Raw genomic sequence first — 59,766 nt, forward strand, 5'->3', positions numbered from 1 at the left:
CCAGTTTATATACCAGTTTATATACCAGTTTATATACCAGTTTATATTCTCGTCATCGAAGTACCTGTTATATGCAAAATACAAGTCTGGAGTGTTGTGTGGGGAGAGATGGGAGTTTGTATACAAGCTCAGTATAATGTTTCATACTCAGTGTCAAACCAACAACACCTGACTACTTCTACCTAGTACTCAGTACTAGTAGTAGTCTACCTAGCCTCGCCCTCAGCCCTGGCCTGGGCCCTGGCCGGCTAGGCCTGTCCAAAAAATGTGTTTTAATTTGCGGAAAATGGAAATGCAAAATGCACGGTTTTCCAGCCAACATTCAAACAAGAAAACAAGAAATCAAAGGGGAATGCAAAAAAATTAAAAAATCAAAGCCAAACAACTCAAAACGCAGAGAAAATGCATCCGTTGCCATGGCAACCAGAATCTAAAATGGCCGCCATGCCGTGGTGATCACAAAAATAGTGTTATTTTCCTTGTCACACTGTACATGTATACATGTAGTATCCCTGCCTTGCTACAGTCCATTTCAAAACTATAGACGCGTAGGGATTTTGAAATATTTCAAATTTGGCTGGACCTTTTTGAGAATAGTTTTCGGAATATTGCTCAGGATCGCTCCACAATTACTCTCATATAGTTTCTAAACGATTGGCTAACAGACGCCCAATTTGGAAAAAATTATGCACAAAGTGATCACAGATTTTATGTGGTATAGATGCTGGCATAACGGTTTTTGCTAGGTAGAGTCTACGCGTCTACGAGACTGTCTATAGTTTTGAAATGGACTGTAGTCATGTACCTCTAATCATGTCACGTGTACATGTACACGCACTGCATGATCATAATCTTGTCACCCATTTTGCTGACAAGCCTGCAAAGCTAATCATTTTCTCACCATTGCAAGTCACTTGTGTTGTCCTTGCATACTACCTAGTACCTGTACCACACATGTACTACTACTACTACTAGAACACATCTTTGTACAATCATGTAGTTTTACATCATCACACCTGCATGTACATGTAGAACTAAACACCCATGTGTTCGCATTTGTGTGATTAGGAGGCCAGTGCAACTGCCTCTCTCTAAGTCTAGAGTCTCAGCCAAGAGGGACAGTACACATGGTACAGAAGACACCGAAATAGCAAGCCGAACTTGACTTGGTCGAGCTGAAACCTTGGCTGAAACCTTGGAATTCGACCGAAAATGGGCAAAATTCAGAAAAAATGCAAAAATGCAAAATGTACCCCAAAATGCAAAAAAAATTCAGAACATTTTTCGGACAGGCCTAGCCCTGGCGCCAGCGCGTGCAGCAGGACTAGGACAAGACCTACATTGTACTTCCCGGTTCCCGCCTGTATGCACCTGACTACTTGTACCTGGCCCTCAGCACTGGCGCCAGTACTGGCAGTAGGACTACAGTTGTAGGACAAAACCTACATGTACATGTACATATGTATGTGGTATAATAATAAAGAAGCCTTGCTTGGTAGTTAACATGTTCGTGGTTTTCGATTTCGACAGCATGTTACCATGGTTACAAGGTGAGGACGCATAGTGCTCCTGACCAGGGAGTAGTACAATACTGTACTACTCCCTGGTCCTGACTACAACCATAACCCGGTTGGCAGAGTAATACGGTTCAGATGGTCGCAAGACCGGGACTCTGCCAGCCGGGTTATGGCTGTACTACCGGTACTTGTAGTCAGGAGAACATGTCCACCTTTGAGCGGAGTCTCATCGGCTTGCCTGTCAAGTCCCGTGGTCTCTCAATTCCTGCCATTGGGCCTCATGCAGTGCATCAGTGGACCTCCAGTATGGCCTCGGCACGGCCGGTGATTGATTTGCTTCGTCGCCCTGATGCTGACATTGCTCCGGCTGATTTGCAGGCAGAGGTAATCATGGTAATGGCGTTGCGAAATGCCGAACGTCGGTTACGTCGGAGAATGGCTACTGCGGCTAAGGAGGCTCAGGTTGCTTTGCGTCCTGAGCTCAGCCCATGTCAGCGGATGCTGTTGGAGATTGCTGCTGATGCTGGCGTTTCCAGTTGGCTACCTTATGTTCAGGCTGCCCGTTTTGGAGGCATCAGCTGCCTGATGATCTTGACCACGTGAAACTCGGAGTTGCAACACAGCTTCCCCTCTCTCTCTAGATCTCTGGTGTATGATCTACATGTACAGCTACACACCCTGAGACCTGCATGCCTGACCCTGACACGCCAATAATCGCGTTTAGCCCTACGCTAACATAATCATTTCGTCCTGACGTGACCATGGTGACGACGAGTAGATCTACGTGCACTTGGCTAGCCTGACCTCCTGACCTCCTGACCTGGAGCAGCTGCATACACACATACAAGGAGTCATTGTATTAGACAAGCAACACGTTTTCAAACAAACAAGGCGTAACTGTCAACCAACAACAACAATACATGAGCCGGCTGTCTCTGTTCTCTTCTGCCTTTGTGGTAGATCTACATGATTGTACCTCTATCGATCCGGAGGACTCCGCTATTTGATTGTACATAATGTTGCCATTGTAGCGTCCCACAGGGAGTCAGCAACAGCAACAAAGGCAACAACTGCAAATCACCTTGTCAAATGTCACGCTAGGGGAAGTGGAAAGCACCAGATGCCTAGGAGTCGTTGTTGACAATAAGCTGTACTTTGACCAACACATTAACAATGTCGTCCGGAAAGCCTCACGGAAGATCGGTGTACTGCGCCGATCTTTCCGCCAAATGAGCCTGTTTGCCCGCCGTACTTTCGTTGTCGGTGTTATTCAGCCTGATCTAGAATATGCTCTCCCTGTATACCGTTAAAAATAGAAACAAGCTAGCCTCACTCCACCGGCGCGCTGTACGAGTTGCTTGTGGCGCATCACCCTAAGCTAATATCATGCCATTTCTTCACCACCTCAATGTTTCCTCTTTCCAATATATGATCAGTATTTTTGTTCCTTGCATTTTCCACTGTTACTGTATTAAGCCAGCTGTTTGCTTGCAGTCCCTCTTTCCCATCTGTACGTCTACCCGAACTACTCGCGGCTCAACAACTCATAACATGAGTATCAATCGCTATAGATCTATGTCTGGCTTTCTGTCCTTTTCAAGTAAATCGGCTCTTGTTTGGAATTATTTACCAGACGACCTGAAGTCCTGCACTACTATCGCAGATTTCCGCGTCAAATTGGCTATTTGGTGTTGCAGTTTTTGTTTTGGTTTTTTGGTTTCCCGTTCTCGGGGCCTTCGTAGTCATGGTAGTTGTACTTCTGTACTGTTGAGCTATCCGAATAATAAACACTAAAAAAAGAAGAAAAAAAGAAAAAAAGCGTAGAGTTGCTGTCATTTCACTGCATGTGATCACGTGACGGTCTACAATCAGTCATGTACTGCAAAAAAACCCAAAAAACTGCATGTACTGCTCAGGTAGGTGCATGCATGCAGCTACATAAAGACTTCGTCCTTGTACATGTCCTAGGCTAATGGCATTCAAGTTTCGACCAATCACCGACGTCGGCGATGGTCCTAGCACGCGGAATTCGTGGAAAGTCAAACATCTTCGCCATATGAGAAGAAACAACCCCTCTTGTCCAGCTCACTTTCCGGTCCGTGTAGTTGAGGAGGAAGAACTCTTTCGTGTGTCTGTGTCAAGGTGCTGCCGATCGTTACAGTTGTCGGTTGCTTTCCCAAGTTTTTCACATACCCCAGTGCAGTGATCGTGTATTTGTAGGCAGCGAGTTCTGCTATGGCCAAGCTTCAGTCAACCCGTTCCTCTCGTCATTTTATCGCCGCCATTGCTACCACAGCGGCTGCGTTGCTTTTCTGCCTTCCAGAGTTTTGCATGGCAGACGTCTTGTGCCAAGTCGGCTGCTATCCCCCACTAGATCGAGGATGCAATGGCACCACCACGGAGTCATGCCCTGGAGACGTTTGCTTCTACTCGTACTCCTCTACCACCACGAAAGGTACTTAGAATCTACTGCATGCATGCGTGCATACCTGCACGTGCGTAGATGCCTGCGTACATGCCTGCTTGTTTGGGTGTTCTCGGTAAAAGTGTAGCAAGACTCTCAAGACGTTCATGTATCTTTAGTACTTGTCGTGTCATTTTCAGTTCACCGTTCAGGGTTTTTCCAGAATGAAAATAGTAATCGCTCGTTCATGGCAAAGATCACAGATCGCACTTGCCGTGATGTACATTCTTACAGGTCACTACAAGTCACTAAGTACTCTGTGCAACTAAGGTTTTGATCTCCATGTCTTACAGCTCCCACTGATATGCCACTAGATAATAATAAATACCGGGAATAATAAGGCAGATCGCGTACAATATAGTGCATGGACACAGTAAGTACAGGACTACTGATGTACATGTATGAAGTATTGGGTAACACATAGTTCCGCTGCAGTTCCTTGGCTAGAGATCGCCCATTACTGATGGCTGGTTGTGTGTTGTGTTTCTACTCTGTGTGGTGTTGCCAGAGGGCACCTTAATATTGACCTATCAGTGTGGAAATATTGTATGTCCCCAACTCGGAATTGGATGTACGGAGGTACTGAGTGCACGTGCCTGCTGTTGTGAAGGCAACCAGTGCAACGGTAAAGCCATCACCTCTTCAGCAAGCACAGCAACAGCCACAGGCCTTGTCCCAATACTGGCCATCCTCACTGCCGCTGTTTACTTTCTTTTGCCTTGATGACGGTATTTACTCCCTCACTTTCCACTCTCTTTGCTTGCAAGCTAGCTGGCTTGTTTGATTGTTTAATGTAGGAAATATGTTATGATCCGTTCATGCCCAATGAGTGATTCCTAACTACTAGTATGTGCGCTTATCATCTGCTGCAGTTCACCTAGAGTAGTGCAGGGTATGCATGTTGCGTGGGATGAGGTTCTCCACTGTCAGTGTTTCTCTGTTTGTGTCTATTCTGCCGTATTCCTTTCCTTTGGTGGAGTTATTCTGCTGCGTGCGTGACGTTGGTGCATTGCGTTCATGCTTGTCGATTGTCACTATCGGCGTGTTGCATATTGCCAATTTTGTATTGAGTTTTTAGTTTCCCGCGGCTAGTGTTGTTTTGGACGTTGTCAGCACCGTTCAATATTCTGTATGGCCCACTTTCATGGCTTGATTTGATAAACATAAAAAACGTGTGTGTTATTTCTATGAGATGGTCTTTTTGGCAGTTGAGGAATTGGCTTTAGCCATAGAGAAAGAGGGTACGAGGGGAGGATCAATTCATTAGTACTCTTATTTACTCGTGAATCAGAAGATTCATGCCGGTGTACCAGTTCACGCAGTGGATTCAATAGTGCTTGAAAGACGTACATGTAATGCGGGCAATATCTATTCCACTTCTGTAGAGCTCCGTGTAGAGCTCCGTGTAGGGCTGGCAAGTAGGGCTCCTTCCATTGTCCAGACCACTTCGAATTTATGTCCGCAGTTTGCTTTTTTTGTGAACATATCCACACAAACAACTTTGAAACAAGGTAAAGGCTGTAACTTCTCGTGAAAGGGGGGGGGGGTGAATCTGTTACGACCTCGAATTTCTTTTTCCAATTTGGAGGTGAGAATCCATGTTTCATTTTGGCATCTTTGGGCACGTGGGTTCTCCTGTGCCATCACAAAATATGCGGAAGTTGAAACTTTATTTGTTTCTTCATCGATTTCAAAGCTAACGGCAGTCACGCATTTTTCATGTAAAGTACATGTTTCTACTGTGGTGATAGACTCGGATGGATAGCCAAGGATGTAGGGAGTTCAGTCACGTGACAAATCAGCTGGAAACAGCCTTCACGCGGGTCACGGTCATTAGCATGGTAGCGGTGGCACCATGGACTTCGCTGCAGTTTTTTCGAACTGCTTTGTCCTGCTTTCTTTTTCAAAGTTGAAAGTAACAAGACCTCAGCTATCAACTGTTACTTAGTTGGTGCGTTTGATAAATGAGGTCTTCCTGCTCGTTTTGGTGCCGCAACTTGCTTGGGCAACTGTAGTTTGAGCTTTTTGTTGTGAGGAGTGTAGTTTTCAATTGGATTTTTCATCCGTTTGGATCATGGAGGGAGTCCATGGCCAGGAAACACCCACCATCGTGTTCAGCGACCTCGAATTATGTAGAATAGTGCTTTCTTTTCGAGCTGGGGGATCGCTCTTCATCGCGCTTTCAAGACTTTCACCTCCTGGTCGCCCAGAATGAATGAATTTCTGGACCCATTATGTTCAAGCGCTAGGAGTGTTTCAGATGATTTGTTGGCCCTAGTGAAAGATCGCACCTGACGGAGACTTTCGCTATTGCGACAAAGTGAGCTATGATTTTGTATTCGACTCGTCGCCTTGAAACCAGCCATATGTCCTGGTCCCCACAGGTCCAGTCAGTATGCAAGCGAGCTAGCTCCTCCCTTGGCATGTTGCAACCTCACTGCCACCATTTAAATGACCATTGCCGAAAATTGTTCTTTACGTCGTATATTCTACCTATATTTGATTACTGTGACACAGCGTGGTGCGGTCTGTCTCAGGCCCTTGTTCAAACTCTGGAAATACACCAGCGTCTGCTTCTAAAAATCCTGTTTCGCAAAAATCAAACATTCTCCTCCCAACGTCTCTACAGTTTAGCTTCAGTATCTCCCCTCTTAGAGCGACATCAGCAACATCTTTGCATCCTTGTACACATGATCTTATTAGACCTGGCTCCAAAACACTTTGCTAAGTATAACTGGTTTGTGTCCACCAGATCAACACGTCATTCCTTTTCATTACCCCGTGCCAATACCTCCCTGTTTCTGAAATCTCCTATCTTCTCTGCGTACACTCTCTGGTCTTCCCTGCCAACTAGCCTTAAAGCATGCACAGACATTAAGGAGTTCAAGCTTCAGCTTCTTCGTCCTAAATAATCTCACCATTTTCGTCATGCCTCCCCTTGCAGTAGTCTCTTTGTTTCTCTCCTTATTATTCAGTTCGCCGTGGTTGGCTACCACCCGACTTCTCATATATATTGGCAGTCTTCTGACGAGCCAGGAGATGTTGAAATTAATAATAATAATAATAAACCAGAAAGAAATTGCTATGGAATGGTGCTCTGAAATGGATCGCGTCAGTGATTGGATTGTACGCGTATTTCACTCTTGTGCATTTTACATGTAAATGTACATGTACTAGTACATGTACATGATTGATCAACTGTGTGACAGCCGCAGTATAGTTAGTTGGGCATCTGAAGACCAAACTGCTGTATTTATTATTTGTGCATGTATAATACAACCATAACCATCAGTGCTCACTTCAATTTCATAGTAATGGAACTCGTGTTCAATGGATTTAGCATTGTTGCTATGGTGGTTGCTACGGGCGCCGCGCTCATTCTCATTGGTCATCGCTTAATAATAATAATAGTTACAGTTCGCATGTCACTCATGGAAGGATCCATGGGCTTACCTCCCCAACCTCTTTAGCACGACGCTACCTGAGCGCGCCCCACGTCAACACCTGTAAAAGTCGCATTTTCCCATGAAAGTACTAGCTGCTCAAGGATCGATAACTTTACCTTCCCTTGGACGAATTCCACGATCTTGAGCTTCCTGGAAAGGTCGTGAGACGAGGGACAAACTGGTATCAAACCCAGCTCGGAGCGAAACCAAAACCCCGTGCTACAGTCTGGCAAACTTCATCCACGCGCTCGACAGACTTGAGCCGGTCAAAACTAACCAAGCTCAAATATTCAGCTGCCATTTCGGTCTCCTTGCTCGTATCGAGCTCAAATTTTTTGTGAGGACTCACGGGATCCACTATCGTCATTTGAATCTTGTTTCCATGGCAGCAGGTAGCGCAAAAAGGATCCATGATGGAAAATACGCGTTCTGCAGACTGCGCAAAAAAATCGAGTTGAAATTTGCCGTGTCGAGTCGCATATCTCAACAACCGGTAGTCGCATCGCTTCGGCGATTGTTTCTATCGCCAGCTGAGAGTTTTCTCTTGCAGATACATGTTTCGATTGTGAGAATCGACCAAGTATTGAGTGAGTTGCGATAGTTTGAACAAGTCACTATGGACTCAACACGGACCCCACGACTATGAGATGCAGGTTCACTGTACAGTGTACAGCGCGCGTCGTACTAGTACGACGGCCGTGGGGCATGCAACTCATGTGCGTCGTACTAGTACGACGCTCGCGCTAAAGAGGTTTTAACCTCTTTAGCGTTAACGCATCTGTCATCCTAATCTTTCAACGAAATCCAGGCAGAAGAGCCGACAAAAGGCATCTCATTATTGTTAGAACGGTCATCGCTTGCCGAAATATTATATTGGTCAACATTAGGACTAACCAACATGTATTGCACCTATATTGCACCTACTGCAGGGGGTTGGGCTCTGGCCGGGGACGCACAATTAATTAACTACGAGTGAACCCAAGACGGTCCAGCGCAACAGCCGAGGTAAGCAATGCTGACGTCCGACATTTGACCCCGAAAACCGGCGTACCTCACCTGAACAACATCCTGGACGCTGCACTGAACTTATGTTTCCATGTTACCAATTGCAACATTCCACAAATCATTCGTAATTGAAGGAAAAGTTACCCTGAAGCTGATTAAAGAAATATGACTCTGTTTTATTTGTGGAATTCATGAGGTCCGTGAACAAGACTATTAGTATTACCAAGACCAACAGCAACAACGAGAACAACACTAAGGAGAACAACAACAACAACAACAACAACAACAACAACAACAACAACAACAACAACAACAACAACAACAACAACAACAACAACAACAACAACAACAACAACAACAACAACAACAACAATCAACGACAATTACAACAACAACAACTATTACAACAACATCAACGTCCATCAACACCCAGACCACAACACCAACGTGCAGACGGGGTGTTCCGACGTGGTGAAGGCCTACCCATGGCCTCGTCGGGACATCACCAACCTCGTCGGCAGCGAGCACCTTCTCACAACAGTAGTCATGGTGATGACTATGACTGTTACAGCTGACGAGCTGAGAGAAGGACGTCATGGGCAGAAGTTGGAAAAAGCCAAGAAAAAAGAAAAAGAACAAAAGAACAAAAGAAAAAAGAACTATAAATTACAAATAATTTAATTACAGAGGAAGACAAGAAAATAACATCACAAATCCTTTCCAGACGTGATCCCTGCAGCGGCAGCAACGTGAACAATACTACGGCGGCAACACGACGACTTCTACAACACAAAAAAACGAAAATTATAAATATCCTACCAACCCGTAGAGTAACGAGGGTCCGAACCTGGGTTTTCCCAATACGGTTCAGATGGTCGCAAGACCGGGACTCTGCCAACCGGGTTATGGTTGTAGTCAGGAGCACTACGCGTCCTCGCCTTGTAACATGCTGTCAAAATCGAAAAACATGTAGTCTGGTACTGTAGTGGTAGCTACAGTACAGATACAGATATTCTGATGTCCGGCAGACCACTGATAAACCTGAGACACTTATTACCAGGGGAGCAACCAATGATTATGTTCTGATGCAGTATGTACTATGTAGACTGGAGACTGGGGACGGGCGATGAGTCTCTACATCATTCTGTTCGAGATCAACGTCACAGGCAAACTTTCCAAGCCAGCATTACCTTCACTGCCACTGGGTCACAGTGGGTGAAGACATTGTGTGTGTGTGTGTGTGTGTGTGGGGGGGGGGGGGGGGGGGGGGTAGTAGTGCAGTTCGATCCATGGACGAATGCATACCTTGACACGGTCAAAACTACTTCTGTCTTTTCTGTGTCGTGTCCCCACTCACGCGTGCACGTACTACCGCTGTCTGCTGAGCCCATACATGTACGTACGGTATTATACATGTACAGTCATGTAGAGGCGACGGTTTCAAATAGGAAATAGGTTGCAAACCGGAACGGACTCAATATTCACTTTCTCTCTTGGTATTTTGATTAGAAAACATATGTCACAGTGAGACTACGATGTGTTATACTCCGAGCCAAAATTTCATGGCTCTGCGATGACCAGAAGCGCCATATCAAGCAGGTGAGTTTTTGACGTGTTGCTTCGCACTGCGACTTGAGTTTTACGACTTTCGAAAAATCAACTTCTTGTCGCAGGTAAACAGCGGCTCGCCTCTCGACAATAAAGCACCGCATACCAATCAAAACTAATGGAAGCACACACAAGGCTTATTGTTACTCTGTACTGGCCGTCGTGGAGCGATAGCAATTACCTAATTTCAGACCCAGAGTGAATTTGACGGGCACTCTAAAACGTGTCCGGTTTGGAGCCACCTCTGATTTGAACTTTTTTGAAGCGAAAAATTGGGCAACTTGGAGGCAATGGGTCAACACAAAGGAGTGGCTCAGTTCGATTGACTCTGGCCCCAGAGCAAACTTCAACATGCCAGTTTCCTTCCACAAACATATTTCGAGTGAAAAATCAACGTTGATGATCGTTTTGGGTCTATACAAATTTGGCTGTCAAAACGTTCCGGTATCGAGCCGTCTCCTCTACATTACGAAGTAGTGGTTGCGACTTCGGCGATAGCGCGAGCTCTGGTGTGGGGAGCAAACCCTTTCTTACATGTACGTCATTGTGGTGTTATTTCCAACTACACCCAAAGTCTTGGTATTTCAGGGTAGATGTACATTATACTGTTTTGTCCATTTGTTTTGTTTAATTGTTTGGAACACAGCCCCGTGCTGTGTGATCAGTCGTGTTGAGTCAACCTCTCGCGCTACGGCACTGCTGTGACTTAGTCACCTGCACGCCGTCGCAAGAACCTGCCTGCCATCACTGCAACTGGTCTCCGTCCTTTTCACCTCCCATGTAAAAACTGACACCATCCACACGATGTCTCATTACCTTGAATGTCGCACTAATGTCGCCCTTTGCTACCTTCGCGCGCGTTGCTACCTTTGCCCGCTTTGCTCCCTTCGCGCGCTTTGCTACCTGCCTGGGTATAAATTTTGTAGCCAGACGATGTACAGGTTATCAGTTGTCTGAGGATTGCCTTAGCTTTGCTATGTGCATGAAACGCAGCGTTACAACAATGACCTAGCCGGGTTTCTCTGTTCTCTTCTTCCGTTGTGTACATAGGGTTACACACTGCGCTGTACAGTCATACTTCGAAGTACATGTACATGACAAGGCGATGGGAGTTCGCGATGGATAGTGTGTGTGTGTGTGTGTGTGTGTGTGTGTGTGTGTGTGTGTGTGTGTGTGTGTGTGTGTGTACAGACGTACACTTTATTTATAGTGGAAATCAAAACAGGCATAATGCCTAATGACAATGGACCCACTCTGAATACAATTTAAAAAAAGGATATTGTGGAAAAGTAGAGAAAGGAAAAAGAAGAAAACGGAGGGCTGGTTGTAACGACTTCTCATATATATTGGCAGTCTTCTGACGAGCCAGGAGATGTTGAATTAATAATAATAAAATAAATAATAATAATGAACAAACGTCAATCCAGTGAGCGATGGAAAACTTACATAGTAAGTAAGACGTCATGCAGCGCGAAGTAATGACACCTGCACTGGCTGTTGACAAGTCATTGAGAATGGCTAGCTGTCAAGACATTGACAGATGTGTGTGTGCTTTTGTACGTGCAGTATCTTTTAATTAATAGCTACCCTGCGTAGTGAGCGCACCTGTCTAGATGAGTGCCGTAATGGGGCATCCTGCGTCATCAGATCACGTGTTTCCGTGAAACACTTACAATGGGGCTGCGTATGTAGTCATGATGCGCACGATGCAGTCCTTCCTAATGGCGGTGGCACGCTACGATTATGTACATTATCAAGAGTCCATAACTATTAGTATGGGGGTTATGGACCCTTGATATTACATAGCAGACTCAGCGGAGGACGTTCAGGTTGATTGTAACTCTGAGTTTCATGCCGTTAGGCAATCATCAGACAACTGATATTATGTACTAATCTGGCTATTTCAATGATTTGCCAGCAGAAACATCCACAGCACTCATGACCCTTCATTGACCTTGGCAAGGTTTACATGTGATTGTGTATTTGGGAGAGTCCGATAGGCGCAAGTCCCTCTGATGTACCGCTGACTCTACGCTGAAGATCTAAGTATTGTAATTCTCATTCTCATTATAATTTTCATATTCGCTTTCATGTTATTGGGCTCTATGCCCGTTTGAATTTGCGAATCAAAATAAATACAAAACAAACAAACAAACAAAGAACTACGTTGTTCAGAACAGAGGCTTGGTTACTGGAACCTTTGGCGAAGAGACGAACTGTTGGGACGGCTTATTTTGCTCCTTGATCTTTGTTCTTCATTCAAAACGTCTGCGTGAAATGCAAAGTATCCTTCGCTGAATGAAGCAAAACAAGTATAACATTCTGCTGATTTGACTGGTGCCATTAGTCACCAAGGCTATCGTGGCGGGCACGGGTGGCTTTGTTGATCGGTTGCCACACTGGAACACTGGAAGGCTCTGAGACCTCTTACTGTCCAAATGCAATGGCAGTTGTTACCACTGTCGATGTAATGGTAAAGATTGGGTACAGATTATCCCTGAACTAGCTTCACCATCAAGGTTGGAGAAGCTGCACGTACATGTCCATGTACAGTCTTGTAGCGTATTGCTAACTGTCTCTACGCATCCACCTACTAGTTGACGTGTTTTGCATGGGAGCCGATATGTTTCAGCACATTGTGTGGACAATGTTTTACGAGTACGTGCGAACCGTGTGCGGCTCAGCACACAACCGGTGTGTACTCCTAGGCACCTGTTGTTGGGGCGAGGCGTATGTTTCCCAGAAACGATAGCGAACGGAAACAGCTCAACACGGGAGTTTGAAATAAACGATTTCACCGGAAAGGCATATGCGTCATTTGCCCGTAAAAGAGGCCTTGTTACTACTAGTACTACTACTACTACTACTACTACTACTACTACTACTACTACTACTACTACTACTACTACTACTACTACTACTACTACTGATCGCTTGAGAGGCTCAATGGAGCACAATCATGATTGTTGGTTTACATGAGTCAGTGATGCATGACAATTACCGGTATAGCACACTGTACATGTACCGGTATATACAATGTATGTACCGGAACAGGGATTAATTCTACTCAGCGACGTAGACTACAGCAGTCAGCATGGGCATGAAAGCCAGGGAGAATGGTACACAAACCATCCACTACTACGACTACATGATTGACTGTACTACTAGTACTAGTAGTAGTGCCAGTAGTGGCCAGTGAGATGGAGAACAGGACGCCAGAGACAGAGTCAGGACTCATGTAGACTCTGCACTGTACTGCTGCAGCGTGTTCAGTGATCTCGCTCAACTGGGAGATGGCATCATCTCAGTAAGTCTCCGACCTACAACGGAGCGATGCTGCTGCTGCTGGCATGATGAAATGGCCCGGGGCGAGTTCTTCCTCCGAATATCCGGCGCATGCATTTTGCAGTCTTCTGGCTCAATGCATTGCACGGTTCACTGAAACGAAGGCGAGTCGGCATAGGCCAAGTTAGCACCGGCTTAGTACTGTGTTGTAAACTGTATTTATAGTGGAAGTCAAAACACAGGCATAATGCCTAATAACAATGGACACATCGTGCAAAGTGAAAAACAAACAACCACAAAACAATTCATAAAGCTAGAATAGCTTCTTTCTCCGGTCTCCACTCTTCCAGAGTTCCTGGCTTTCAGCTAAGATGTATGTATGTGTATGTATGTATACTTTATTTGAATTCGCAAATCCAAACGAGCACAAATGCTCAATGACAAGGCCCGGTGCTCGTATTGCTGATCCTACCTGCAGCAGCGTGCGTTTTACAAGTTACTAAGGCTAATAGCCTTCGGCTGATTCAGCAGGCGTGTCCCGCATGTAAATGTAAATAGCAGGTATCGGTATTTACACGGTGAACTGTTTCCCACAGGAATTGCCATCTCCATTCCGAAATCATTTTTACTTCGGTGCATCCCTGTTTGACAGTGTCCCCATGTCTCGCCCCCGAGACGAAGCAAGTACAGTAGGAGCCACACCGGCTGAAGTAAAGAAAAACACTTCTGTGTACTAGTAGTAGTAGTAGTAGTACTTCACATGCATTTTTACTTGTCCTCTCTCACAAGCGGCCGCACAGTGTGCAAATGATTGTAGCCTTTGCTGTCCCAACTCCCCTCCATTAGAGCACTTCACGTTTTTGCATGCAGTAGACATGAAGTTAGTGTATGGCCGCTAGCCCACTAGATATAGACCCCAAGTCCACGAAGATGCTATTCTTATTGTTTGTCAATGAGCTCGTGGATCAGCTACGAAGATCTCTCTTTATGTTACCCCTGTGTGGTGCGTTCATGGTGCGTTCTGCCACAAGGTTCTAGTGTCGTCCTTGCCATTACATTCCACTTGGGGTTTGAACATTGAGCCTTTGGTCCCAGAGTAGAGTGCAGTCAGCAGACGAAGAAGGTCAGCCAGGCTGCATACGGCAAGACAGAAGGGAACACCGTGTTGCCAGTAGCTCAACATAGCTCTACACATCACATTCCACAATAGCACTCACGCACGCGCAGCCAGCTATTCTTCAGTGCATGGGCCGTCGTTGTCAGGCGCCACCCAGACGGCATTGTCCACCGCGGAGGCCTCATTGCCAAACTTGGTGGCGATCTGAGCTGTAAGTTGACAAGGTGCACACGCAAAGCTCGAATGGCCAATCCAGTGTTAGAATACAGTGCGAGAAGCCAGAGTTGTTCCGCACTAAAATTGATAGATAGGCGGCAACTGTTACAGACAATTAATTGATGCATGGCTGAATTGGAAGCGTGCGGCATGCCTTTCTGAGCGCTCTGGCGTGGCGTGGTGACTGTGTGAGCTTACCATCCTTAGTCGTCGTCTCCTGTCGGGATGTCTGGGTGCTCAGCTCACGCAATCATTAATGCTTGCTCGGACCTCGCACATGCTAGCCAATTACCTAGCATGCCTGTGTGGTGGGTCCTTGAACAGAATAGCTGCATCGCACCGTACATTCTACAGCGGCTGTGCCCTGAGGAAACCAAAGCCAAACCTTCGCAAATGTAAATATACAATAATGGCCTGGCTATAATACGGAGACTTGGTGTCTACATGAATGGCAATTGCCATGGGATATCACGAGATGCACGTGACGCTCTTGAACTATGGTGAAGGCTTGCAAACCACAGATGTTGCACTGCAGCCTCTCAATGGCTTCTATTGACGTCAGCAATTGCCGGACAGATAGTTCCACACATCAATTGGTATGAAATTACAACCGAATTTACCTTATCACTACTCACGGGCCAGTGCAAGCATACCAATGTAAACGGGGTTTGTGGGTCGCCACTCATGCAACATCAGTTATTTGGCAGATGGCCACATGGCGCGCGAACGCCAACATCAGCTGAACACGCAGCCGCGACTGCATGCAGCTGAAGCATCAAACCGCGCCAGATCGAGAGAAGCGGGTGGGGATCACTTTTGTCCATATCCTCCCCGCTTGCTCTGGAAGGAGCTCCAGTTGCTTGGGTGTTTACTGTCGTTCAGAGCTCGATTTAGTCATCTCCTCCATCCATCATGAAGGTCCTCGTTGCTTTCCTGGTCGTATGCCTTGCAGTGGCAGTGCGGTCCCAGAGCTGCAAACAGACTACCGCCAGCGTTTGCACTGGTGACACGTACAGTTGCGCTGAGGGCTCAGTCAGTTGCAGCTCCTACTGCTTATCCGGATCTACGTATGCCAAGGTTATAGGTAAGTGCGGCCATATTGTCGCAACTCTAAGACCTCTTCCAGCAAAGCAGTCTCTTTCCATACAATTTTAAGATGCTCCTTTTCTGACTCTGTTAGCCGGACGAAATGAAAAATGCCGTTGGGGTTATAGGTGCCGCCAAGATTTTTGTTTGGTCTGTTGGGCTGGTCTTTGCGCATTTGGTGCGTACGTCGTTCAGGTCTAAGGCTGAGCGCGGACCTCCTTCCCGTTCCACTGGCAATTGCTCTGGACCAATATGCTCGACATCTGTACTGAGTAGGTTAACTTATTCTGGTATAATCCTTTTCACCACTAACTCAGCTTTTCTTTGACCTCTGCAGGAATTGGTGTCAGGACGTGGTACAAGAAGTGCTACACCGCCAGTGACGTTTCCCGCATCAACTGCGGAACCCAGAACTTCACCTGCAAGACGGATACCGCGTTCGGTTTGACCTCCTCCTACTGCTGGAGATGCTGCTTCGGTAATGACTGCAACACCGGCACTCCTCCCGCCGCCGCTGCCTCTACTCTGCAGATCATCAGCCCAATCACCATGATCATGCTCATTGCCGCCATTTTCTACTTGACCAAGTAGACTATTCCCTTCTAAAGGACATAGTAATACTGTTTGGTGTGCCGCATTGATGTGTGTCTTTTCACATCTTGCCTCTTTTTGACGGTTTTCCCCTGCCATCCCATGCCTTTTCTCCGTGGCATTAGCTGTCTGAGTTTGGCAATATAGACTGTCTTGTACATTTGTACAAAGCCACTCGGTCATGAGCTGTTTTTTTTTCTCTCACTCTTCCTGGTCTTCCCAGGTCTTGTCAATCCTGTTTGAGTCTCTACGTTATATGTTCTGACTATAATGAATGGTACAGTTTTGAGAGAGAAGCTTTCCGGTATTGAAAGTGGTCGTCGTACGGCTGGGCAGCACCCGCTGGTGCAAATTGTGGTCCAGTGCTGCAACGCAGATATGCAGCCTTGTGGATACATGCTTGCGTGCATTACAGGGTAGCTGGTTTTCCGTGGCAAAGGGCAGTGTATAAACGGACCTTGATGACTAGTTGTTTCGAGACTTTGTACAAAGGGAATTACTGAGGAGCGCCAATAAGAAGCTGCGGTATAGTATGCTTTAGCTGGACAAGGAGATGGCGAATATTTGTTATATCGCTAGAGTAGACGTCTTTATAAGCAGCTACTGTTGCACTAGTGGTAGTAGTAGTACTTGTAGTAGTAGTAGTAGTAGTAGTAGTAGTAGTAGTAGTAGTAGTAGTAGTAGTAGTAGTAGTAGTAGTAGTAGTAGTAGTAGTAGTAGTAGTAGTAGTAGTAGTAGTAGTAGTAGTAGTAGTAGTAGTCAAAGAACTTTATTGAAAATCCATGATAATGTGATCGGAAAGATGATGGAAGAAAAATCCGAACTCGAATCAAATCCAGGCAATTATTAGCAGTCACTACTATCAAAGCAGATCATTATTCACAATAGCGCAAGCGCGCGCAAAAAAAAAGTAGTAGTAGTAGTAGTAGTAGTAGTAGTAGTAGTAGTAGTAGTAGTAGTAGTAGTAGTAGTAGTAGTAGTAGTAGTAGTAGTAGTAGTAGTAGTAGTAGTAGTAGTAGTAGTAGTAGTAGTAGTAGTAGTAGTAGTAGTAGTAGTAGTAGTAGTAGTAGTAGTAGTAGTAGTAGTAGTAGTAGTAGTAGTAGTAGTAGTAGTAGTAGTAGTAGTAGTAGTAGTAGTAGTAGTAGTAGTAGTAGTAGTAGTAGTAGTAGTAGTAGTAGTAGTAGTAGTAGTAGTAGTAGTAGTAGTAGTAGTAGTAGTAGTAGTAGTAGTAGTAGTAGTAGTAGTAGTAGTAGTAGTAGTAGTAGTAGTAGTAGTAGTAGTAGTAGTAGTAGTAGTAGTAGTAGTAGTAGTAGTAGTAGTAGTAGTAGTAGTAGTAGTAGTAGTAGTAGTAGTAGTAGTAGTAGTAGTAGTAGTAGTAGTAGTAGTAGTAGTAGTAGTAGTAGTAGTAGTAGTAGTAGTAGTAGTAGTAGTAGTAGTAGTAGTAGTAGTAGTAGTAGTAGTAGTAGTAGTAGTAGTAGTAGTAGTAGTAGTAGTAGTAGTAGTAGTAGTAGTAGTAGTAGTAGTAGTAGTAGTAGTAGTAGTAGTAGTAGTAGTAGTAGTAGTAGTAGTAGTAGTAGTAGTAGTAGTAGTAGTAGTAGTAGTAGTAGTAGTAGTAGTAGTAGTAGTAGTAGTAGTAGTAGTAGTAGTAGTAGTAGTAGTAGTAGTAGTAGTAGTAGTAGTAGTAGTAGTAGTAGTAGTAGTAGTAGTAGTAGTAGTAGTAGTAGTAGTAGTAGTAGTAGTAGTAGTAGTAGTAGTAGTAGTAGTAGTAGTAGTAGTAGTAGTAGTAGTAGTAGTAGTAGTAGTAGTAGTAGTAGTAGTAGTAGTAGTAGTAGTAGTAGTAGTAGTAGTAGTAGTAGTAGTAGTAGTAGTAGTAGTAGTAGTAGTAGTAGTAGTAGTAGTAGTAGTAGTAGTAGTAGTAGTAGTAGTAGTAGTAGTAGTAGTAGTAGTAGTAGTAGTAGTAGTAGTAGTAGTAGTAGTAGTAGTAGTAGTAGTAGTAGTAGTAGTAGTAGTAGTAGTAGTAGTAGTAGTAGTAGTAGTAGTAGTAGTAGTAGTAGTAGTAGTAGTAGTAGTAGTAGTAGTAGTAGTAGTAGTAGTAGTAGTAGTAGTAGTAGTAGTAGTAGTAGTAGTAGTAGTAGTAGTAGTAGTAGTAGTAGTAGTAGTAGTAGTAGTAGTAGTAGTAGTAGTAGTAGTAGTAGTAGTAGTAGTAGTAGTAGTAGTAGTAGTAGTAGTAGTAGTAGTAGTAGTAGTAGTAGTAGTAGTAGTAGTAGTAGTAGTAGTAGTAGTAGTAGTAGTAGTAGTAGTAGTAGTAGTAGTAGTAGTAGTAGTAGTAGTAGTAGTAGTAGTAGTAGTAGTAGTAGTAGTAGTAGTAGTAGTAGTAGTAGTAGTAGTAGTAGTAGTAGTAGTAGTAGTAGTAGTAGTAGTAGTAGTAGTAGTAGTAGTAGTAGTAGTAGTAGTAGTAGTAGTAGTAGTAGTAGTAGTAGTAGTAGTAGTAGTAGTAGTAGTAGTAGTAGTAGTAGTAGTAGTAGTAGTAGTAGTAGTAGTAGTAGTAGTAGTAGTAGTAGTAGTAGTAGTAGTAGTAGTAGTAGTAGTAGTAGTAGTAGTAGTAGTAGTAGTAGTAGTAGTAGTAGTAGTAGTAGTAGTAGTAGTAGTAGTAGTAGTAGTAGTAGTAGTAGTAGTAGTAGTAGTAGTAGTAGTAGTAGTAGTAGTAGTAGTAGTAGTAGTAGTAGTAGTAGTAGTAGTAGTAGTAGTAGTAGTAGTAGTAGTAGTAGTAGTAGTAGTAGTAGTAGTAGTAGTAGTAGTAGTAGTAGTAGTAGTAGTAGTAGTAGTAGTAGTAGTAGTAGTAGTAGTAGTAGTAGTAGTAGTAGTAGTAGTAGTAGTAGTAGTAGTAGTAGTAGTAGTAGTAGTAGTAGTAGTAGTAGTAGTAGTAGTAGTAGTAGTAGTAGTAGTAGTAGTAGTAGTAGTAGTAGTAGTAGTAGTAGTAGTAGTAGTAGTAGTAGTAGTAGTAGTAGTAGTAGTAGTAGTAGTAGTAGTAGTAGTAGTAGTAGTAGTAGTAGTAGTAGTAGTAGTAGTAGTAGTAGTAGTAGTAGTAGTAGTAGTAGTAGTAGTAGTAGTAGTAGTAGTACAGTAGTAGTAGTAGTGCGGCTCATAGAGTGCGGATGGAGATTTTGCTCCTCCGCAGTTTTTTAATTGTTTTATGCACTGTCCAGGTCAACCGGTTGTTTATCCTACGTCATTACTTTCGTCTAGGTTTCGGGAGTCGGCTCCAGTAGGTTTTACCGCTGTGGAGTTGCCCAGTCTGCTATTCCTACATCCAGCTGGTGTCGTATTGCCTGGCGAACCGGCCATTGTGCTGTAGTTTCGGTGCCTTCGCCTTTGGGCCGTGGGTGAGATGGCTTGCTGTGTTGTGTTTCGCGGCTGAGTCACAGTGAGTGTTTTCCCACATGGTCTGTGGCGAGTGACATGCGAGGTGCTCTTCACACCTCGCGTCTCTTCGCCCGTGCTGCAGGCTGCATGGCATGTCACGGCGTGGGGCGTCGGCTGGGCCCTGTTGCTCCTGCAGCAAGAAAACTGGAACGTGCGGAGCATGTTCGTGCAATAGGGATGGACGATGCTGTTTCAATTGCTACCCAGGTCAAGTTGGGCGCTGCAAGAATTTTGGAAATTGTGATTTGCATGATGTTGGTGGATCAGAGGTGCCTCAAGGCCTTTCTGCTGGTGATCCGCCGGCCTGGAGTGGGCGAAGAGTGCAGCCTTCTCGATCGGGTGAGTCCGCTGCTGGCCGGACCGGTGGTGTGCCTCGCGAGGTACGGGCGACTTTGGTATCCAGGCCCCCGTCATCGGCCGCCGAACGCTCGGGTGCGGCACCGGCGCCTGAGGTCGCTGGGTCTTCCCAATCTTCTGTGTCTGCGACTGCGGTTCCGTGTGGGGAGTCACTGCGGGTGGACTTGCCTGTTCCTGTGTGCTCCGGGATGGTTCCTGATTGCGCTGCCGCCCCTTCGCCCGTGGGTGCTTCTGCTGACCCCACTGCAGCTTCCCGGGTACCTGCGTCTGCAGCGCCGACCTCTGTGGGTCCCGGCTCGTCTCGACAGCCTCAGTTTGTTGATCTGCCACCCGAGAAATGTGATTCTCCAGAACCTGATGGCTTTTGGTCGTTGCCAACAGACGATATAATCATTTTAATGGACAAAACCCATGCAGAAATAGTCAAGTGGCAACGGAATCTGTTTATCATACCTTTCGGGGATGAGGGTCGTCGGTTCGTCAAGGAACTAGCTCGCCTGATTGGTCTTTTCAGCGGCGGAACTCGCGACGGAGCTTTTGCATGGTCGGCTGTGGTCATTGCTTGCCATCTGATTTTGCAGCGGCCTTTTGTAGTATCCAATGCCTCTGACAACAAGAAATCGTTACGCAAGCGTCTTGACTGGTGGATGTGTGGAGACATGGCTGCATTGCTGCGTGAGGCACGGTGCATTCAAGCCCATCTACCCAGATCAACACCTGGCAAAACAGCAGCTAATGGTCTGGATGACGTCGAGTTCGCAAAAATGGTATACAGCGACCGCATTGGAACAGCTGCTCACTACCTGGAGGATGATGGTGGTGGTGGCGTACTCCCGTTGGACAAGATTGTGGGTGGCAAGTCGGTACTGGAATTGTTGAGAGACAAGCATCCTGTTCCGGCTGATGCAGAACCAGAGATTCTACTCGATGATGAAGCCACAGTCCAGGAGAATGTGCTGTTTGATTCAATAACACCAGCTCAAATCCGCAAGACCTGCATGATTATGAAGGGGGCAGCGGGTCCGTCAGGCCTTGACTCCGCTGCCTGGCGTCGGATGGCCTCAATGTATACATCAGCTTCTGACGACCTGTGCTCGGCTCTGGCTCGTGCTGCCAAGCGTCTTTGCACTGAGGCAATTGAGCCGCGGGATCTCCGCTCATTCCTGGCAGCAAGGCTCATTCCATTGGATAAGCAGCCTGGGGTAAGGCCTATAGCCATCGGGGAGGTGTTTCGCCGCGTGATCGGGAAAGTGGTCATGTCGGTTATCGAGAGGGATGTGGCTGCGGTTACTGCTCCTCATCAGCTGTGCGTCGGCGTCCCGTCGGCTTGCGAGGTCGGGGTGCAGGCTTTGACCGGCCTCTATGACCGCGAGACGACTCAAGGTATTCTGCTGGTGGATGCGTCCAACGCCTTCAATTCTCTGAACAGGGCCGCGGCGCTGCACAACATTCCAAGAATCTGTCCTGCCGCTGGGCGAATTTTCATTAACACCTACCAGGCCGACATCCCTCTATACCTCAATGGCGGAGAGGTCATTTATTCCCGGGAGGGTACATGCCAAGGGGATCCTCTTGCCATGGCGTTCTACGCTCTCGCGACTGTGCCCCTGGCATCTCGGCTGTCGCGTCGACTTCCAAGCACCAGCCAGATTTGGTACGCGGATGACGATGCCGCAGCCGGAGAGCTCCTGCCGCTGCGTGGGTATTGGGATTGCATCGTGGAGGAGGGGCCCCGGTATGGCTACCACCCCAATGCCATGAAGACGGTTTTACTCGTCCGTCCACATTTAATGGAAAGGGCCCAGGAGGTATTTGCCGGCACTGATGTCCGTATCCGGAGCGACGGCGTTCGTTACCTTGGCGGGGCCATTGGAGACCAACAGTTCCGAGAGAATTTTGTGAAGAGCCGTGTTGAGGAACTGTCCACATTGGTTAGGCGCCTTGCTGGTCTGGCTGTCACCCAGCCTCAGGCGGCCTTTCGCGTCTTCTCTGCCTCTCTGCAGTCCCGTTGGACCTATCTGCAGCGTGCAGTCTTTGTGGACCCTGTCCTGTATACGCCACTGGATGACGTCATCAACAAACATCTGCTGCCAGCATTGACAGGCCATCCTCTTGCGGCTGATGGTGTACTCCGTCAGCTCTTTGCAATGCCTGTGAGGAATGGAGGGCTGGCTGTCCGCATTGGCAGTTTGCGTGCGGAGGCTGAGTACCTCCTTTGCCGGACGTCGATAATGCCCATGGTGGATTGCGTGCTGACTGGTGCTGTCGATGGTCCTGATGCTATCGACGGTCCTGTTGCCGATATCATCGCTGCCTCCAGGGGTTTGGCCACGCAGGCTCGCCGGGAACGCCGGGCGCAGCACAATGCTGCATTGGAGGAGATCAGGCCCGCTCTGACGGATGAGCAGCGCCTACTAGTGGATGTCGCGGGTGACGGCGGTGTGTCAACGTGGCTGGTTACGCCTCCATCGGCTTCATTTCCTTTAACTATATTCAACAAGTCTGATTTTCGAGACGCATTGTGCCTGAGGTATGGCCTGCCGTTTGATGGCATATCATTATCCTGTGTTTGTGGCCAAGACATGTCAGTTCATCACGCCCTCACGTGCCCAAGCGGGGGATACCCTACCCAGAGACACAATGAACTTCGCGACCTCCTAGCGGACGCACTCGCTAGTGTTGTTTGCGATGTCGAGATTGAGCCACCGCTGATGCCGTTGGGTGGTGAAGCCGTCTCTGGGGGCTCAGCTGACGGTGCTCGTGTGGATATACGGGCTCGTGGCTTCTGGACCAGGCAGCAAAACGCCTTTTTTGATGTACGGGTCACGCACCCAAGGCCGTCTTTGCTGTCTGGACCAGAAGTGTCGAGGCAGTTATCCCAACACGAGCGTCAGAAGAAACGTCAGTATTCCGATCGAATCAACCAGGTGGATCGAGGATCGTTCACTCCGCTTGTTTTCGCCACCAGTGGACAGTGTGCTCCCGAATGTGGCATCTTCCTCAAGACCCTCGCAACACAATTGCACCATAAGAACTCGGACATACCGTATCGTCTCATCATCAGCCACTTGCGCTCGAGAATCAGTCTATCTCTGATGCGGTGGCAGATTACTTGCTTCCGGGGGTCACGTGCATCATACCTACGCAGTGGATCCGGCATTGGCCGACATTGCTTTGTAACGGAGTGCCGTACATTGGCTCATATGCCGCGCTGACGGGCATCAATGGACTTGCCATAATATTGTCATTGGTTTCATTCTGTCTCAGAGTGTTCTGTTGTATTTGTTTTCGTTTTAAAAGCGTTTGAGCGGTTGGGTGAATGGAAACGTCACCGTACTGGTAGTAGCGATGCTTGGATGGTGTTTGCGGGTTTGCTCTTTGTTTTTGTATTCCCTAGTTGGCTTGATTCTTTTATTTTATTTTATTTTCTGATTGGATTTTCCTATTTATTTGATTTGATTTTTCTTGAATGGTTTTGTCACCATTGCTTTTCTTGCTTGCGCTTTTCAGTTTCTTCTTTCTGATACCCGGTTTGTTTTCAAATAAAGGCGAAGTTCAGTAGTAGTAGTAGTAGTAGTAGTAGTAGTAGTAGTAGTAGTAGTAGTAGTAGTAGTAGTAGTAGTAGTAGTAGTAGTAGTAGTAGTAGTAGTAGTAGTAGTAGTAGTAGTAGTAGTAGTAGTAGTAGTAGTAGTAGTAGTAGTAGTAGTAGTAGTAGTAGTAGTAGTAGTAGTAGTAGTAGTAGTAGTAGTAGTAGTAGTAGTAGTAGTAGTAGTAGTAGTAGTAGTAGTAGTAGTAGTAGTAGTAGTAGTAGTAGTAGTAGTAGTAGTAGTAGTAGTAGTAGTAGTAGTAGTAGTAGTAGTAGTAGTAGTAGTAGTAGTAGTAGTAGTAGTAGTAGTAGTAGTAGTAGTAGTAGTAGTAGTAGTAGTAGTAGTAGTAGTAGTAGTAGTAGTAGTAGTAGTAGTAGTAGTAGTAGTAGTAGTAGTAGTAGTAGTAGTAGTAGTAGTAGTAGTAGTAGTAGTAGTAGTAGTAGTAGTAGTAGTAGTAGTAGTAGTAGTAGTAGTAGTAGTAGTAGTAGTAGTAGTAGTAGTAGTAGTAGTAGTAGTAGTAGTAGTAGTAGTAGTAGTAGTAGTAGTAGTAGTAGTAGTAGTAGTAGTAGTAGTAGTAGTAGTAGTAGTAGTAGTAGTAGTAGTAGTAGTAGTAGTAGTAGTAGTAGTAGTAGTAGTAGTAGTAGTAGTAGTAGTAGTAGTAGTAGTAGTAGTAGTAGTAGTAGTAGTAGTAGTAGTAGTAGTAGTAGTAGTAGTAGTAGTAGTAGTAGTAGTAGTAGTAGTAGTAGTAGTAGTAGTAGTAGTAGTAGTAGTAGTAGTAGTAGTAGTAGTAGTAGTAGTAGTAGTAGTAGTAGTAGTAGTAGTAGTAGTAGTAGTAGTAGTAGTAGTAGTAGTAGTAGTAGTAGTAGTAGTAGTAGTAGTAGTAGTAGTAGTAGTAGTAGTAGTAGTAGTAGTTCATTCTGTCTCAGAGTGTTCTGTTGTATTTGTTTTCGTTTTAAAAGCGTTTGAGCGGTTGGGTGAATGAAAACGTCACCGTACTGGTAGTAGCGATGCTTGGATGGTGTTTGCGGGTTTGCTCTTTGTTTTTGTATTCCCTAGTTGGCTTGATTCTTTTATTTTATTTTATTTTCTGATTGGATTTTCCTATTTATTTGATTTGATTTTTCTTGAATGGTTTTGTCACCATTGCTTTTCTTGCTTGCGCTTTTCAGTTTCTTCTTTCTGATACCCGGTTTGTTTTCAAATAAAGGCGAAGTTCAGTAGTAGTAGTAGTAGTAGTAGTAGTAGTAGTAGTAGTAGTAGTAGTAGTAGTAGTAGTAGTAGTAGTAGTAGTAGTAGTAGTAGCAACACAACTGCACCATAAGAACTCGGACATACCGTATCGTCTCATCATCAGCCACTTGCGCTCGAGAATCAGTCTATCTCTGATGCGGTGGCAGATTACTTGCTTCCGGGGGTCACGTGCATCATACCTACGCAGTGGATCCGGCATTGGCCGACATTGCTTTGTAACGGAGTGCCGTACATTGGCTCATATGCCGCGCTGACGGGCATCAATGGACTTGCCATAATATTGTCATTGGTTTCATTCTGTCTCAAAGTGTTCTGTTGTATTTGTTTTCGTTTTAAAAGCGTTTGAGCGGTTGGGTGAATGAAAACGTCACCGTACTGGTAGTAGCGATGCTTGGATGGTGTTTGCGGGTTTGCTCTTTGTTTTTGTATTCCCTAGTTGGCTTGATTCTTTTATTTTATTTTATTTTCTGATTGGATTTTCCTATTTATTTGATTTGATTTTTCTTGAATGGTTTTGTCACCATTGCTTTTCTTGCTTGCGCTTTTCAGTTTCTTCTTTCTGATACCCGGTTTGTTTTCAAATAAAGGCGAAGTTCAGTAGTAGTAGTAGTAGTAGTAGTAGTAGTAGTAGTAGTAGTAGTAGTAGTAGTAGTAGTAGTAGTAGTAGTAGTAGTAGTAGTAGTAGTAGTAGTAGTAGTAGTAGTAGTAGTAGTAGTAGTAGTAGTAGTAGTAGTAGTAGTAGTAGTAGTAGTAGTAGTAGTAGTAGTAGTAGTAGTAGTAGTAGTAGTAGTAGTAGTAGTAGTAGTAGTAGTAGTAGTAGTAGTAGTAGTAGTAGTAGTAGTAGTAGTAGTAGTAGTAGTAGTAGTAGTAGTAGTAGTAGTAGTAGTAGTAGTAGTAGTAGTAGTAGTAGTAGTAGTAGTAGTAGTAGTAGTAGTAGTAGTAGTAGTAGTAGTAGTAGTAGTAGTAGTAGTAGTAGTAGTAGTAGTAGTAGTAGTAGTAGTAGTAGTAGTAGTAGTAGTAGTAGTAGTAGTAGTAGTAGTAGTAGTAGTAGTAGTAGTAGTAGTAGTAGTAGTAGTAGTAGTAGTAGTAGTAGTAGTAGTAGTAGTAGTAGTAGTAGTAGTAGTAGTAGTAGTAGTAGTAGTAGTAGTAGTAGTAGTAGTAGTAGTAGTAGTAGTAGTAGTAGTAGTAGTAGTAGTAGTAGTAGTAGTAGTAGTAGTAGTAGTAGTAGTAGTAGTAGTAGTAGTAGTAGTAGTAGTAGTAGTAGTAGTAGTAGTAGTAGTAGTAGTAGTAGTAGTAGTAGTAGTAGTAGTAGTAGTAGTAGTAGTAGTAGTAGTAGTAGTAGTAGTAGTAGTAGTAGTAGTAGTAGTAGTAGTAGTAGTAGTAGTAGTAGTAGTAGTAGTAGTAGTAGTAGTAGTAGTAGTAGTAGTAGTAGTAGTAGTAGTAGTAGTAGTAGTTGTAGTAATTGAGTGACTGTATGCCTGCACGACACTTGAGTTGTTTCAGTTGTCGTTGCAGCTTTGGTGGACTCTACTGATGTCTTGTTCCGCATCTGCTGTCCTGTCGCAGGATATGCTTCGGTCACCTCTCCATTCGAGTGAAAGTTACGCTCAGTCGTTTCGAAGTTTTCTCCCGCGATGCAGCGAAGACCAGGGCTACTTGCAATCTTTGCAAACCGGTCTATTCTTACAAAGGCTAATCGACGACGGCGCTGAAAAGACATCTCGACACCAAACAGCAGTCCGAAGTGAAGCAGCAGCAACCCCAAATGCCGGCGGTGATAATTCATGTAATTTGAACCTGCTGAAAAAAATCGAACTCAGAAAAAAAATATTCAAAAAAATAATCATATTTGCCACATCAATGAAACTCGTTAGCTCGCTCGATAGCTTGCTCGTTAGTGGAACTGATCGCTCGTTTGTTATAGATACGCTCGTTTCAACACTACAAAACAAAGACATGCTCAAAAACAGATATGTCCGTTACGTCACAACATCCGTTTAGGATCGGCCACACAGCCCCATGCCACTACCGGAGCAGCCTGCACTCCGTGACAAACGAATTGCCACGGCGTACGCCCCGAGCTCCCCGGCATCCACGCAGACAGGTTACGGCCCAGCGGAGGAGGCAGAACCTGCACTCCGTGACAAACGAATTGCCACGGCGTACGCCCCGAGCTCCCCGGCATCCACGCAGACAGGTTACGGCCCAGCGGAGGAGGCAGAAGGCAATCTTGGCACGAAGATGGTGCATGAGAATAGTAGTTCCGAACTGCATGGATGCAAATTCCGTTGCTCCTCATTATTATTATTACAGAGAATAGTAGTTCCGAACTGCATGGATGCAATTTCCGTTGCTCCTCATTATTATTATTACAGAGAATAGTAGTTCCGAACTGCATGGATGCAAATTCCGTTGCTCCTCATTAATCGGACTTTCAGAGCATGACTAAGAGGATCTATCTAATGCCGACCTTGCCATCCTCGGCTTTGACGAACTTCGTGACCTGGCCAAGAAAAATGAAATCTCGGTCACCAGCAATATTAACCGTGCTGCCATAGTCCGCCTGCTACGCCAACACGGGATCGGTAATGCAGGTCAGTCACATGTACATACTAGTAGTAATAGTCAAGCAAGTGCTGGCATTGATGAGTTGGCCAAGACAGTGCAGGAACTAGTTCGCCAGATGTCCGCCATTGTAGACCTGAAAGCGGAAGTTGAGTCTCTCCATTGCCAGCTAGCAGACGTTAGTTTAAAATCACAAACCCATGCACCTATCCCGCCCACCCAACCTACCGGTATGCCTTTTGATCACCATGAACCTACATGTACGAGTAGTTCCCCATCCGATCCACAGCATTTGAATTCCACCGTAGCACCAGCCCCACGTTCACAGCAGCAGCATTTGAATCCCAACGCACCCGTACAGTTTGAACAGAGGCTCACAAACACTCGTCCGCTCTACAGCGCCCAACTGATGAGCCTGCCACACCGTAGTACTCCACCGCCATCATTCCAACGTCCAGCTGACCAAACACCCACACCGTACACGCACAGTTCAGTCACATCATACTTCCACAAGACAAAGAAGTCAACACAGGGTCTCCTACGCGGTGGTTCCCGTGTAAGGTGCAAAGCGCTCCACGTCAGCAACATAGACAGCGGCTGCCATGCTGAGGCAATAGCTAAGTGGTGCGCAAACAAAGATGTTCACATCATCAAATGCTCCGTGGCTGAAACACGCTATTTTGGACTGGCTTATGCCCATGTTGTGATTCCTGAAGAGCACTTCACCACGGTCCAACGTGATGATTTCTGGCCTGCCTCCGTACGTGTTCGCGAATGGCGCTTCTCCTCTGACAGTGTAGGTAAATAAGCAGTACTTGCATCCTAAATCCCAACGCTCTCCCCTTCAACCCACACCCTCCAACTACTTCAACCGTTTCCTCGAGCCTGGACTCTACACTAAATGTTTTTGCACAGCCCTTCCAACCTAACTCCAGCTCCTCTAACCATTCTACTCAATCTTCTTCCCACGTGTCTGTTGCGGTGATAAATGCACGCTCAATAAACAACAAACTCGGTGAACTCTCCATCCTTTGTAATGCCAAGAAGCCTGACATTATCTGCATCACCGAAACTTGGCTCACCACCAACCATACCTTACACTTGCCGAACTATGCAGTATTCCGCCGTGACCGACCGCAAACTCCCTCTAACCCTGACCCCTTCAGAGGCTATGGGGGTGTTGCCATCCTGGTGCTCACTACCGCCTTCAGCAAAGTGAGAGAGATTCACTCATTTCGGCAACAGAACTTTGAAGCAATTGCTATTGAAGCTACTCCCATAGGTTCATTCCAACCACTGTCGTTTGCCTGCTTGTATAGACCCCCTAACCAGCCCGCTGCTGACCTACAATATTTTGTAGATACTCTGCGGACTGCTCTCATTAAGCTACCTGCTCCATCATCTACCATTGTAACTGGTGATTTTAATGCCCATTGCCAGAGCTGGTGTGCCTCCGACTCAACATCTGCTGCAGGCTCTGCCTTGTGTAACCTTTTTCGCTCCATAGCACTGTCTCAACTTGTTACGTTCCACCCATCTTACATCCAATGGGCCCCGTGGCTGCCTGGACCTAGTCGCCACAAACATTCCCGAGAGGTTCACATCCATTGAATCCCTGAGCCCCCTGGGTGCCTCCGATCACTTAATCATCCTCGGCAGGCTCTCCATAGCTAAAGACATAGCACAGTCTCGAGAGTCCACATCTGACACTGCACCGCCTCGCTTCAGCCATCACTTGCTCACTCAATCGCAATGGGAAGGCGTCAATGCTGAAATTGCCGCAACTCACTGGAGTGACCTTTTATGCGGCCTTGATATTGATACAGCCGTTTCTAACTTCTCGTCTGTCCTCGAATCGTCTCTCTCAGTCTGCTCTTCTCACCGCGATTACCAGTCAACCACCAGAAACCGAAGCCGCCCTTCACGCCAGGATCCACCATGGATGACACCAGTGCTCAGGGCAGGCATTAAGAGAAAGCATGACCTCTACAGCATCTATAAAAATACCCTACCCCGTCCAATGCAACGCAGTACAAACGTCAGCGGAATATAGCAAAAACGTTATCACGTGTAGCCCATAAAGAATACATCCAGTCCATTACTACTTCTCTCACCGACAGCCAGCGTCCATCACTTCACTCATTTATAAGAACTCTTCGTAAATCAGCATCGTCATTGGGCTCTAGTCCAACAGCAATCACACGGTCTGACCAAAGTTCCGCCACTGCGCCTCTTGATATCGCGGATGCTCTGAATGAGCAGTTTACCAGCTTCTGCGTTAAGGATAGACCTGAATGGTTAGTTCCTCCTATCCACCAAATACCTGTAGAGTCAACGTTTACATCGCTGACGATTTCATCTCGTACTGTAACCAGATACATACGCAGTCTCCCCAATAAGAAGTCTCCTGGTTACGATGGTATACCAAACGAAATCCTGAAACACCTCCAAGACAGCCTAGCATATCCGTTATCGCTGCTCTTTAACATCTCTCTGTCGTCTGGAATCTTTCCCTCCGCATGGAAATACGCATTAGTGGTCCCAATTTATAAGCGCAAAGGCTGCCGGTCGGATGCAACGAACTACAGACCCATTTCCCTACTGTGCTGTATTTCAAAGCTGTTTGAGCGCATTGTGTACGATCAGCTATATCGACACTTGTCCCCGTACTTGCATACCATGCAGTCTGGTTTCCGGCGAGGGGACTCCACAGCTCTGCACCTAGTCCACCTAATCCAAAACATCATGCAGTCCCGACATTTGAAAGAACATACTGGCATGTGCTTCTTTGACCTGGCGAAAGCCTTTGACACTGTTTGGCATAGAGGCCTGATTGCCAAGTTGGGTGCCTATGGCATTGGTGGCAACCTGCTTGTTTCTTTGAAAGCTACCTAACTGACAGGCTACAGGCTGTACGCGTCGGCAACACCCTCTCGTCTCCCCAGGCAATTAATTCTGGTGTGCCACAGGGGTCAATCCTGGGGCCACTATTCTTTTTAGTCTACGTCAATGATCTACCGATGTCTGTCCCTAATGTTTCACTGTTCGCCGATGACACCACAGTTTCCGCTTCAAGTAGTTGCAAGCAATTGCTAGTCAATGACCTCCAGAAAAAGATAAACTCCACCATTTCTTGGATGTCGACTTGGAAGCTGAGACCGAACACTAGTAAGACCAAAGTGATGTTCTTCTGTAGCGGTGCTAGTGATCAGTTCTGCAATGTGTCTTTATCATGTCCTGGCAGCTCATCGACCATAGAAATTGTCCATGAACATAAGCACCTTGGTATAATTATTGACGACTGTCTAACATGGGCTCCTCATGTAGACTATATTTGCAAGAAAACTAGTAGTGTTCTCGGCATACTATATCCTCATCGTTCTCATTTGCCAAATACATGCCGTTCTATGTTTTATCGCTCGTATCTATTACCTATTTTCCAGTATGCATGTCAGTCTTGGTGTAGTCTAAGTCAACATCTTGTGAACAAACTTGAAATCCAACATAAATCTCTTCTTAAAATATTGTTTAACAAGCAGCGTTTATTTCCTAGTCTTGAGCTCTATTGTATCAGCAATACTCAGCCACTGCAAGATAATCGCAAACAGCAGCTTTGCGTTTTGATCCACAGAATTCGCCTAGGTAAAATTCCCATTCATCTCTCCGTATTCAATTGGTTTTCTCTGTCCCGGTCCACTCGTAATAGTCTCTCACTTCCCCGTGCTAATTCAGCCGCATTTACCAACTCTCCTCTGTTTTTGTCCTACAGCCTTTGGCTGCAACTTCCCCAGCATGTTAAAAAGACATCAAAATGTCTTTCCAGCTTTAAAAATGCACTCCGATCGCATAATGTAGTACGATAGGATCTCATTGCTGGATTCTTGTCTATCCTTCTTTCTTCTCTTTTTCTATATTCCTTTCTTTTCTTTTCTTGCCGTGGTTGGCTATCACCCCTCTCTCGCACTTTGCGTGCCAATTGGTCATGAACCACGAGTTGAGTGAAATAAATAAATAAATAAATGACGACGGAGTACTGTAGGTCAGAGTGCTTCTCCACCACGCGCTGAACAAGCCGCGTAGTAGTAGTAGTAGTAGTAGTAGTAGTAGTAGTAGTAGTAGTAGTAGTAGTAGTAGTAGTAGTAGTAGTAGTAGTAGTAGTAGTAGTAGTAGTAGTAGTAGTAGTAGTAGTAGTAGTAGTAGTAGTAGTAGTAGTAGTAGTAGTAGTAGTAGTAGTAGTAGTAGTAGTAGTAGTAGTAGTAGTAGTAGTAGTAGTAGTAGTAGTAGTAGTAGTAGTAGTAGTAGTAGTAGTAGTAGTAGTAGTAGTAGTAGTAGTAGTAGTAGTAGTAGTAGTAGTAGTAGTAGTAGTAGTAGTAGTAGTAGTAGTAGTAGTAGTAGTAGTAGTAGTAGTAGTAGTAGTAGTAGTAGTAGTAGTAGTAGTAGTAGTAGTAGTAGTAGTAGTAGTAGTAGTAGTAGTAGTAGTAGTAGTAGTAGTAGTAGTAGTAGTAGTAGTAGTAGTAGTAGTAGTAGTAGTAGTAGTAGTAGTAGTAGTAGTAGTAGTAGTAGTAGTAGTAGTAGTAGTAGTAGTAGTAGTAGTAGTAGTAGTAGTAGTAGTAGTAGTAGTAGTAGTAGTAGTAGTAGTAGTAGTAGTAGTAGTAGTAGTAGTAGTAGTAGTAGTAGTAGTAGTAGTAGTAGTAGTAGTAGTAGTAGTAGTAGTAGTAGTAGTAGTAGTAGTAGTAGTAGTAGTAGTAGTAGTAGTAGTAGTAGTAGTAGTAGTAGTAGTAGTAGTAGTAGTAGTAGTAGTAGTAGTAGTAGTAGTAGTAGTAGTAGTAGTAGTAGTAGTAGTAGTAGTAGTAGTAGTAGTAGTAGTAGTAGTAGTAGTAGTAGTAGTAGTAGTAGTAGTAGTAGTAGTAGTAGTAGTAGTAGTAGTAGTAGTAGTAGTAGTAGTAGTAGTAGTAGTAGTAGTAGTAGTAGTAGTAGTAGTAGTAGTAGTAGTAGTAGTAGTAGTAGTAGTAGTAGTAGTAGTAGTAGTAGTAGTAGTAGTAGTAGTAGTAGTAGTAGTAGTAGTAGTAGTAGTAGTAGTAGTAGTAGTAGTAGTAGTAGTAGTAGTAGTAGTAGTAGTAGTAGTAGTAGTAGTAGTAGTAGTAGTAGTAGTAGTAGTAGTAGTAGTAGTAGTAGTAGTAGTAGTAGTAGTAGTAGTAGTAGTAGTAGTAGTAGTAGTAGTAGTAGTAGTAGTAGTAGTAGTAGTAGTAGTAGTAGTAGTAGTAGTAGTAGTAGTAGTAGTAGTAGTAGTAGTAGTAGTAGTAGTAGTAGTAGTAGTAGTAGTAGTAGTAGTAGTAGTAGTAGTAGTAGTAGTAGTAGTAGTAGTAGTAGTAGTAGTTTCTCAGTATTGCATCACCTCCACCCAGGAGCTGTGAGGTATTAGCTCCGGAGCCAGTTTTCACGCAATGTCCTGTGTTCATCATGCCTAAATGCTGCAAGTGTAACGCATTGGGCTCTTGTGCCAATTGCAGCTGCGCAAAGAATAGTGTCAGTTGTGACAATTGCGTCCCGCTTTCAAAGGGGAGATGCAGAAACACTAACTTTAGCAAGGCGCCGAGAAGTTGCGCCTCCGTTGCAGCGCCAGATGGTACTCAGCCTGCACTAGCTGGTAGTGGACAAACAGCCTCTACGAGGACACAGGACCTCCAGTCAGCATCAGCCTCTGCTTTGGCATGCAGCCAATCATTGCCTTCTACTGCGGACGTTAATCTTCTGGCATTTCTCGATTCAACGCAGTCGTTAACCACCGATGCATCGCAGCCTGAGGCCAGCTCACAGAAGATGTCAATGCAGGAGTTGCGGCAGGCGTCGCAGCATCCAGACTCTCCGATCCCAGCCGTGTCGCAGCGGCCAACGTCTACCACCCCGTCTACACCGCTGGCCAGTCAGCCCCAGCCACAGCAGCCGGCACGAGACAACTCCAGTACAGAAGCGGCGCACGATTTGGGCCCTTTGCCGACTGCTCCTGAGGGTCAACCAGACAGCCTACAGGGGGCGTATGAAGAGTGTGTGACTTGGAGGAGAAATTTGTTTATTGTTCCCTTCGGAGCGGCCGGGAAGCAATTTGTTGAGGAAATTGCACGACTGGTTCGCAGTTTTCCGACGCGGCGCCCAACCGTGAACGAGCCTGGACATCAATAGCTGTCGCGTGCCACCTCCTGTTGCAGAAACCGCACGGACAGGGCTCCTCCTCCGAACACGGAACTCACCTGACGCGTCGACTTGCTGTTTGGAAGTCAGGAGACATCAACACCCTGCTGCGTGAATGCCGATGCATCCAGGCGCATCTTCCGGCACACCATACCCGGAACGTCGACCAGTCAGGCCAAATTGACGACACCTTGTTTTCAAAACTCGTATGTTCTGGGAAAACGCAGTCAGCCATTCGGATGGTTTGCTCCAGTGGCTCGGGTGGAGTGTTGTCAATGAGCGACACTGTCAGCGGCAGCCCAGGTTCAACAGTACGTGACATTCTGCTTGATAAGCATCCCCAGCCTGCTGTACCTCCGGATGACGCTCTCTTGCAGGGGCATGACGCGGCTACCCCTCAAGATCCGATCCTTTTTGCCAGGCTCACAGGAGCGCTGATCAAGCAGATAAGTCGTCAAATGTCCGGAGCGGCCGGTCCATCGGGCCTGGACTCTGATGCGTGGAAACGCATGTTGACCTGCTTCGCTGCAGCGTCTGACCAGCTCTGTGCGGCAATGGCAGAAGCAGGAAAACGCTTATGCACCCAGGAAGTCCCACCAGAAGAGCTAAGTTCGTTCACTGCGGCCCGCCTCATCCCACTGGACAAGCAACCGGGGGTGCGCCCTATCGCTGTTGGGGAGGTTTTCCGGAGACTAATAGGCAAAGCTGTGATGAAGATAATTCAGTATGACGCCATGCACGCCACAGCCCCTCGTCAACTCTGTGTTGGTGTTCCGTCTGGGTGTGAAGCTGCCGTGCATACGATGACCGACATGCTTGTCTCGCCGGAGGTGGAGGGTGTGCTCTTGGTCGATGCCACCAACGCTTTCAACGCTATGAACCGCACAGCAGCCCTACACAACGTGCCACTCGTCTGCCCTGCCCTGGGGCAGGTGTTCAAGAACACCTACAGCAGTCCATGCCGCCCCTACAGCAGTCCATGCCGCCTGTTTGTGTCGGGTGGTGGAGAGATAAGGAGTCAGGAGGGTACCTGCCAAGGTGATCCTCTCGCCATGGCGATATACGCGGTCGCCATGATGCCATTGATAGACAAGCTGTCAGAGTGCTGCCCCGACGTGGTGCAGCTATGGTATGCTGATGACGATGCTGGTGGCGGACAGCTCCTCAATCTAAGGCAGTACTGGGATGGGATTCTGGAGCATGGCCCTGGGTATGGGTACTACCCTAACGCGAACAAGACAACACTAATTGTCAAGGAGCAGCATTCGGCCCTGGCACTCCAGCTTTTCAGGGACACGGGCATTCGTGTTGTGACCGAGGGTGCTCGTTATCTTGGCGGCGCACTCGGTACAACGGTCTTCTGTGAGGAGTATATCACAGATTTGATCGACAAGTGGACGCTGCAGGTTGATCGCCTGGCGGAGGTGGCCACCACTCAGCCACATGCTGCGTACGAGGTGTTTGTAAAGGGCCTCGTGTCCAAGTGGCGCTACCACTTGCGCGTCCTATCTTGCCCTGCGCATCTTCTGGCCCGTCTCGACGCCGCCATTACGGACAAGCTGCTGCCAGCGCTCAGCGGCCATTCGTGTTCGGACGAGTCGGCACTGAGAAAGTTGCTATCGCTACCAGCGCGGTTTGGTGGCATGGCAATCCCTGTGCCCTCGGTGGAGGCCGAGAAAGAGTTTTCTGCATCCAGACAGATTGTGGCTCCTGTGGCGGCCTGCATAAGACCACCAGAACATCCAACCAGCACCAACGAAACTACTCAAACAGACCAGCTGAACGAGGCAATAGCCCTCAGCCGGCAGGAGGCCGGGCGTATTCGCAGAGAGAAAGCTGCCCAAGCCACGGGTCTCGTTAGCGAATTGCGCCCGGATTTGACAGCAACACAGGCGCTGTTGGTGGAGAATGCCGCGGAAAAGGGCGTATCATCTTGGGTAACGGCGGAACCATCGTCCCAAATGCAGATGGTGCTGAACAAATCGGATTTCCGAGATGCGTTCTGCATCCGCTACGGCCTGCAGCCTGACGGACTCCCCCTGACTTGTGTATGTGGTGCTGCAAACACAATAGACCATGCGATGATGTGTCCGGCAGGGGGCTACCCCATGGCACGCCACAATGAGATCCGGGACTTGTTGGCTGACGTGATGCGTGAGGCGGTCCGGGATGTGGAGGTGGAACCGCCTCTACTACCATATGATGGTGAGCGGCTCCAAGGGAGGACAGCCAACCGCTCGGCAGGTGCCCGCCTGGACATCCGGGCTTGTGGCTTCTGGACGAGACAGCAAGATGCCTTTTTCGACATCCGGGTTACACACCCAAAGGCAAGCTTGCTGTCGCGTCAGGAAGTCATCAGCCAGCTCCGAACGCATGAACGGATGAAGAAGCGCCAGTACGGAGAGCGGGTGACAGCAGTTGACAGAGGTACGTTTACACCGCTAGTTTTTTCTACCTCGGGCATGATTGGCAGAGAATGTTCAATGGCACTGAAGACACTGGCATGCCTGATTGCTGAGAAGAACGTCGACCTACACGTATCGGTTATCATGGGTCAGCTCCGTTGTAAGCTGTCAGTCTGCCTTATGCGATGGGCAGTCACCTGTTTGCGTGGTTCAAGATCGTCATACCGCCGAAACAGAATGAATTTCACGACGATGTGCAGGTTGCGGGCAGCCTGAGCGTGAGTACCTGACAGACATTTGCCCAACATTGCCCCATGATAATGAATTCTTGAGTTTTTGGACATTGTATTGCATTGCTGCTCCATCTACATGGCTGTATTTGTGTTTCACATCTCCATTTCAAGTTTCCTAATAAAGATTGTGTCAAGTAGTAGTAGTAGTAGTAGTAGTAGTAGTAGTAGTAGTAGTAGTAGTAGTAGTAGTAGTAGTAGTAGTAGTAGTAGTAGTAGTAGTAGTAGTAGTAGTAGTAGTAGTAGTAGTAGTAGTAGTAGTAGTAGTAGTAGTAGTAGTAGTAGTAGTAGTAGTAGTAGTAGTAGTAGTAGTAGTAGTAGTAGTAGTAGTAGTAGTAGTAGTAGTAGTAGTAGTAGTAGTAGTAGTAGTAGTAGTAGTAGTAGTAGTAGTAGTAGTAGTAGTAGTAGTAGTAGTAGTAGTAGTAGTAGTAGTAGTAGTAGTAGTAGTAGTAGTAGTAGTAGTAGTAGTAGTAGTAGTAGTAGTAGTAGTAGTAGTAGTAGTAGTAGTAGTAGTAGTAGTAGTAGTAGTAGTAGTAGTAGTAGTAGTAGTAGTAGTAGTAGTAGTAGTAGTAGTAGTAGTAGTAGTAGTAGTAGTAGTAGTAGTAGTAGTAGTAGTAGTAGTAGTAGTAGTAGTAGTAGTAGTAGTAGTAGTAGTAGTAGTAGTAGTAGTAGTAGTAGTAGTAGTAGTAGTAGTAGTAGTAGTAGTAGTAGTAGTAGTAGTAGTAGTAGTAGTAGTAGTAGTAGTAGTAGTAGTAGTAGTAGTAGTAGTAGTAGTAGTAGTAGTAGTAGTAGTAGTAGTAGTAGTAGTAGTAGTAGTAGTAGTAGTAGTAGTAGTAGTAGTAGTAGTAGTAGTAGTAGTAGTAGTAGTAGTAGTAGTAGTAGTAGTAGTAGTAGTAGTAGTAGTAGTAGTAGTAGTAGTAGTAGTAGTAGTAGTAGTAGTAGTAGTAGTAGTAGTAGTAGTAGTAGTAGTAGTAGTAGTAGTAGTAGTAGTAGTAGTAGTAGTAGTAGTAGTAGTAGTAGTAGTAGTAGTAGTAGTAGTAGTAGTAGTAGTAGTAGTAGTAGTAGTAGTAGTAGTAGTAGTAGTAGTAGTAGTAGTAGTAGTAGTAGTAGTAGTAGTAGTAGTAGTAGTAGTAGTAGTAGTAGTAGTAGTAGTAGTAGTAGTAGTAGTAGTAGTAGTAGTAGTAGTAGTAGTAGTAGTAGTAGTAGTAGTAGTAGTAGTAGTAGTAGTAGTAGTAGTAGTAGTAGTAGTAGTAGTAGTAGTAGTAGTAGTAGTAGTAGTAGTAGTAGTAGTAGTAGTAGTAGTAGTAGTAGTAGTAGTAGTAGTAGTAGTAGTAGTAGTAGTAGTAGTAGTAGTAGTAGTAGTAGTAGTAGTAGTAGTAGTAGTAGTAGTAGTAGTAGTAGTAGTAGTAGTAGTAGTAGTAGTAGTAGTAGTAGTAGTAGTAGTAGTAGTAGTAGTAGTAGTAGTAGTAGTAGTAGTAGTAGTAGTAGTAGTAGTAGTAGTAGTAGTAGTAGTAGTAGTAGTAGTAGTAGTAGTAGTAGTAGTAGTAGTAGTAGTAGTAGTAGTAGTAGTAGTAGTAGTAGTAGTAGTAGTAGTAGTAGTAGTAGTAGTAGTAGTAGTAGTAGTAGTAGTAGTAGTAGTAGTAGTAGTAGTAGTAGTAGTAGTAGTAGTAGTAGTAGTAGTAGTAGTAGTAGTAGTAGTAGTAGTAGTAGTAGTAGTAGTAGTAGTAGTAGTAGTAGTAGTAGTAGTAGTAGTAGTAGTAGTAGTAGTAGTAGTAGTAGTAGTAGTAGTAGTAGTAGTAGTAGTAGTAGTAGTAGTAGTAGTAGTAGTAGTAGTAGTAGTAGTAGTAGTAGTAGTAGTAGTAGTAGTAGTAGTAGTAGTAGTAGTAGTAGTAGTAGTAGTAGTAGTAGTAGTAGTAGTAGTAGTAGTAGTAGTAGTAGTAGTAGTAGTAGTAGTAGTAGTAGTAGTAGTAGTAGTAGTAGTAGTAGTAGTAGTAGTAGTAGTAGTAGTAGTAGTAGTAGTAGTAGTAGTAGTAGTAGTAGTAGTAGTAGTAGTAGTAGTAGTAGTAGTAGTAGTAGTAGTAGTAGTAGTAGTAGTAGTAGTAGTAGTAGTAGTAGTAGTAGTAGTAGTAGTAGTAGTAGTAGTAGTAGTAGTAGTAGTAGTAGTAGTAGTAGTAGTAGTAGTAGTAGTAGTAGTAGTAGTAGTAGTAGTAGTAGTAGTAGTAGTAGTAGTAGTAGTAGTAGTAGTAGTAGTAGTAGTAGTAGTAGTAGTAGTAGTAGTAGTAGTAGTAGTAGTAGTAGTAGTAGTAGTAGTAGTAGTAGTAGTAGTAGTAGTAGTAGTAGTAGTAGTAGTAGTAGTAGTAGTAGTAGTAGTAGTAGTAGTAGTAGTAGTAGTAGTAGTAGTAGTAGTAGTAGTAGTAGTAGTAGTAGTAGTAGTAGTAGTAGTAGTAGTAGTAGTAGTAGTAGTAGTAGTAGTAGTAGTAGTAGTAGTAGTAGTAGTAGTAGTAGTAGTAGTAGTAGTAGTAGTAGTAGTAGTAGTAGTAGTAGTAGTAGTAGTAGTAGTAGTAGTAGTAGTAGTAGTAGTAGTAGTAGTAGTAGTAGTAGTAGTAGTAGTAGTAGTAGTAGTAGTAGTAGTAGTAGTAGTAGTAGTAGTAGTAGTAGTAGTAGTAGTAGTAGTAGTAGTAGTAGTAGTAGTAGTAGTAGTAGTAGTAGTAGTAGTAGTAGTAGTAGTAGTAGTAGTAGTAGTAGTAGTAGTAGTAGTAGTAGTAGTAGTAGTAGTAGTAGTAGTAGTAGTAGTAGTAGTAGTAGTAGTAGTAGTAGTAGTAGTAGTAGTAGTAGTAGTAGTAGTAGTAGTAGTAGTAGTAGTAGTAGTAGTAGTAGTAGTAGTAGTAGTAGTAGTAGTAGTAGTAGTAGTAGTAGTAGTAGTAGTAGTAGTAGTAGTAGTAGTAGTAGTAGTAGTAGTAGTAGTAGTAGTAGTAGTAGTAGTAGTAGTAGTAGTAGTAGTAGTAGTAGTAGTAGTAGTAGTAGTAGTAGTAGTAGTAGTAGTAGTAGTAGTAGTAGTAGTAGTAGTAGTAGTAGTAGTAGTAGTAGTAGTAGTAGTAGTAGTAGTAGTAGTAGTAGTAGTAGTAGTAGTAGTAGTAGTAGTAGTAGTAGTAGTAGTAGTAGTAGTAGTAGTAGTAGTAGTAGTAGTAGTAGTAGTAGTAGTAGTAGTAGTAGTAGTAGTAGTAGTAGTAGTAGTAGTAGTAGTAGTAGTAGTAGTAGTAGTAGTAGTAGTAGTAGTAGTAGTAGTAGTAGTAGTAGTAGTAGTAGTAGTAGTAGTAGTAGTAGTAGTAGTAGTAGTAGTAGTAGTAGTAGTAGTAGTAGTAGTAGTAGTAGTAGTAGTAGTAGTAGTAGTAGTAGTAGTAGTAGTAGTAGTAGTAGTAGTAGTAGTAGTAGTAGTAGTAGTAGTAGTAGTAGTAGTAGTAGTAGTAGTAGTAGTAGTAGTAGTAGTAGTAGTAGTAGTAGTAGTAGTAGTAGTAGTAGTAGTAGTAGTAGTAGTAGTAGTAGTAGTAGTAGTAGTAGTAGTAGTAGTAGTAGTAGTAGTAGTAGTAGTAGTAGTAGTAGTAGTAGTAGTAGTAGTAGTAGTAGTAGTAGTAGTAGTAGTAGTAGTAGTAGTAGTAGTAGTAGTAGTAGTAGTAGTAGTAGTAGTAGTAGTAGTAGTAGTAGTAGTAGTAGTAGTAGTAGTAGTAGTAGTAGTAGTAGTAGTAGTAGTAGTAGTAGTAGTAGTAGTAGTAGTAGTAGTAGTAGTAGTAGTAGTAGTAGTAGTAGTAGTAGTAGTAGTAGTAGTAGTAGTAGTAGTAGTAGTAGTAGTAGTAGTAGTAGTAGTAGTAGTAGTAGTAGTAGTAGTAGTAGTAGTAGTAGTAGTAGTAGTAGTAGTAGTAGTAGTAGTAGTAGTAGTAGTAGTAGTAGTAGTAGTAGTAGTAGTAGTAGTAGTAGTAGTAGTAGTAGTAGTAGTAGTAGTAGTAGTAGTAGTAGTAGTAGTAGTAGTAGTAGTAGTAGTAGTAGTAGTAGTAGTAGTAGTAGTAGTAGTAGTAGTAGTAGTAGTAGTAGTAGTAGTAGTAGTAGTAGTAGTAGTAGTAGTAGTAGTAGTAGTAGTAGTAGTAGTAGTAGTAGTAGTAGTAGTAGTAGTAGTAGTAGTAGTAGTAGTAGTAGTAGTAGTAGTAGTAGTAGTAGTAGTAGTAGTAGTAGTAGTAGTAGTAGTAGTAGTAGTAGTAGTAGTAGTAGTAGTAGTAGTAGTAGTAGTAGTAGTAGTAGTAGTAGTAGTAGTAGTAGTAGTAGTAGTAGTAGTAGTAGTAGTAGTAGTAGTAGTAGTAGTAGTAGTAGTAGTAGTAGTAGTAGTAGTAGTAGTAGTAGTAGTAGTAGTAGTAGTAGTAGTAGTAGTAGTAGTAGTAGTAGTAGTAGTAGTAGTAGTAGTAGTAGTAGTAGTAGTAGTAGTAGTAGTAGTAGTAGTAGTAGTAGTAGTAGTAGTAGTAGTAGTAGTAGTAGTAGTAGTAGTAGTAGTAGTAGTAGTAGTAGTAGTAGTAGTAGTAGTAGTAGTAGTAGTAGTAGTAGTAGTAGTAGTAGTAGTAGTAGTAGTAGTAGTAGTAGTAGTAGTAGTAGTAGTAGTAGTAGTAGTAGTAGTAGTAGTAGTAGTAGTAGTAGTAGTAGTAGTAGTAGTAGTAGTAGTAGTAGTAGTAGTAGTAGTAGTAGTAGTAGTAGTAGTAGTAGTAGTAGTAGTAGTAGTAGTAGTAGTAGTAGTAGTAGTAGTAGTAGTAGTAGTAGTAGTAGTAGTAGTAGTAGTAGTAGTAGTAGTAGTAGTAGTAGTAGTAGTAGTAGTAGTAGTAGTAGTAGTAGTAGTAGTAGTAGTAGTAGTAGTAGTAGTAGTAGTAGTAGTAGTAGTAGTAGTAGTAGTAGTAGTAGTAGTAGTAGTAGTAGTAGTAGTAGTAGTAGTAGTAGTAGTAGTAGTAGTAGTAGTAGTAGTAGTAGTAGTAGTAGTAGTAGTAGTAGTAGTAGTAGTAGTAGTAGTAGTAGTAGTAGTAGTAGTAGTAGTAGTAGTAGTAGTAGTAGTAGTAGTAGTAGTAGTAGTAGTAGTAGTAGTAGTAGTAGTAGTAGTAGTAGTAGTAGTAGTAGTAGTAGTAGTAGTAGTAGTAGTAGTAGTAGTAGTAGTAGTAGTAGTAGTAGTAGTAGTAGTAGTAGTAGTAGTAGTAGTAGTAGTAGTAGTAGTAGTAGTAGTAGTAGTAGTAGTAGTAGTAGTAGTAGTAGTAGTAGTAGTAGTAGTAGTAGTAGTAGTAGTAGTAGTAGTAGTAGTAGTAGTAGTAGTAGTAGTAGTAGTAGTAGTAGTAGTAGTAGTAGTAGTAGTAGTAGTAGTAGTAGTAGTAGTAGTAGTAGTAGTAGTAGTAGTAGTAGTAGTAGTAGTAGTAGTAGTAGTAGTAGTAGTAGTAGTAGTAGTAGTAGTAGTAGTAGTAGTAGTAGTAGTAGTAGTAGTAGTAGTAGTAGTAGTAGTAGTAGTAGTAGTAGTAGTAGTAGTAGTAGTAGTAGTAGTAGTAGTAGTAGTAGTAGTAGTAGTAGTAGTAGTAGTAGTAGTAGTAGTAGTAGTAGTAGTAGTAGTAGTAGTAGTAGTAGTAGTAGTAGTAGTAGTAGTAGTAGTAGTAGTAGTAGTAGTAGTAGTAGTAGTAGTAGTAGTAGTAGTAGTAGTAGTAGTAGTAGTAGTAGTAGTAGTAGTAGTAGTAGTAGTAGTAGTAGTAGTAGTAGTAGTAGTAGTAGTAGTAGTAGTAGTAGTAGTAGTAGTAGTAGTAGTAGTAGTAGTAGTAGTAGTAGTAGTAGTAGTAGTAGTAGTAGTAGTAGTAGTAGTAGTAGTAGTAGTAGTAGTAGTAGTAGTAGTAGTAGTAGTAGTAGTAGTAGTAGTAGTAGTAGTAGTAGTAGTAGTAGTAGTAGTAGTAGTAGTAGTAGTAGTAGTAGTAGTAGTAGTAGTAGTAGTAGTAGTAGTAGTAGTAGTAGTAGTAGTAGTAGTAGTAGTAGTAGTAGTAGTAGTAGTAGTAGTAGTAGTAGTAGTAGTAGTAGTAGTAGTAGTAGTAGTAGTAGTAGTAGTAGTAGTAGTAGTAGTAGTAGTAGTAGTAGTAGTAGTAGTAGTAGTAGTAGTAGTAGTAGTAGTAGTAGTAGTAGTAGTAGTAGTAGTAGTAGTAGTAGTAGTAGTAGTAGTAGTAGTAGTAGTAGTAGTAGTAGTAGTAGTAGTAGTAGTAGTAGTAGTAGTAGTAGTAGTAGTAGTAGTAGTAGTAGTAGTAGTAGTAGTAGTAGTAGTAGTAGTAGTAGTAGTAGTAGTAGTAGTAGTAGTAGTAGTAGTAGTAGTAGTAGTAGTAGTAGTAGTAGTAGTAGTAGTAGTAGTAGTAGTAGTAGTAGTAGTAGTAGTAGTAGTAGTAGTAGTAGTAGTAGTAGTAGTAGTAGTAGTAGTAGTAGTAGTAGTAGTAGTAGTAGTAGTAGTAGTAGTAGTAGTAGTAGTAGTAGTAGTAGTAGTAGTAGTAGTAGTAGTAGTAGTAGTAGTAGTAGTAGTAGTAGTAGTAGTAGTAGTAGTAGTAGTAGTAGTAGTAGTAGTAGTAGTAGTAGTAGTAGTAGTAGTAGTAGTAGTAGTAGTAGTAGTAGTAGTAGTAGTAGTAGTAGTAGTAGTAGTAGTAGTAGTAGTAGTAGTAGTAGTAGTAGTAGTAGTAGTAGTAGTAGTAGTAGTAGTAGTAGTAGTAGTAGTAGTAGTAGTAGTAGTAGTAGTAGTAGTAGTAGTAGTAGTAGTAGTAGTAGTAGTAGTAGTAGTAGTAGTAGTAGTAGTAGTAGTAGTAGTAGTAGTAGTAGTAGTAGTAGTAGTAGTAGTAGTAGTAGTAGTAGTAGTAGTAGTAGTAGTAGTAGTAGTAGTAGTAGTAGTAGTAGTAGTAGTAGTAGTAGTAGTAGTAGTAGTAGTAGTAGTAGTAGTAGTAGTAGTAGTAGTAGTAGTAGTAGTAGTAGTAGTAGTAGTAGTAGTAGTAGTAGTAGTAGTAGTAGTAGTAGTAGTAGTAGTAGTAGTAGTAGTAGTAGTAGTAGTAGTAGTAGTAGTAGTAGTAGTAGTAGTAGTAGTAGTAGTAGTAGTAGTAGTAGTAGTAGTAGTAGTAGTAGTAGTAGTAGTAGTAGTAGTAGTAGTAGTAGTAGTAGTAGTAGTAGTAGTAGTAGTAGTAGTAGTAGTAGTAGTAGTAGTAGTAGTAGTAGTAGTAGTAGTAGTAGTAGTAGTAGTAGTAGTAGTAGTAGTAGTAGTAGTAGTAGTAGTAGTAGTAGTAGTAGTAGTAGTAGTAGTAGTAGTAGTAGTAGTAGTAGTAGTAGTAGTAGTAGTAGTAGTAGTAGTAGTAGTAGTAGTAGTAGTAGTAGTAGTAGTAGTAGTAGTAGTAGTAGTAGTAGTAGTAGTAGTAGTAGTAGTAGTAGTAGTAGTAGTAGTAGTAGTAGTAGTAGTAGTAGTAGTAGTAGTAGTAGTAGTAGTAGTAGTAGTAGTAGTAGTAGTAGTAGTAGTAGTAGTAGTAGTAGTAGTAGTAGTAGTAGTAGTAGTAGTAGTAGTAGTAGTAGTAGTAGTAGTAGTAGTAGTAGTAGTAGTAGTAGTAGTAGTAGTAGTAGTAGTAGTAGTAGTAGTAGTAGTAGTAGTAGTAGTAGTAGTAGTAGTAGTAGTAGTAGTAGTAGTAGTAGTAGTAGTAGTAGTAGTAGTAGTAGTAGTAGTAGTAGTAGTAGTAGTAGTAGTAGTAGTAGTAGTAGTAGTAGTAGTAGTAGTAGTAGTAGTAGTAGTAGTAGTAGTAGTAGTAGTAGTAGTAGTAGTAGTAGTAGTAGTAGTAGTAGTAGTAGTAGTAGTAGTAGTAGTAGTAGTAGTAGTAGTAGTAGTAGTAGTAGTAGTAGTAGTAGTAGTAGTAGTAGTAGTAGTAGTAGTAGTAGTAGTAGTAGTAGTAGTAGTAGTAGTAGTAGTAGTAGTAGTAGTAGTAGTAGTAGTAGTAGTAGTAGTAGTAGTAGTAGTAGTAGTAGTAGTAGTAGTAGTAGTAGTAGTAGTAGTAGTAGTAGTAGTAGTAGTAGTAGTAGTAGTAGTAGTAGTAGTAGTAGTAGTAGTAGTAGTAGTAGTAGTAGTAGTAGTAGTAGTAGTAGTAGTAGTAGTAGTAGTAGTAGTAGTAGTAGTAGTAGTAGTAGTAGTAGTAGTAGTAGTAGTAGTAGTAGTAGTAGTAGTAGTAGTAGTAGTAGTAGTAGTAGTAGTAGTAGTAGTAGTAGTAGTAGTAGTAGTAGTAGTAGTAGTAGTAGTAGTAGTAGTAGTAGTAGTAGTAGTAGTAGTAGTAGTAGTAGTAGTAGTAGTAGTAGTAGTAGTAGTAGTAGTAGTAGTAGTAGTAGTAGTAGTAGTAGTAGTAGTAGTAGTAGTAGTAGTAGTAGTAGTAGTAGTAGTAGTAGTAGTAGTAGTAGTAGTAGTAGTAGTAGTAGTAGTAGTAGTAGTAGTAGTAGTAGTAGTAGTAGTAGTAGTAGTAGTAGTAGTAGTAGTAGTAGTAGTAGTAGTAGTAGTAGTAGTAGTAGTAGTAGTAGTAGTAGTAGTAGTAGTAGTAGTAGTAGTAGTAGTAGTAGTAGTAGTAGTAGTAGTAGTAGTAGTAGTAGTAGTAGTAGTAGTAGTAGTAGTAGTAGTAGTAGTAGTAGTAGTAGTAGTAGTAGTAGTAGTAGTAGTAGTAGTAGTAGTAGTAGTAGTAGTAGTAGTAGTAGTAGTAGTAGTAGTAGTAGTAGTAGTAGTAGTAGTAGTAGTAGTAGTAGTAGTAGTAGTAGTAGTAGTAGTAGTAGTAGTAGTAGTAGTAGTAGTAGTAGTAGTAGTAGTAGTAGTAGTAGTAGTAGTAGTAGTAGTAGTAGTAGTAGTAGTAGTAGTAGTAGTAGTAGTAGTAGTAGTAGTAGTAGTAGTAGTAGTAGTAGTAGTAGTAGTAGTAGTAGTAGTAGTAGTAGTAGTAGTAGTAGTAGTAGTAGTAGTAGTAGTAGTAGTAGTAGTAGTAGTAGTAGTAGTAGTAGTAGTAGTAGTAGTAGTAGTAGTAGTAGTAGTAGTAGTAGTAGTAGTAGTAGTAGTAGTAGTAGTAGTAGTAGTAGTAGTAGTAGTAGTAGTAGTAGTAGTAGTAGTAGTAGTAGTAGTAGTAGTAGTAGTAGTAGTAGTAGTAGTAGTAGTAGTAGTAGTAGTAGTAGTAGTAGTAGTAGTAGTAGTAGTAGTAGTAGTAGTAGTAGTAGTAGTAGTAGTAGTAGTAGTAGTAGTAGTAGTAGTAGTAGTAGTAGTAGTAGTAGTAGTAGTAGTAGTAGTAGTAGTAGTAGTAGTAGTAGTAGTAGTAGTAGTAGTAGTAGTAGTAGTAGTAGTAGTAGTAGTAGTAGTAGTAGTAGTAGTAGTAGTAGTAGTAGTAGTAGTAGTAGTAGTAGTAGTAGTAGTAGTAGTAGTAGTAGTAGTAGTAGTAGTAGTAGTAGTAGTAGTAGTAGTAGTAGTAGTAGTAGTAGTAGTAGTAGTAGTAGTAGTAGTAGTAGTAGTAGTAGTAGTAGTAGTAGTAGTAGTAGTAGTAGTAGTAGTAGTAGTAGTAGTAGTAGTAGTAGTAGTAGTAGTAGTAGTAGTAGTAGTAGTAGTAGTAGTAGTAGTAGTAGTAGTAGTAGTAGTAGTAGTAGTAGTAGTAGTAGTAGTAGTAGTAGTAGTAGTAGTAGTAGTAGTAGTAGTAGTAGTAGTAGTAGTAGTAGTAGTAGTAGTAGTAGTAGTAGTAGTAGTAGTAGTAGTAGTAGTAGTAGTAGTAGTAGTAGTAGTAGTAGTAGTAGTAGTAGTAGTAGTAGTAGTAGTAGTAGTAGTAGTAGTAGTAGTAGTAGTAGTAGTAGTAGTAGTAGTAGTAGTAGTAGTAGTAGTAGTAGTAGTAGTAGTAGTAGTAGTAGTAGTAGTAGTAGTAGTAGTAGTAGTAGTAGTAGTAGTAGTAGTAGTAGTAGTAGTAGTAGTAGTAGTAGTAGTAGTAGTAGTAGTAGTAGTAGTAGTAGTAGTAGTAGTAGTAGTAGTAGTAGTAGTAGTAGTAGTAGTAGTAGTAGTAGTAGTAGTAGTAGTAGTAGTAGTAGTAGTAGTAGTAGTAGTAGTAGTAGTAGTAGTAGTAGTAGTAGTAGTAGTAGTAGTAGTAGTAGTAGTAGTAGTAGTAGTAGTAGTAGTAGTAGTAGTAGTAGTAGTAGTAGTAGTAGTAGTAGTAGTAGTAGTAGTAGTAGTAGTAGTAGTAGTAGTAGTAGTAGTAGTAGTAGTAGTAGTAGTAGTAGTAGTAGTAGTAGTAGTAGTAGTAGTAGTAGTAGTAGTAGTAGTAGTAGTAGTAGTAGTAGTAGTAGTAGTAGTAGTAGTAGTAGTAGTAGTAGTAGTAGTAGTAGTAGTAGTAGTAGTAGTAGTAGTAGTAGTAGTAGTAGTAGTAGTAGTAGTAGTAGTAGTAGTAGTAGTAGTAGTAGTAGTAGTAGTAGTAGTAGTAGTAGTAGTAGTAGTAGTAGTAGTAGTAGTAGTAGTAGTAGTAGTAGTAGTAGTAGTAGTAGTAGTAGTAGTAGTAGTAGTAGTAGTAGTAGTAGTAGTAGTAGTAGTAGTAGTAGTAGTAGTAGTAGTAGTAGTAGTAGTAGTAGTAGTAGTAGTAGTAGTAGTAGTAGTAGTAGTAGTAGTAGTAGTAGTAGTAGTAGTAGTAGTAGTAGTACTACTACTACTACTACTACTACTACTACTACTACTACTAGTAGTAGTAGTAGTAGTAGCAGCTATGAAGAAGACGATATTGGGAATGAAGGGAGCTGCTGGACCTTCGGCTTTGGATGCGGCTGCCTGGCGTCGGATGGTTGGCATGTTCAAGTCAGCTTCTGACGAGCTCTGTTCGGCCCTCTCTCGCGTGGCCAAATGCCTGTGCACGGAGAGGCTGGACGCTTTGCATCTGCGCCCGTTTCTGGCAGCGCGACTGATACCACTGGATAAGCGACCTGGCGTGCGGCCCATCGCTGTGGGTGAGGTGTTTCGGCGTGCAGTTGGCAAGGCAATCATGGCGGCGATTGAGAAGGATGTGGTGATTGCGACGGCGCCAACCCAGCTGTGCGTCGGGATACCATCGGCATGTGAAGTGGCTGTGGAGGCGCTGTCATCGGTATTTGCCAAGGAGGAGTCAGAGGCAATACTCCTCGTCGACGCCACTAACGCCTTTAATTCAGTGAACCGGGCAGCTGCACTGAACAACATACCACGCGTGTGCCCAGCTGCAGGGCGGGTATTTGTGAACACGTACCAAGCGGATATCCCCCTGTACCTGGATGGTGGCGAGACACTCTACTCAAGAGAGGGCACGTGCCAAGGAGATCCACTGGCCATGGCATTTTATGCTTTGGCTACCGTCCCTCTGGCCAAGCATCTGTCCACAACATGCAGTGGTTCCATGCAGGTGTGGTATGCTGACGACGATGCCGCTGTGGACCGCGTTGTGGCACTCGGTGAGTACTGGAACTGCATCTCGGCTGAGGGCCCGAAGTATGGCTACAAGCCTAATGCTGCCAAGACCGTGCTCCTCGTCAAGAGCCATCTGGTGTCAGACGCTGAGCGGGTATTTGCTGGCACTGGCATCCGGATTTGCTCTGATGGCGTCCGGTATCTCGGTGGAGTCATCGGCAGCACTGAGTTCTGTGATGGGTTTGTGGGAAGCCGTGTGGGTGACTGGTGTGCTTTAACCAAGAGGCTGGCGAGTGTTGCAGAGACCCAGCCCCACGCGGCTTACCATTTATTCATCTCTGCCATTCAGTCTCGGTGGTCATACTTGCAGCGCGTTGCTAATGCTGACGGGGCACTCTACGCACCCCTGGATCGCGTCCTAAATGATCAGCTGCTGCCTGCATTCACGGGCCATTCTGTGCCGGTTGAGGGAGGTTTGCGAGCACTGCTTTCCCTTCCAGCAAAGCTTGGTGGTCTTGCGGTCCGTAGCAATGTGTCACGGGCGGCTGCTGAGCGCACCTTGTGCCGAGACGCCATTGCACCCATGGTGGAGTTGGTAGTCGGTGGCACCTCCACGCATGAGGTGTCGTCTGTGGTAACAGCATGCAAGACATTGGCTGCAGGTGCTCGGGCGGCGCGCCGTGTTCAGCAGCGGAACTTGGCAGAGGAGATCCGATCCGGCCTCCCGCCCACGCAACGGCTACTGGTAGAGGTCGCAGGTGAAGATGGCGTCTCAAGTTGGTTGACGACTCCACCTGCGACTACAATGCCTGGGACCGTTTTCAGCAGGACGGATTTCCGTGATGCTGTGGGCCTACGATATGGCCTTCCCTTGGAAGGTTTGCCAGCATCATGCGTGTGTGGCAAAGACATGACAAGCCACCACGCCATGACATGCCCCTGTGGCGGGTACCCAACGCAACGTCACAACGAGGTTCGGGACCTGCTGGCTAGTGCCATGTCCGAGGTGGCGTATGATGTCGAGTTGGAGCCTGTTCTGCTGCCTCTCGATGGTGAGACGGTCTCAGGTATTAGAGCTGATGCCGCTCGTGCAGACATACGGGCTCGCGGTTTCTGGACGCGACAGCAAAACGCCTTCTTTGATGTTCGGGTTACCCACCCAAGGCCGTCTTTGCTGTCGCGTTCGGGAGTAGCGAGCCAGTTGTCTGACAACGAGAGGCAGAAGAAGCGCCAGTACTCGAGCCGGATCAACAACGTCGACCGCGGTTCGTTCACGCCGTTGGTTTTCGCCACCAATGGGCAGTGTGCGCCGGAGGCGTCAATATTCCTGAAGTCGTTAGCAGCTCAAATCAGTGAGAGGAACCGTGATCTCCCCTACTCACTGATCATGCGCCAGCTTCGTGCCCGGATCAGTGTGTGCCTGATTCGCTGGCAAATAACTTGTCTGCGGGGGTCACGGCACTCGTACCGCCGAAGGCTCATGGGTGCTGGTCATGGCGGTTTTGTGGCGGAGTGTAGGGCCCGTGCCCACCTGGCTGTTTAGCATGCCTGACCTAACTGTTTCATGATATTGTCTGTATTTTTGTTGTAGCAATTTTGCTATTATATGTTGGTCATGATTTGATGGTTGACTTGCCCGTTTTCTTTGTGTACCTTATCTGGTTTTCTCTTGTCTGGGTTGTTGGATGAGTTGGGTAAACGGTGCTGCTTTGATTGTGTTTGCGGATGCGGGTTTACTCTTTGTTTTGGTATTCGATACTTGACTTGATTCTTTTATTATATTTTCTTATTGGATTTTCCGATTTATTTGATTTGATTTTCCTATCTACGATATACTTGATTGGATTTGTCACCATTGCCTTCTTTGCTTCCGTTTTTTGAATTCTTCATTCCGGCACCCAGTTTGTTATCAAATAAAGTCAACGTTCTCAGTAGTAGTAGTAGTAGTAGTAGTAGTAGTAGTAGTAGTAGTAGTAGTAGTAGTAGTAGTAGTAGTAGTAGTAGTAGTAGTAGTAGTAGTAGTAGTAGTAGTAGTAGTAGTAGTAGTAGTAGTAGTAGTAGTAGTAGTAGTAGTAGTAGTAGTAGTAGTAGTAGTAGTAGTAGTAGTAGTAGTAGTAGTAGTAGTAGTAGTAGTAGTAGTAGTAGTAGTAGTAGTAGTAGTAGTAGTAGTAGTAGTAGTAGTAGTAGTAGTAGTAGTAGTAGTAGTAGTAGTAGTAGTAGTAGTAGTAGTAGTAGTAGTAGTAGTAGTAGTAGTAGTAGTAGTAGTAGTAGTAGTAGTAGTAGTAGTAGTAGTAGTAGTAGTAGTAGTAGTAGTAGTAGTAGTAGTAGTAGTAGTAGTAGTAGTAGTAGTAGTAGTAGTAGTAGTAGTAGTAGTAGTAGTAGTAGTAGTAGTAGTAGTAGTAGTAGTAGTAGTAGTAGTAGTAGTAGTAGTAGTAGTAGTAGTAGTAGTAGTAGTAGTAGTAGTAGTAGTAGTAGTAGTAGTAGTAGTAGTAGTAGTAGTAGTAGTAGTAGTAGTAGTAGTAGTAGTAGTAGTAGTAGTAGTAGTAGTAGTAGTAGTAGTAGTAGTAGTAGTAGTAGTAGTAGTAGTAGTAGTAGTAGTAGTAGTAGTAGTAGTAGTAGTAGTAGTAGTAGTAGTAGTAGTAGTAGTAGTAGTAGTAGTAGTAGTAGTAGTAGTCAAATTGACGACACCTTGTTTTCAAAACTCGTATGTTCTGGGAAAACGCAGTCAGCCATTCGGATGGTTTGCTCCAGTGGCTCGGGTGGAGTGTTGTCAATGAGCGACACTGTCAGCGGCAGCCCAGGTTCAACAGTACGTGACATTCTGCTTGATAAGCATCCCCAGCCTGCTGTACCTCCGGATGACGCTCTCTTGCAGGGGCATGACGCGGCTACCCCTCAAGATCCGATCCTTTTTGCCAGGCTCACAGGAGCGCTGATCAAGCAGATAAGTCGTCAAATGTCCGGAGCGGCCGGTCCATCGGGCCTGGACTCTGATGCGTGGAAACGCATGTTGACCTGCTTCGCTGCGGCGTCTGACCAGCTCTGTGCGGCAATGGCAGAAGCAGGAAAACGCTTATGCACCCAGGAAGTCCCACCAGAAGAGCTAAGTTCGTTCACTGCGGCCCGCCTCATCCCACTGGACAAGCAACCGGGGGTGCGCCCTATCGCTGTTGGGGAGGTTTTCCGGAGACTAATAGGCAAAGCTGTGATGAAGATAATTCAGTATGACGCCATGCACGCCACAGCCCCTCGTCAACTCTGTGTTGGTGTTCCGTCTGGGTGTGAAGCTGCCGTGCATACGATGACCGACATGCTTGTCTCGCCGGAGGTGGAGGGTGTGCTCTTGGTCGATGCCACCAACGCTTTCAACGCTATGAACCGCACAGCAGCCCTACACAACGTGCCACTCGTCTGCCCTGCCCTGGGGCAGGTGTTCAAGAACACCTACAGCAGTCCATGCCGCCTGTTTGTGTCGGGTGGTGGAGAGATAAGGAGTCAGGAGGGTACCTGCCAAGGTGATCCTCTCGCCATGGCGATATACGCGGTCGCCATGATGCCATTGATAGACAAGCTGTCAGAGTGCTGCCCCGACGTGGTGCAGCTATGGTATGCTGATGACGATGCTGGTGGCGGACAGCTCCTCAATCTAAGGCAGTACTGGGATGGGATTCTGGAGCATGGCCCTGGGTATGGGTACTACCCTAACGCGAACAAGACAACACTAATTGTCAAGGAGCAGCATTCGGCCCTGGCACTCCAGCTTTTCAGGGACACGGGCATTCGTGTTGTGACCAAGGGTGCTCGTTATCTTGGCGGCGCACTCGGTACAACGGTCTTCTGTGAGGAGTATATCACAGATTTGATCGACAAGTGGACGCTGCAGGTTGATCGCCTGGCGGAGGTGGCCACCACTCAGCCACACGCTGCGTACGAGGTGTTTGTAAAGGGCCTCGTGTCCAAGTGGCGGTACCACTTGCGCGTCCTATCTTGCCCTGCGCATCTTCTGGCCCGTCTCGACGCCGCCATTACGGACAAGCTGCTGCCAGCGCTCAGCGGCCATTCGTGTTCGGACGAGTCGGCACTGAGAAAGTTGCTATCGCTACCAGCGCGGTTTGGTGGCATGGCAATCCCTGTGCCCTCGGTGGAGGCCGAGAAAGAGTTTTCTGCATCCAGACAGATTGTGGCTCCTGTGGCGGCCTGCATAAGACCACCAGAACATCCAACAAGCACCAACGAAACTACTCAAACAGACCAGCTGAACGAGGCAATAGCCCTCAGCCGGCAGGAGGCCGGGCGTATTCGCAGAGAGAAAGCTGCCCAAGCCACGGGTCTCGTTAGCGAATTGCGCCCGGATTTGACAGCAACACAGGCGCTGTTGGTGGAGAATGCCGCGGAAAAGGGCGTATCATCTTGGGTAACGGCGGAACCATCGTCCCAAATGCAGATGGTGCTGAACAAATCGGATTTCCGAGATGCGTTCTGCATCCGCTACGGCCTGCAGCCTGACGGACTCCCCCTGACTTGTGTATGTGGTGCTGCAAACACAATAGACCATGCGATGATGTGTCCGGCTGGGGGCTACCCCATGGCACGCCACAATGAGATCCGGGACTTGTTGGCTGACGTGATGCGTGAGGCGGTCCGGGATGTGGAGGTAGAACCGCCTCTACTACCATATGATGGTGAGCGGCTCCAAGGGAGGACAGCCAACCGCTCGGCAGGTGCCCGCCTGGACATCCGGGCTTGTGGCTTCTGGACGAGACAGCAAGATGCCTTTTTCGACATCCGGGTTACACACCCAAAGGCAAGCTTGCTGTCGCGTCAGGAAGTCATCAGCCAGCTCCGAACGCATGAACGGATGAAGAAGCGCCAGTACGGAGAGCGGGTGACAGCAGTTGACAGAGGTACGTTTACACCGCTAGTTTTTTCTACCTCGGGCATGATTGGCAGAGAATGTTCAATGGCACTGAAGACACTGGCATGCCTGATTGCTGAGAAGAACGTCGACCTACACGTATCGGTTATCATGGGTCAGCTCCGTTGTAAGCTGTCAGTCTGCCTTATGCGATGGGCAGTCACCTGTTTGCGTGGTTCAAGATCGTCATACCGCCGCAACAGGATGAATTTCACGACGATGTGCAGGTTGCGGGCAGCCTGAGCGTGATAGTACCTGACAGACATTTGCCCAACATTGCCCCATGATAATGAATTCTTGAGTTTTTGGACATTGTATTGCATTGCTGCTCCATCTACATGGCTGTATTTGTGTTTCACATCTCCATTTTCAAGTTTCCTAATAAAGATTGTGTCAAGTAGTAGTAGTAGTAGTAGTAGTAGTAGTAGTAGTAGTAGTAGTAGTAGTAGTAGTAGTAGTAGTAGTAGTAGTAGTAGTAGTAGTAGTAGTAGTAGTAGTAGTAGTAGTAGTAGTAGTAGTAGTAGTAGTAGTAGTAGTAGTAGTAGTAGTAGTAGTAGTAGTAGTAGTAGTAGTAGTAGTAGTAGTAGTAGTAGTAGTAGTAGTAGTAGTAGTAGTAGTAGTAGTAGTAGTAGTAGTAGTAGTAGTAGTAGTAGTAGTAGTAGTAGTAGTAGTAGTAGTAGTAGTAGTAGTAGTAGTAGTAGTAGTAGTAGTAGTAGTAGTAGTAGTAGTAGTAGTAGTAGTAGTAGTAGTAGTAGTAGTAGTAGTAGTAGTAGTAGTAGTAGTAGTAGTAGTAGTAGTAGTAGTAGTAGTAGTAGTAGTAGTAGTAGTAGTAGTAGTAGTAGTAGTAGTAGTAGTAGTAGTAGTAGTAGTAGTAGTAGTAGTAGTAGTAGTAGTAGTAGTAGTAGTAGTAGTAGTAGTAGTAGTAGTAGTAGTAGTAGTAGTAGTAGTAGTAGTAGTAGTAGTAGTAGTAGTAGTAGTAGTAGTAGTAGTAGTAGTAGTAGTAGTAGTAGTAGTAGTAGTAGTAGTAGTAGTAGTAGTAGTAGTAGTAGTAGTAGTAGTAGTAGTAGTAGTAGTAGTAGTAGTAGTAGTAGTAGTAGTAGTAGTAGTAGTAGTAGTAGTAGTAGTAGTAGTAGTAGTAGTAGTAGTAGTAGTAGTAGTAGTAGTAGTAGTAGTAGTAGTAGTAGTAGTAGTAGTAGTAGTAGTAGTAGTAGTAGTAGTAGTAGTAGTAGTAGTAGTAGTAGTAGTAGTAGTAGTAGTAGTAGTAGTAGTAGTAGTAGTAGTAGTAGTAGTAGTAGTAGTAGTAGTAGTAGTAGTAGTAGTAGTAGTAGTAGTAGTAGTAGTAGTAGTAGTAGTAGTAGTAGTAGTAGTAGTAGTAGTAGTAGTAGTAGTAGTAGTAGTAGTAGTAGTAGTAGTAGTAGTAGTAGTAGTAGTAGTAGTAGTAGTAGTAGTAGTAGTAGTAGTAGTAGTAGTAGTAGTAGTAGTAGTAGTAGTAGTAGTAGTAGTAGTAGTAGTAGTAGTAGTAGTAGTAGTAGTAGTAGTAGTAGTAGTAGTAGTAGTAGTAGTAGTAGTAGTAGTAGTAGTAGTAGTAGTAGTAGTAGTAGTAGTAGTAGTAGTAGTAGTAGTAGTAGTAGTAGTAGTAGTAGTAGTAGTAGTAGTAGTAGTAGTAGTAGTAGTAGTAGTAGTAGTAGTAGTAGTAGTAGTAGTAGTAGTAGTAGTAGTAGTAGTAGTAGTAGTAGTAGTAGTAGTAGTAGTAGTAGTAGTAGTAGTAGTAGTAGTAGTAGTAGTAGTAGTAGTAGTAGTAGTAGTAGTAGTAGTAGTAGTAGTAGTAGTAGTAGTAGTAGTAGTAGTAGTAGTAGTAGTAGTAGTAGTAGTAGTAGTAGTAGTAGTAGTAGTAGTAGTAGTAGTAGTAGTAGTAGTAGTAGTAGTAGTAGTAGTAGTAGTAGTAGTAGTAGTAGTAGTAGTAGTAGTAGTAGTAGTAGTAGTAGTAGTAGTAGTAGTAGTAGTAGTAGTAGTAGTAGTAGTAGTAGTAGTAGTAGTAGTAGTAGTAGTAGTAGTAGTAGTAGTAGTAGTAGTAGTAGTAGTAGTAGTAGTAGTAGTAGTAGTAGTAGTAGTAGTAGTAGTAGTAGTAGTAGTAGTAGTAGTAGTAGTAGTAGTAGTAGTAGTAGTAGTAGTAGTAGTAGTAGTAGTAGTAGTAGTAGTAGTAGTAGTAGTAGTAGTAGTAGTAGTAGTAGTAGTAGTAGTCCCCCAAAGCGTCTCTGCGGTCGTGTGCAGAAGTCAAGAGCCAACTAGCCCACAACGAACGGGCCAAGAGGCGGCAGTACGGGGAGCGCATCACACAAGTTGACCGTGGATCATTCACGCCGCTTGTGTTTGGAACGAATGGCCAGGCGGCTGTGGAGTGTGAGGTCTTCCTGAAGACGTTGGCAAGTCGTGTCGCAGAGAAGTGCAGAGACATTAGCTATGCCGTTGCCATCTCAACAATCAGGGCGAAGATCGGCATGTGTCTGCTCAGGTGGCAGATCACGTGTCTCCGCGGATCCCGTACATCCTACCGGCGAAGGGCTGCTGCTCTCCTTGCGGAGATGCGGGCTGCTGCTCGCTTCTGAGCCCTTGGTTTCAGTTAGCTCATGGTATTGTACCTACCTTTTAGTGTTGCCTTGTCCGTGATGTCGGTTGCTGTCAATTAATCTGTCAATGGGAACTTTTTAGTTTCAACAGCACTGTGATGTGTTGCTGGAGTAGTTTGCATTACCGGCAGTGTCCTGTCTTTTTCTTATAATTTAGGTGCAATTTAGCGCTTTTGGGTTATTTCTTTGTTTTTCTATTCTGTTTTTAACAAAAACCTTTGCGGTTATTTCTTTGTGTTTCTTCTTTTGCGCCGAATATTATTTCTTGAGTTTATGTTACCGGTGTTCTTTTCTTTCTTTGCATCATCATTTTATGTGGTCAATAAAAACACGCTTCCTAGTAGTAGTAGTAGTAGTAGTAGTAGTAGTAGTAGTAGTAGTAGTAGTAGTAGTAGTAGTAGTAGTAGTAGTAGTAGTAGTAGTAGTAGTAGTAGTAGTAGTAGTAGTAGTAGTAGTAGTAGTAGTAGTAGTAGTAGTAGTAGTAGTAGTAGTAGTAGTAGTAGTAGTAGTAGTAGTAGTAGTAGTAGTAGTAGTAGTAGTAGTAGTAGTAGTAGTAGTAGTAGTAGTAGTAGTAGTAGTAGTAGTAGTAGTAGTAGTAGTAGTAGTAGTAGTAGTAGTAGTAGTAGTAGTAGTAGTAGTAGTAGTAGTAGTAGTAGTAGTAGTAGTAGTAGTAGTAGTAGTAGTAGTAGTAGTAGTAGTAGTAGTAGTAGTAGTAGTAGTAGTAGTAGTAGTAGTAGTAGTAGTAGTAGTAGTAGTAGTAGTAGTAGTAGTAGTAGTAGTAGTAGTAGTAGTAGTAGTAGTAGTAGTAGTAGTAGTAGTAGTAGTAGTAGTAGTAGTAGTAGTAGTAGTAGTAGTAGTAGTAGTAGTAGTAGTAGTAGTAGTAGTAGTAGTAGTAGTAGTAGTAGTAGTAGTAGTAGTAGTAGTAGTAGTAGTAGTAGTAGTAGTAGTAGTAGTAGTAGTAGTAGTAGTAGTAGTAGTAGTAGTAGTAGTAGTAGTAGTAGTAGTAGTAGTAGTAGTAGTAGTAGTAGTAGTAGTAGTAGTAGTAGTAGTAGTAGTAGTAGTAGTAGTAGTAGTAGTAGTAGTAGTAGTAGTAGTAGTAGTAGTAGTAGTAGTAGTAGTAGTAGTAGTAGTAGTAGTAGTAGTAGTAGTAGTAGTAGTAGTAGTAGTAGTAGTAGTAGTAGTAGTAGTAGTAGTAGTAGTAGTAGTAGTAGTAGTAGTAGTAGTAGTAGTAGTAGTAGTAGTAGTAGTAGTAGTAGTAGTAGTAGTAGTAGTAGTAGTAGTAGTAGTAGTAGTAGTAGTAGTAGTAGTAGTAGTAGTAGTAGTAGTAGTAGTAGTAGTAGTAGTAGTAGTAGTAGTAGTAGTAGTAGTAGTAGTAGTAGTAGTAGTAGTAGTAGTAGTAGTAGTAGTAGTAGTAGTAGTAGTAGTAGTAGTAGTAGTAGTAGTAGTAGTAGTAGTAGTAGTAGTAGTAGTAGTAGTAGTAGTAGTAGTAGTAGTAGTAGTAGTAGTAGTAGTAGTAGTAGTAGTAGTAGTAGTAGTAGTAGTAGTAGTAGTAGTAGTAGTAGTAGTAGTAGTAGTAGTAGTAGTAGTAGTAGTAGTAGTAGTAGTAGTAGTAGTAGTAGTAGTAGTAGTAGTAGTAGTAGTAGTAGTAGTAGTAGTAGTAGTAGTAGTAGTAGTAGTAGTAGTAGTAGTAGTAGTAGTAGTAGTAGTAGTAGTAGTAGTAGTAGTAGTAGTAGTAGTAGTAGTAGTAGTAGTAGTAGTAGTAGTAGTAGTAGTAGTAGTAGTAGTAGTAGTAGTAGTAGTAGTAGTAGTAGTAGTAGTAGTAGTAGTAGTAGTAGTAGTAGTAGTAGTAGTAGTAGTAGTAGTAGTAGTAGTAGTAGTAGTAGTAGTAGTAGTAGTAGTAGTAGTAGTAGTAGTAGTAGTAGTAGTAGTAGTAGTAGTAGTAGTAGTAGTAGTAGTAGTAGTAGTAGTAGTAGTAGTAGTAGTAGTAGTAGTAGTAGTAGTAGTAGTAGTAGTAGTAGTAGTAGTAGTAGTAGTAGTAGTAGTAGTAGTAGTAGTAGTAGTAGTAGTAGTAGTAGTAGTAGTAGTAGTAGTAGTAGTAGTAGTAGTAGTAGTAGTAGTAGTAGTAGTAGTAGTAGTAGTAGTAGTAGTAGTAGTAGTAGTAGTAGTAGTAGTAGTAGTAGTAGTAGTAGTAGTAGTAGTAGTAGTAGTAGTAGTAGTAGTAGTAGTAGTAGTAGTAGTAGTAGTAGTAGTAGTAGTAGTAGTAGTAGTAGTAGTAGTAGTAGTAGTAGTAGTAGTAGTAGTAGTAGTAGTAGTAGTAGTAGTAGTAGTAGTAGTAGTAGTAGTAGTAGTAGTAGTAGTAGTAGTAGTAGTAGTAGTAGTAGTAGTAGTAGTAGTAGTAGTAGTAGTAGTAGTAGTAGTAGTAGTAGTAGTAGTAGTAGTAGTAGTAGTAGTAGTAGTAGTAGTAGTAGTAGTAGTAGTAGTAGTAGTAGTAGTAGTAGTAGTAGTAGTAGTAGTAGTAGTAGTAGTAGTAGTAGTAGTAGTAGTAGTAGTAGTAGTAGTAGTAGTAGTAGTAGTAGTAGTAGTAGTAGTAGTAGTAGTAGTAGTAGTAGTAGTAGTAGTAGTAGTAGTAGTAGTAGTAGTAGTAGTAGTAGTAGTAGTAGTAGTAGTAGTAGTAGTAGTAGTAGTAGTAGTAGTAGTAGTAGTAGTAGTAGTAGTAGTAGTAGTAGTAGTAGTAGTAGTAGTAGTAGTAGTAGTAGTAGTAGTAGTAGTAGTAGTAGTAGTAGTAGTAGTAGTAGTAGTAGTAGTAGTAGTAGTAGTAGTAGTAGTAGTAGTAGTAGTAGTAGTAGTAGTAGTAGTAGTAGTAGTAGTAGTAGTAGTAGTAGTAGTAGTAGTAGTAGTAGTAGTAGTAGTAGTAGTAGTAGTAGTAGTAGTAGTAGTAGTAGTAGTAGTAGTAGTAGTAGTAGTAGTAGTAGTAGTAGTAGTAGTAGTAGTAGTAGTAGTAGTAGTAGTAGTAGTAGTAGTAGTAGTAGTAGTAGTAGTAGTAGTAGTAGTAGTAGTAGTAGTAGTAGTAGTAGTAGTAGTAGTAGTAGTAGTAGTAGTAGTAGTAGTAGTAGTAGTAGTAGTAGTAGTAGTAGTAGTAGTAGTAGTAGTAGTAGTAGTAGTAGTAGTAGTAGTAGTAGTAGTAGTAGTAGTAGTAGTAGTAGTAGTAGTAGTAGTAGTAGTAGTAGTAGTAGTAGTAGTAGTAGTAGTAGTAGTAGTAGTAGTAGTAGTAGTAGTAGTAGTAGTAGTAGTAGTAGTAGTAGTAGTAGTAGTAGTAGTAGTAGTAGTAGTAGTAGTAGTAGTAGTAGTAGTAGTAGTAGTAGTAGTAGTAGTAGTAGTAGTAGTAGTAGTAGTAGTAGTAGTAGTAGTAGTAGTAGTAGTAGTAGTAGTAGTAGTAGTAGTAGTAGTAGTAGTAGTAGTAGTAGTAGTAGTAGTAGTAGTAGTAGTAGTAGTAGTAGTAGTAGTAGTAGTAGTAGTAGTAGTAGTAGTAGTAGTAGTAGTAGTAGTAGTAGTAGTAGTAGTAGTAGTAGTAGTAGTAGTAGTAGTAGTAGTCAAAGAACTTTATTCCCGTAGCTATGCAGAAGACGTTACTTCAGTAACGTCTGGCGCTAGCCAGGGTCCACACAGCTTTAATTAGTTATTTGTTTGTTTGTGTGTTTGTTTGTTTGTGTCACGCCTGGCGCTATCCCGTATCTGTCCCGTATCTGTCCCGTATCTGTGACTACAAAGGCTCTACAGGATTGTACATAACAGCTGTCCACAATATTTGCGGGCTCCTGTATCTGTCCCGAACCGTACCAATATTCGTCGTACTCTGTATACGACTCCCTGATGTAGAGGGAGATTTGGTAAGAAATAGGGAGACGAGGAGGAAATTAAATTAGGTGAATAGGTAATAGGATGCGTCAGCATAAACATACTTTGGAAGAGAGATCCCGTCGTCTCCAAAATAAGCGTGAACGAGCGATTCAGCGCCGGTCACAGGAAACGTCGGAAGAGAGATCCCGTCGACTCCAGAACGCCCGTGATCGGCAGAGTCCGCCGGTCCCAGGCAACGTCAGGACAGACATCCCGTTGAGTCCAGAACGCCCGTGATCGGCAGAGTCATCGCCGGTCCCAGTAAACGTCAGGAGAGACATCCCGTCGACGCGCAGAAAAACTAAATCTGCAGCCTCTTTTGCCGTCGGACAGGATACGTATTTTAGGAGACTGTAAAGTTATGTAATGGCCAAATTTCGACGTGAGCAGCAGGTCACTCGCGTTGATTTTTCGACGTGCGAGCCAAATAACGCGAGCTGAACTTTCGCGTCGCAGACATCCCGACGACGCGCAGAAAAACTAAATCTGCAGCC

General features: G+C 43.5%; 2 protein-coding genes and 2 long non-coding RNA genes across 4 annotated transcripts; all 4 read left to right on the forward strand.

Annotated features, from left to right (window-relative positions):
* Positions 1 to 3,518: 3,518 nt before the first annotated feature.
* On the forward strand, positions 3,519 to 5,172 carry LOC135810106 (uncharacterized). Its single transcript, XR_010552274.1, has 2 exons — positions 3,519 to 3,972; positions 4,490 to 5,172. It is a non-coding gene; the product is annotated as an uncharacterized LOC135810106 (long non-coding RNA).
* A 10,199-nt stretch (positions 5,173 to 15,371) lies between these two features.
* Positions 15,372 to 16,648, forward strand: LOC135810108 (uncharacterized). Its single transcript, XR_010552275.1, has 2 exons — positions 15,372 to 15,742; positions 16,082 to 16,648. It is a non-coding gene; the product is annotated as an uncharacterized LOC135810108 (long non-coding RNA).
* Positions 16,649 to 18,519: 1,871 nt separating this feature from the next.
* LOC135810585 (uncharacterized) lies at positions 18,520 to 33,698 on the forward strand (the record flags this gene model as incomplete). Its single annotated transcript, XM_065324077.1, has 5 exons — positions 18,520 to 19,458; positions 23,670 to 24,011; positions 26,955 to 27,197; positions 28,235 to 28,314; positions 33,029 to 33,698. Coding segments are annotated over 5 exons (2,274 nt in total), but the record flags the coding sequence as incomplete, so codon positions are not given.
* A 248-nt stretch (positions 33,699 to 33,946) lies between these two features.
* LOC135810586 (uncharacterized) lies at positions 33,947 to 38,869 on the forward strand (the record flags this gene model as incomplete). Its single annotated transcript, XM_065324079.1, has 2 exons — positions 33,947 to 35,419; positions 37,139 to 38,869. Coding segments are annotated over exons 1-2 (3,204 nt in total), but the record flags the coding sequence as incomplete, so codon positions are not given.
* Positions 38,870 to 59,766: the final 20,897 nt, after the last annotated feature.

The sequence above is a fragment of the Sycon ciliatum genome, chromosome 2, assembly GCF_964019385.1.
Source record: "Sycon ciliatum chromosome 2, ocSycCili1.1, whole genome shotgun sequence".
Taxonomy (NCBI): Eukaryota; Metazoa; Porifera; class Calcarea; order Leucosolenida; family Sycettidae; genus Sycon; species Sycon ciliatum.